Raw genomic sequence first — 72,089 nt, forward strand, 5'->3', positions numbered from 1 at the left:
ACCTGAGCAGTATTTAAATGCTCCCTCTAATTAAGGATTTCCCTCCACCTCTTCTACCTCAGACAGAATTATCTTAGTTTAGTCTTTTCTCAGCCTAGGAAAGTGGCCTACTTTCCTAGGGGAAGGGTTCCTTGAATTTTCTGACACCCGCATCATCAATGAAAAAAGATAAACTCTGCAAGTAGCTCAGCCCTCATCTTTGATACATCAGTTTCTGTGATTTTAACCTTTTAGATATTGTCTCTGATAGTGAAGATCACAACTCATTCCTACCTCCTGTGATTCTCATTCCACTGTCCTTGTCTCTCATAAATCCTCCCACTCAATATATTGGGGGACATCTTGTAAATCTCTTGGCTTTGGTATTGTAGATATCAATACAGCATATGAGCTTCCCACTGGGTTATACCTTACTCTCACTGAATAACTAGATTCCATGTTCTCATTTTCTGGTCCTATGGTATCCTTTTCAACACAGAAGTGCAATTCACTGTTTGTAGTGCATTGCAGAATACTCACACCAAACATGAGCCTCTCCCCTTTAATTTTTCAGAGGCAATTGTGTTTCATGACTCAAAAAGATGTAGCAGAACATTGATTTTTTTTTAAAAGCAAGGTCTTTGTTTTAGGGAGAAGTTTTGTGTTATTATCAACTTTGGCCCTTACCAAGGTTAAAATATATACATCTATAGATATAGATATATAAACATGTGATGAGTCTAGGGAGGGCTCGATGCTAGACAAGGGGATGAGACTGGAGGGACTATAGTTCTGAGTACTCATGTCTTTCTACTTGTCTAACTGTGGATTTTTTTCCTTATTTTAGATAGTATGAAAAGTTTTACTTACCCGCACCCAAATGGTCTAAACTTCTACTGTCGCCATCTAAGTGCTGCTCAAAGCTTCAACCTGCTGCCCTTTCTCCCTCCCCTACGAGGGGGCTCCCTCACCTGGGCTTTGGGTCCCCTTGGGGATTAGACTCCCCTAAAGTGGAAGAAGTGTCCGCTGAGGGAGGCTCTCTCCCTAAATTCCCCTCGTCCCCTGGGCAGGGTGGGGGAGGAGTGGGAGTAGGGTAGAGTGGCTTCCAGGCCGCTTTCCCCAGTGACAAATGTTTTAATTAAGCCCCGCTGGTGTGCGTGGCTGTGGTTTCAGCTGTCAGGGCTGGGGAGCGCCTTAGCTGAAACTGCATTGCCCCCTAGTGCCTCGCGGTGTCAGGACAGGACGGCTCTCCCCTCCTTGATGTCACTGCCATGCAGAGCCAGCCCAGCAGCTCATTGAAGGCTGCCTGCAGACCCTCCTCGCAGCTCCACCGAGCCAGGCGCCGCCGCCACCACCGCCGCTCCCTGCAGACCCGCAGAGGGCAGGGGGGAGAAATCACCGAGCGCCCCTCCCCTGCGCCAGCTCCAGTCCCTTTCACTGCCCCCTCCCCAGTTACTGCTCCTGGCTTGCCTGACGTGGACAATTAAACTTGAAGCTACCTCTTCCCTCTCTCTTTTTGACAGGCTTCCGAAGATTCTGAACAGGCAAGGAGGGACTCACTTGCTGCCCGTCTGCTCTGGGAAATGCCTGTTCGGGAGGCGAGTGGCTCCTGCCCAGTAGTGACGGCTGAGGTGGAGGGAAAGTTTCAAGAGAACTGAGGTACTTCGTGCGCTGTCCTTGAAGCTTAATTACCCTCCCGGCTATGGAGGGTGGTCTTTAAAATGAATCCCCTTCTGGACGTGAGCCACAATATATCGGCACCTGCCTATTGGGAAGAACCGAGTGGTGGAAACCTCACTGGCCCCAATCAGACGTCCAGCAATTCCACTCCCCCTGAGCTGGATATCAGGAGGGCCATTTCCGTGGGCATCGTGTTGGGCGCCTTCATCCTTTTTGCCATCGTGGGCAATATCCTAGTGATTCTCTCTGTGGCGTGCAACCGTCACCTACGAACACCCACCAACTACTTCATAGTCAACCTCGCCATTGCGGACTTGCTGCTGAGTTTTACCGTCCTGCCTTTCTCTGCTGCCCTTGAAGTACTCGGCTACTGGGTGTTGGGGAGGATATTTTGTGACATCTGGGCTGCAGTGGATGTGCTGTGCTGCACAGCGTCCATCTTGAGTCTCTGTGCCATCTCGATCGATCGATATATCGGGGTCCGCTACTCTCTCCAGTATCCAACACTGGTCACCAGGAAAAAGGCCATCCTGGCCCTACTCAGCGTGTGGGTGTTGTCCATGGTGATCTCCATTGGTCCTCTCCTTGGGTGGAAGGAGCCTGCGCCTAAGGACGAGAAGGAGTGTGGGGTTACCGAAGAGCCATTTTACGCCCTCTTCTCCTCCTTGGGTTCCTTTTATATCCCGCTCGCTGTTATTCTCGTGATGTATTGCCGAGTCTATATCGTGGCCAAAAGGACCACCAAGAACCTGGAGGCGGGAGTCATGAAGGAGATGTCCAACTCCAAGGAGCTGACCCTGCGGATCCACTCCAAGAACTTTCATGAGGATGCCCTCAGTAGCACCAGGGCCAAGGGCCACAATCCTAGGAACTCAATAGCTGTCAAACTTTTTAAGTTCTCCAGGGAAAAAAAGGCGGCCAAGACCTTAGGCATTGTGGTCGGCATGTTTATTTTATGCTGGCTTCCATTCTTCATTATTCTACCGCTTGGTAAGTTGGGGGCCGGAACAGGAAGTGGGGAAATTTTGAAGTAGCTAATGAAACAGTGGATTTAGAGGCAGAGGGCCTGGGTTCAAATCCCAGCTCTGATACTTCTGTGACCTTGAACAAACGACTTAACTCCAGTGGGTCTCAGTTTCCTAATCTATAAAATTAAGGGTTTGGGCTATATAATAATCCCTGAGTCTCTTGGAATTATAAATCTTTACTACTATGATCTGATGGTGGTGAAGGTGGTAGAAAAGGCAATCGTGATGATGTTAAAAGCTACTCAATGCAATATGATCCTTTTCTGGTCTGGTTTGGTTTCCTGTGCAAGGGCTTTGCAAGTTAGGTAGTTTGCGAGGAACCAGTTGCGACGAACCAGTTAAACATATTAGTTCCTTGCCACTTGAAATAGACACAGAAAAATCAAGTACAGTGAATGATTCACTTGGTATTCTCTGTTTAATAATTAAAAAGGACAGTCAGCTCAAACATTACACAGGCATCATTTTGGTAGTAACGATGTGTTGGCTACGACAGCGTCACTAATGCTGCATACAAAATAGTTTGTTGGTGACTGCAGAAAAGACAGTTGGGGAAGAGTGGAGAGGCAGCTCTTGCAGAGGAGAAAAAAAATGCAGCTTTCATTCAAAGGCTTCTGCTCAGAGCTGGGTTCCAAATAAAGCTTTTCAGTGAATGCTTTCTCCCCACATTGCTGGTTTGGCCCTTCTGCATTGCTGGGGTGGGGATGGAGACACTTTGTTATCAGTTTATAAGGCATTTTACAAGTGCTCCCTGCTGCCTTCATCTAAAAGTCTTTCAGTTATCTAATGACTGAAATATAAAAGGAAAGGAAGTTTACACATTCTCCATTTTCACTCAGAAATTTTCTATAGAATACCCCATAAAAAGCTTGAACTTTTCCCTTGTTTTCAGTAATAAAATCAATGGGCCTATATAGAGGTGAGATGTTTACTTGCCTAAATTAATATCTAGGTTTCCTTTTGTCTGTCATTCTCATAAATCGAATAGGTCCAAAGATATTTTATGTTTCTTGGAAGGTATGTGTTCTCTGGAAGTCTAAGCCCCAGTGAAGAAATAATCCTACTTCAATAGAGTTGTGACATCCAGTCCACATGGCATCTGAAACCATTGTGCATACTCTGAGTATCCTGTCTCATAACCCTAGAGGAAGCCACATACCATGACAGGAAGCAAATATACATTTCACTGGATTTTGCTATTCCTATAAGAAGTAGAGGCTGTGCATGTATGTCATGGACCATAGAAAACATTAAATTAGAATACAGCCACAATTAACCAGAATTCAACTATATTTGGTAGATGAGAATATGGTACTGCATCTTGCATTTAAGAAAAATAAACTGGCAAGAAAGCAAGTTGCTATCTATCATGTACGTATGTATACATATACATGTGTGTATTTGTATATATGTATGTGTATGTTCAGGGTATTCCCACAGCATTATAAGCAAATTATTTATGCCACAGACTATGTGATTTGAAGCAATTTACTTTTTTCTGGCAAGTTTATCTATAAAATTAAAGAGTTGAATTGTATTGGAGTTCTTAACCTGGGATTTGTGAATTTGAGGGTTTTTTATGTTTTGATAACTGTATTTCAATGGAACTAGTTTCTTTTGTATTTTATTTTATGCATTTATAAAAGTTATTCTGTTTCATCCAACTGCCAAGGGGTCCATGACACAAAAAAGCTTACTGCTTTCTAGACTAGATAATCTCCAAGTTCCTTTCCATGTTCTATGTCCTAGAACCATTCTAGATTCCTATTTATAGTACTTTTAAATGAGAATTCAATTAGAGAATGATGAACCTGAGATCATCTGATCTCTTCAACAAAAAAGGTGATGATACTCACTACCTGGTGTTATTTACTAACAAAGGACAATTGATTAATGTTTTTAAAAGAGATTTTTAACAATTAGTTTAATCCAAATGCATTTGTTGTTACTATCAAGTTAACTAGAAAATATCATTACCCAGAACTCCATTTTCCAAGCATTCTGGATATTTGAGATTTGACTGTGCAACATGGTATAGAGAAAGAATTCTAGATTTGGAATCAAAAGATCAGGATTCGAATTACACCTTTGTTACATGTAGCATTTCATATAAAACTTGATCTCAGTGAGTTCAACTGTAAAATAAAAGAAGCTAAAGTAGATTGATCTCTAAGGTCCTTTTCATCATCAAATTCTATGATCCTAAGCCTATAAATGGTAGAGAGAGCTCTTACTGGGTTTAATGCAGAATTTCAGAAATACTAACATGAATATAAGAATTTCTATAACCCAAACCAGATTCCCTTCTTGATGTCCCTGTCTCTCCCCTTCCCATCCCTCTCTAGCCCCCTACCTTGCCACTCACCATCCTCCTCCCACTTTCTCTCCACCTTTTCATATTTCATGCTCTCTTGTTGCAGCTCTTGGCTTTTCTCCTTTTTTTGCTTTGTTATTTCCTTTATGAAATGGTAAATACCTTGAGCATTATCAAGGTTCCAGAAGGCCCTGCTACAGAGTTAGAGAAGGAGTGTCAGTAAAGGAAACTGGCCTTTTGAAATCTAGGGATCTTGAAATTGGTAGAATGAAGAAGCCTGCCAGTAAATATTGCTGACCCAAAGGACAGAATGAAAAGAGCACTGACCTGGGAGTCTTGAGACAGAAGAAATTCTAGTCTTGAAACTGCCCCCATTAAACAGGTGATTTCACTTAGCCCCTATGGGTCTCAGTTTTCTCACTTATAATCAATTGGGAATGGGATTCCTGAGATCCTTTCATTCTAAGTAAATAAAATATAAAAGTTGTAAAGGTGATCTCTGATATTACACAGTCTACACACACACACATACATATCAAATTCCATTCTTCCATTCATTATCCTTTCCTTCCCAAGGTCTTCTTACCCTAACCCCATCAAAAACTCCCTCTCTTCCTCTTTTTCTTAAAGGCTTTCCAAAAGGATTATTGCCCTAATATCTTAGGCCCTTTGTATATGCAAAATATGGACAATGGAAAGTGAAATGTAATTAATGCCCTGAGGTAATTCTATCTCATTCTTATCTCTTTTCCAGTCACTGGAAGCTTCCTGATCACCCACATTGTGGTTGTATGAGGACTTCCTGATAGTATGGCCTTGTGAAAAGAGCTCAGGGGTCAGAAGATCTGGCTCTTCCACTTTGTTAATTCTGCTACTTATTTCCATCCCTTCTGGTTCTGAAACCTATGAGTCATAAATTGTGTGACCTTGTGCCAAGGATCCATTCTGAGTCTCAGTTTCCTCATCTGTAAAATGGAAATAATATACTTGCTACATTTATTTCATAGAACTATTGTAAGGAAAATATAAGACTTCAAATACCATAAAAGTGAGATATTATTGGTATTGTGTTGGTGTGTAATGTATTGGTATGTGTGGTATAGATAGTATCCTCCTGAGAGGATATGGCCATATTCTTTTTTCTTAGAAATGTTAGTTCTTACCAGGAGTAACTAGCAGAGAGGGAGCAGGGGAGGGGAATGCACACTTAGGAGATGAGTTGGAATGGGACAGGATCATTGCAGTGAAGGGATATAATCACTTTTTTCCAGGAAAAGCAAATACTGGATTTAAACTTCAGCTGGGTCCAATGACAGTCAAGCAAAGAGGAACAGCTGGACTTAGAATAGCTCATAGAAGCCTGAATGGGGAATATAAATCATAAACTGCTTGAGATTTCTTTTTTAATGAGACCTGTGATTTCATTGTGGGGAGCTCCCAGTGAGGAAACTTTCTGCACTAGTGCAGATTGATATTTTCTCTGAAACCTATAGTCTTAAATGCTTGGTGGGCACATTAAGAAATTGAATGACTTGTCCAGGATCATGTAGCTACCAAGTCTTAAATTCAGGTATTCTCCAGTCTTCACCCAGCCAGCCCCTCTCAGTCCATACAGGCTTTTCAGCATCTGTTCTCATTAGGAAAGGAAAAGGAAGAAGGGAAGGTAACTGGCAAAATGGTGGTTTTCAGGACAAGCAGGTGGAAGTTACTTCCAAATTCAAGACAGACTCACAGGTGCCTGGCCACAACAAGATTTCCATATTTGTGTTTGTTATTTCTGTGAGAAAGAGGAGAAAGATTCCCCAGGGAAAAAAGGAAAACAACATACCCCACAGTAGGGTTCTGCTTAGGACCCTGATTGTTTTCTCTCTCTCCCTTGTTTTTATTTTAAGGAGAAAGAGCCAGCCTGCAGACAGGGCTCCATTTCTCTGCTCCTACTGTGCTCCACCTGTTACATACACAGCCCCCCCACTTCCTTTCTCCTCAATACTCTCCAATGTGGCCCCAAACAAAGTCAAACCAGGGAGGGGAATGGACTCCAAAATAAGAAAAAGACGCAAAGAAACAAGGATCTCTTTATTCAGGCCCTGGAACATAGGCCCAGAAAGAGAAGGAGAGACAGGAAATAATCCAAATATAATATAGGGGAATTTATACTCGATGGTTTGTTGGCGAGATGTCTGAGAGAATCATCAGCTGCTCAGCATTATAATTAAGGCCCTGGTCCTCCCCAATACTGTGAATGCTTGGTCAATGCCTGGAGAAATGGTTGTGCTATTAAGTGATGCACACTGCAGTAGGAAGCATTAGGAAGTAACCAAGCAGCCAACTGGTAGCTGGGCTTACTGAATTGTTTAGAAAACACTGGAATCTTGCCTCACTCCAAATCATTCTTCCTTCTTTTAAAATGCTGAAAGGCACCAGGAAGCCATTAAACAACTAACTGCTTTCCTCTCTTGAATAAATGAAGGTCAATTTCAAAGAAATAATTGTGTTCCCTATAGCTTTGGGACCAAATAGGGATCCCGTACCATTGACTTTTTTTCTAACTCTCTTATTCAAATACTGGGTTTATAAATTTCCATCTCTAGGATATGTGACATGGAAAGGAAAAATCCCTGTGCTGACAAGACCCTCAGCTAGTCCTCCTGCCTGTGGTTTTTAACACACAGAGGGCTGATTTATAGGGTAGGAGTGGCTCAAATGGAGGCTGGGCAATGGGGTAAGCTTGATGGGCAGCAATCTAGGACTTACTCATGGAGGAAGGAGATTTCATCCCCACCCATGAGATTTTTGCCTCTTTGTCCTTTGACTCAACCATTTCTATAATAACAAAAGATGCTGGTCAGTCCTGAATGTTCCTATTACAAAATACACTCTATTCCTTTTTCAGAGCCCTGGTCTTCCTATTAAAGGGAAAAGGACTGAAAAGATCTGGTATACAATGAAGGAAGGAATGAATAAGCATTTATTAAGAGTGTGTGTGTGTGTGCGTGTGTATATGTGTGTGTGTGTGTGTGTGTACACATACATAGATAGATATAATAAATGGGTGGAGGAAAATGTGAGAGACAAATAGACAACAGAAACAATCCCTGACCTCAAAGGGCTCACATACTAATAAAGGGAGACAACATATGTATTGATAGGTTTCATTGGCAAATCATATGGAAAGATCCCATTCTTAGGGGGTAGAAACAAAGCACGGTAATTCAGTTTCATTAGTATTGTTTCTATAGATAAAATCATGCCCATTTCTAATGTTGGATCATTTGACAATGTCAAGGACTTTGGTGGTCTAAGCATTCTTTTCTGAAATTTCAATAAATGTAGTTGTGGAGAAAGACAGAGCTGTAGTACCCACAGAGGCAATTGCCAGGGCACATTTCCACAAGAGTTGTTCCTGCAGGTGATGGTTCCAGCTGGAAGCAGGGCTGCTGGCATGAGAATCCATCTATGGGGTTCTCATCTGCCCTTTGGTTCAGTTTTAGGATTTCTCAAACCAGTTCTCTGTACTTATTACCAACTACACACATAAACATGCTACAAACTCACACCTAGATGAATAGATCCCATTCTTCTTCAAGGCAATGATTATCTTTGTTGACAGTTCTATGGATACTTTTGATTTTGCACTTAGGTCAAGACACTAGGAATGGTTTGTACACATTACACAAGTTGAATAGGTAGAATATGTCACCAAGAAAATGTTGAGAGCCTTGGATGAGAGTATCCAATAAAGAAGCAGGAAAAGAAATCCTTAATTTGTTACACTGCCCTAAGAGCCTCTGAGCAGATTGCAGATACTTAATTCCTGAATGCAACTGAAATCCTTCCCAGCCAAAGATCCCACATGCCAATCTGCATGAGGAATTAAGGAATGCCTGAAAACAAAGATTTGTGAGAAGGAAAAAACACTCTTTAAGCAAGAACCGATGTCTTTAAAAGGCATGGCAAACACTGCTGCTGAGCGTTAAAAATCTTCCTAACTAGTATTTAATGGAATAGTCACTTGGTCAAGCCAGGGGAGGAGGAAGGAATATTATCCCTGAAGGATTTTGTAAGGAAATACCTTTCTGAGACTATAAACATGTCAACTGCTGAACTTAGAATCCACTGTTCAAAGTGTTCCTGGAATCATAAAGACAGAGAAGAAAAGGACCTCAGAAGTCATCAAATACACCCACCTCATTTTAGAAATAAGGAAACTGACTTCCTCAAAATTCCATAGGTACTAAGAGTCAGAACCAAGATTCAAATCCAGATTTTCTAACCCCAAATCCAGAGTTCTTTCCATTATACCATGCTATCTTTCTCAGAGACGATCCCCATGGCTCTAAATGGTCATGCCATTTCTAAGCCCAAGAGCAAGACCATTCCATGATTCTCTTCCCTGACTTTCTAATTCCTATATCAACTATACCTCATCATATCCATTTGCAAAGAAGAAAAACCCACCCACTAAGTTCAATGAACATTTTACACTGGCACTGCCTACTTCATTCTTCTCTCAATGTATTGAGTCATTATTTTCAGGTTTAGTCCCACTTGATCTACCATCAGAATAGAGAGGATTGGGGTAGGCACAGACAAATGAGGAGGTATGTTTACACAAAGTACAGAGATCAGGGCAAGCAAATTCAGCCTACTGGTAAGATAACTCCTGCATCCTCAAACCACTGCTACTTCCTGCTATTCTTTCCATGACCTAACTTCTTGGATCCAGTGTCTTGGTCTCATTTACTATGGAGGTGTGGGGCTGGGTATCCTGCAAGATATAAAAGATCTCCCTCGCATAAAGCTCCTAAGTCTGAGAAGACTGGCACTATATCCTCTTAGTTCAGCATCTCTGAGCTACTCCAAAACAATCCTGCCATGGCCCCTTCCTTGTTGATTCACTACATCACCCTAGCAGAGTCATCTTTTCCAAGAATCATATCTTTCAATTTTATGATATTCCAGTAGTTTACACATGCAGTAATATCACAGCTAATCTCCACCCACCATAAGGGAAATCTCATTTTATCAAAGATTCACATGTGCTAAAGGGAGACATGATAAATATTACTCAAAGAGGCAGGAGGGGAGTGGTATCAGAAACTCATTTTAATTCCACTTACCACAGCAAAAAATTTAGTGTAATATGGGCTAGTTTTGATTTAGTCCAATGGGAAAAGTTATTGAAAATGCCAGAAAGACCTCATTAGACCATTATTACATCTCTGACACAATACCAAGCATAAAACTAGAGGAGAACATTATGATAGAGGAGAAAAACCCAAAGCATACCTTCCAAAGATAGTATTGAGGTCAATTTTCAAGACTTAATGGCTTTTTTGCATGCTCCTTCCTCCTCCCATTGCTTATCTTCTTGAAGATTGTCATGGAAATACCCCCATCTTATGCACCTAAGCAGGTTAGGTAGATAGAGTATTGTTACTTGAGTTCAAATCCTATCTCAGGTATTTACTTAGCTGTGTAACCTGAGCAAGTCATTTAATCTCTTAGCATCAGCTTCTCCTTCTGCAGAAATAAATGAAAGCGAGAATAAAAGCACCTATCTCACAGGGTCTTTATAAGGATTAAATAAGATAATATATGTAAAGCACTTTTGAAAACCTTAAAGCACCATATAAATAATTGCTATCCTTTAAGAAGGATGAGCTGAAATATATGGCTAAACCTAACCACCCTCACCCCCACAGGCCTCTGTCAATAATACATGCCTTCTTCCTCCACGGTAAATGCAGGGTCCTCTTTGCCACAAATTAATAAATTAATTGGCAGATAAATGAATAGATAAACACATAAATCAAAGCTATTATTATTATACTCACCATCATCATATATTGTCACTTGGATCTGTGATCCAGAGCTAGAAGGGGCATTAAAAGTCATCTTACTCTCTCTTTTTATAGATGCAGAAACTGACACCAATTATTATGAAACTTGCCCAGGGTCATAAGGTAGATGACAAAGCCAGCCATCATACCCTCCCCACTCTCACAATGATAAAAGCCAGAGTTCAGTTACCAATATACCCCTACCCGGGGTATACAAGATAAACAAGAATCAAGAAGGACCTTGGCAGGCAGCTTCTGAGAAACTGCCAAGCCCTATTCAGAATGAATTGAATTCCTCTTCCAGGTGGCAGCCCTTCAATATTTGAAAGACTGCTCTCATGCAAACCCTTCCCTAACCTTTCTGTGTTTCTCTTCTCCTAAACATCCCCAGTTCTTTCAATAAAGCCTTACATGACATAATCTTCAGGGTCTTCACCATCCTGAATATCCTCCTCTGAACAATCTATAGCTCATGAGTTCCCTTCCTGAATGGAGGCACCTCAAAGTGAATACAAAACTCCAATGTGTTTTGACTAGGTCAAAGGACAACAGGATTATCAGCTTCTTATTCCTAGAAGCTGTGTCTCTAGTAATGTAGCCTAAAATCTCATTATTTCTCTTGACTGTCATATCACTTGCTACCCTCTAAAACTCAGATTATGGTGAGACAAATTGTTTTTTCTCCATGTCTCCTCTTTCTTGTATTTGTAAAGTCCATTTTTTTTAACCTGAATCTAATTCTTTATCTTTATCTCCATCAAATTTTACCTTATTCAGATCAATACAATATTCTAATTTATTTAGATCTCTTTGAGCCATAACTCTTGTCAATCAATATGTTTGGCAATTCTTCCCAACTCTGTGTTATCTGTAAATTTGATGAACATGCCACTTATGCCTTTATCTATGTGTTGGTTTAAAAAAACTGAACAGCACAGTGTGTGTGTGTGTGTGTGTGTGTGTGTGTGTGTGTGTGTGTGTGTGTACCTGGGGTACTCCACTATAGACCTTTCAAGTTCATATCAATACTTTTTGGGTCCATCGATTCAATCTTTTACAAACCTATCTAATTGTTTTATGCTGGAAACCAGCTAGCCCTTAGCACAGTCACTGGCACATAGTAGGCACTTAATAAATGTGTCTTCCTTCTTTTCCCCCACCCCATATAGCTCCTTCTTTTTTTACAGGACTACAGAAATAACTCTACTGAATGTTTTGCTAAAATCTAGATAAATTATGCCATATTCCTCTTTAATCTACCAATTTAATAATTCTATCCAAAAAAAAGAGGAAGAGGGACGAAAATGATCTGTAGTTATATCTTATTGCTAAAATCATACTGACTTTCTAATACTATCACTAATACTATCTTTTTCGAGTTATTCACTAGCCACTTCTTTTAGCTTAGCACATTCCCATCATTTGATATAGGCTTTGCACACAGTAGTAGCTTAATAAATGTTCATTCACTGACTTGCTGATTTAAGAAAAGGCCCTAAAAATTTTTCCAGAAATTGAAATCAATTTAATTCAATTTAACAAATATAATGAAGTTCCTGCTGTGTTTAAGATACTGTTGAGTACTAAGAATAATGGCAAAGATGAAAATATCCCTGTCCTCAAGGAGTTTACAGTTTCCTTGATCTATAATTTACAGATTTTGTTCTATTCCCCTTTCTGAAAAGTAAGGCATTTGCCTTTCTCCAATTCTACTATTCTCCACAGTCTATAAGAGTTCATTGATAGTAACTCATCACCTATACTTTCCAGTTCTTTCAGTACCTAAGAATGTAGTTCATCTGATCCTGATGACTTGAACTCATCATTAAGATATTTTCTTACAATTTTCTTATCTTGGATATTAATTCTCGGTTAGCCATATTTATTCTGTTCTTTTCCAGGTCAGAGTTCATTCTCTTTGGCAGAGAAAAACAAAAGCAAAATATGAAAGGCTTTCTGCATTCCCTTTGTCCTCAATTAGCTGATCCACCCTGAATAGGGTCCTGTCCCTTCTGTAAACCCCATCTTTTCCCAAAACATAACTTTTTTTTAAAGCTTTTTTGTTGCTATTAGCTTTTCCAACTAGCTTCAATCCACTCTGAGATTTAGAGCTCCTGACACTAGCCTTACTCAGACACAACACCATTTTTTATCCAATATCTATGACTGTTTTTGCTTCCATCTTTCATGCATTTTTTTAATCTAAATCTGTTGGTATGCAAGTACCTATGCATCTATATCAGTCTCTTTAGACAACTCCTCTTTTTACCATACATTGAAATTGTTTCTCCTTGTACCTATCTATAGAATTTCATTTCTGAGAACTTTCTCTCCTTCCTGGGCTGACATCTCCTTGTGGAATTGTGATATATAAGACAGTATCTATTCTTCTTTAATATCTGCTTTCCTATAATTAATGGTATATGTCAGACTAACACTAATTTTCTTTTCTTCTCTATCACGAGCTTTAGAAGATAGCAGTCAAGTCCTCACTTGATTCTCATCATTTCTACCCAGCAATCAGTTTCTCCTGTTTGTAAGAATTAGGTCCAGGAAAGAAATTCCTCAGCTCATTTTCCCACAGATTACAGAGCATGGTGCTAGGGACTGAGGAGACAAAAAATAGAGATAAAACATGGTCCATGCATCATGGGCCTTTCAGTCCAGTAGAAGGATAAGATACCAACACCAAGAGTGAGGATCACAGAAGAGATAGGACTACTATCAGGATGGAAAGACGTTAATTGGTGACAACAGGAAGGCAGAGAGAGGGTCTTACATATATTGCTTCTGTTTCTCTCTGCCAAAGAGATTACTCTCTGGCCTGTTAAGGTCTGAATAAATATGGATAAAAGAGAATTTTTATTCAAGATAAGATTTTTTAAATTGTAAGAGAATATCTTAGTGATGAGTTCAATTCATCAGGAGCAGATGAACATCATATTTTCAGGTGCTAAAAGAACTAGTAGGTATAGGTAGTGAATTATTCTTGAAAGATTGTGGAGAACATTAGGATTGGAGAAGGGAAAATATTCTGTTTTTCAAAAGGGGAACTGTAGACCAATAAATAGTTACTACAATAACAATATTACATGAAAATGCCTTAGAGAAGTACAAAGGGAAGTCTGCAGAATGAATGCCAATTGGAATAATCAGGGAAGTCTTCTTGAAAGAGATGTCATTTTTATTGTGCTTTCAAGATTGAGTAGAAATTTTACAGGTTGGGGAAAGAAGAAAAAACCGCATAAGGAATAATGTGGGCAAAGCTCAAAGATATGGGAGCACATGCCTCTTCAAGGACAAATAATTCAGTTTGACTGGAACATAGAGTACATGGAGCTAAATTATATAAAGTAAAGCTGGAAAGATTAGGTTGACTAGATTTTGGATAGCTTTAAATTCCAAATAGCAAAATTTGAACTTATTTGGACAGCAATAGGGAGCCACCTAAGATTTTCGAAGGGAACCATCAGAATCATAGACAATAAAGAATATTTTATCTATACGATGTATGAAAGGTGGATTAGAAGGAAGAAAGAATAAAATTGTGAAAACCTAGCTTTAAAAGGATCTAATGTAATAGTACAAGTGAACTGTAATGAGGAAGTGGAATTGAGAATAGAGTAAATGAACACTAAGTATGTTTTAGAGAGGGAATTGATAAGATCTTAGAAATTAATTGGATTTAAGAATTAAGGGAAAGAAAGAGTCATAGATAAATACTAAAGCTTTGAATATGGGAAGCCAAGGGAATAGTGGTTCCATAGATATAAATAATGAAGTCCCAAGAAGTGAGTGTAGAGAAAAATATAATGAGTTTGGTTTGGGGCACACCAAGCTCAAAGTGTCAAAAGAACATCTAGGTAGACATGGTATGGAAGAAGCAGCCAAGGGAAGATCCAAGGGAATTTGAAATCAATGCCCCTGGGTTCAAATCTCAACTCTTGCTATTCACAACCTCAGTAACTATGGGAAAATCATTTAACTTCTCTGTCTGTTTCCTCATCTACAAAATGCCAGTCTTAGATAAGATGATTTGTAAGGTCCCTTCTATCTCTAAGTTCTAGGATCCTGTGTTCTGTAGACCAGTAGTATCAAAACTTAAACAAAAATGGGAACCTCTAAACCCTATAAAAATTCCCTGCTGGAATCATATTCACTTAGAAAATCACATGGTAACATCATCTCTGCTCTATTGTATTTTTATTTGCTGATTCTTCTGCTAAAGGCAACTTACTGTATAGATCTGAAGCTAGAACAAGCAAATCAGATTTGGTAATTGTGTAATAATTGCATATAGTGTAGCTAGGTGACACAGTAGATAGAGTCCTGGGCTTGGAGTCAGAAAGATTCATCTTCATAAGTTCAAATCTGGCCTCAGACTCATTAGCTGTGTTACCTGAGCAAGTCGCTTAGCTTTGTATGCCTCAGTTTCCTAATCTATAAAATGAGCTAGAGAAGGAAATAGCAAACCACTCCAGTATTTTTGCCAAGAAAATTCACAAATGGGGTCATGAAGAGTTGAACATGATAGAATCACCAAATAGCAACAAAGATATTTGCAATGAGATTACAAAACCTAGAGAGGAGAAGAGAGGAGTGAGTTAAGGATAAACCTTTGGGAAATATTAATATTAAAGGTTTCAGACAAATATTGAAAAATAGAAAGTGAGCAGGTAAAGGAAAACTGGAAGAGTACGATGTCTTTGAGTCAAGGAAGGAAATAATATTTAATAGAAGAGGATTTATAGTGACAAAAGTCATATAGAAATCAGCACAGATGAGAAATGAAAAAAAATGACCAATGGATTTAGCGATTTGAAGGTGACTTTTGAAAAAGAAAGATGGAAAGTAATTTGATCACTTTTGTACATTAGTTGGAGCAGAAATCCAATTTCAGGAAATTGAGGAGTGGAGTGGTAGTCAGGAAGCTGAGGCATCAGCCATTAAACACCTTTGTCAAGAAGTCTTGGCAGTAAAGCATAGGGGAGAAATGGGATATTAGTTAGATGATATAAACATCAAAGGAAATTTTTGTTTGTTTGTATTAGGACTGAGAAGACCTGAACATGTTTGTAAGCATGTAAGAAGGACAGTAGCAAGAGAGAGAATTTGAAAATACATGAGAAGGGGAAAACTGTGTGCTAGAGCAAGATCCTGGAAGAGGTAGGAGAGCATGAGGCAAAGGGTTCAGAGTGAGTCAGCTTAGTGAACATTAGGGTTTGCTGTTCTCCTGAGACTAGAAAATGGAAGAGAATAGATGAGGATGCTCTCCTCTTCCAAAAAGAGAGAAGGGGAGTTGCTGATACTTCCATGGGAAACCTCAGGAAATAAGAGATCTTCTACCTTAAATGTATCAAATTTAATCTGAATCTTGAAATTTAAAAACAGAATTTAATCTCTATTTTGAAAGAAACTAGGGATTCTGTGAGATAAAGGTGAGGAAAAAGAGAATTCCAGGCATGGCAAGCATCCTGTACTAATGCATGGAGGCTAGAAAGGAAGTATATATACAATAGTCATGTACAAAGTTCATAAAGTAATTCACTTTGCTTGTAACAGAGTGCGAAGGGTTAGGATATATATACACACCAAAATGTACAGGACTTTAAGTGCTAAATGCAGAAGTTTATATTTCATTCTAGAGGCAATGGAATCAAACATCTAACAATAAGCAAGCAACTAAGTGTCTCAGTAGCCTGAAGTCAGAAAGACCTGAATTCGAATGTAGACTCAGACACCAACTAGTTCTGTAACTCTGGGCAAGTCACTTAACTCTGTTTGCCTCAGTTTCCTCATCTGTAAAATGAGCTGGAGAAGGAAATGGCAGTCTTCTCAATATCTTTGCCAAGAAAACTGGCAAGCGGGATCATAAAGTCAGAAATGACTGAACAACCACATAAACCAGTATAATCCAATGACATATTGTGGGGGAAAAAAATGGAAATGCTATAGGAATTCAGAGAAGCAAGAGTCAGAGAGGGATGAAATAGAGATGCTTTGTTGGAAGAGATATAGCATAAGTTGAGCCTCTAAGTTTGGGTAAGAGTTAAAAAAAAAAAAAAGTTGGAAAGAGGAGGGCATTCCAGGTGAGAGAAATACTTTCACACTTATCCTTCCCACCCATATCCTCACCAAAGATGGGCATGACAGAGAGAGAAAGTCGTCCAATAAACCAATAGGATCTGGTTTTTCTACTGGCATATTTGTGTTGCTAGGGGCTCTTGTCAACAAAGCAATGTTGGCTTTAGCAATGGGTAGGATGTCTGTGCCCCATTTGAATGCTCACGTACCCCCTCTGTGTGTCAAGTCTATTAGAAGCCCTGTAAAAATTACATCGACTCTAACATTGAAAGTTCAGAGTGTAATGTTCAGAAACAGAATGTTCCAGCACAAGGAAGGGATGCCGTTTCTCAAAGATCCCTATTTGCCCTTTTTAGTGATTGCTACTAGTGGTCTCTTGCTCAACCAGTTTTGTCTCTGGTCAGTGCATATTTGGAGGTTGGGTTGTTCATGGTTCTAGCAATTCTAGTTTAAGATTGTCTCTCATTAGGTGTGTACATTTACATACATCCATGAAGACTGAATTTACTTTTGGGATCTGTGACAGATTGCTGTTAATTGTGTCTCAGGGTGAGACACACTCCAAAAGCCATCCTGTGGTAAGATGAAGGGAAAAAGATGAATTGGGACCTTCATTTTAGAAAACCCTAAAATACTGATCCTTGGCAGTAACTCAAGATAGCAGATAGTAGCAAGGATAAAAAAAATAATAATCATATATATTTAATCAATCCATAAATTCTATAGCCACTAAATCCATTACCAAAGCTAAAGAAAGGACTATCCCAGCCTCCTTTTTTTGTATTCCCCTTGGGATACAAAAGGATGTAGAAAGGACATAGACTTTTCTAGAGCCATTCACTTTATTCTAAATAAGACTTGTGATATTTTTTAGAATAGAGAATTCCCAGGGGGAGCTAAATAACACAGGGGATAGAGCACCTGCCCTTAAGTCAGTAGGCCCCAAGTTCAAATCCAGTGTCAGACACTTAATATTTCCTTGCTGTGTAACCCTGGGCAAGTCACCTAACCACACTTGCCTCACAAGAAAATAATAATTTTAAAAATAGGGAATTCCCAGTGAGGAAATTCTTCTACCAGTGCAGCTGATCACTGGCTCCACAAGGACTAGATAGAGCATTTATTAAGTGCAATGTGTCAGATACTGAGCCAAGTCCTAAGGAGACAAATATAAGCAAATAACATATTGCCTACAGTTAAGAAGCTTATAGTCTAATGGGGGAAGACAACATATAAAGGGGAGTTATAATTCAAGGAAATAAGATGGGCCTCTCTTCTGCAAGATAAAGATAAAGAAATCACTTACTTATCAGAGTCTCAGTGGTAGAATTCAGGTTACAGTGGAAGATAAATGAAAATGATGGTTAGAGCTCAGACATAATGGTTTGGAAATGGTGAACTGGAAGGTATTTGCCCTATATTACATATATGTATGTATAGTACATATTACATGTATAAACATGTTAGAAATAGGATCTAAATCTAAGTTCAGTCAATAAACATTTATTGTTTATTGTGTATAAGATCTGTGCTAAGTGCCAGAGTTACAAAGAAAGGCAAACAGCAATCCTTGTTCTCAAAAAGTTCACAGTCTGATATGGAAGACAAATGCAAAAAACAATGTACAAACAAGCTCTATACAAAATAAATTATAGATTAAAAAAACAGGAAATTAAGGCTTCCTGTAGGGGGTAGAGTTTTATTAGGAACTTGAAGGAAGCCAGAAAGAGGAGATGGGAAGAGAAAGAATTCTAGATGGGGAGACAGGCTATGAAAATACCCAGAGTTGAAAGATGCAGTGTCTTGCTGAGAAACAGCAAGGAGGCAAAGGGTACTTTATTGCAGGGTACATGAGAAGGGTTTAAGGTGTAAGTAAACTGGAAAAGATGTGCTGAGGAACAGGTCATGAAGATCTTTGAACAGCAAACTGTATTTGATACTGGAGATGATAAGGAGCCACTTGAGGTTATTGACAGGAATGACATGGCCATTCAATTTAGAGCACTCTAGGAAGCATTGCACTTTGGGAAGATCATTTTGGTAGCTGAATAGAAGATGGGCTAGAATGGGAAGGAATTTGAAACAAGGATACCAACCAGCAGGCTGTTTGTCACTTAGTCAAGATCTGAAGCAATGAGAGACTGTCCCAGATGGGTGACAATGTGGAGAGTCTTACAAAAGACATTTCAAAGGTAACATTGACAGCACTTGACAACAGATTAAATATATGTAGTGAGAGAGGGATTAGTCAAAGATGACACATAAGGTATTTGCCAGGTAACTAGGAGCATGATGGTACCAGGAATAGGGAAGTGAAGAAGAGGGAAGTAATCCAAAGGAAAAAATAATGAATTAAGTTTTTTCCATGTTCAATTCAAAATGTTTATGGAACATGCTGTTCAAGATGACCAATAGGCAGTTGGAGATGTGAGACTGGAGATCAGCAAAAAAGTTAGAGTTAAATAAATCTTGCTGACTAAACATCAGCAAAGAAATAATTGAATTCATTGGATTTAATGAAATTTCCAAGTGAGGGATAAAAAAGAGAACTCAAGATAGGAGTCATGAGACACCAACAGATAGTGGATATGATCCAGTAAAGAAGACTGAGAATGAGTGGTCAGATAGGTATGAGGAAAACCATGAAAACTTGGAGAGGAGAGAACACCAAGAATAAGATAGTGGTCAACAGTGACAAAGGTTACAAAGTAAGTCAAGATGGGCAGCTAGGTGGGTAGAGTACCAGCCCTGTAGTCAGCAGGCCCCGAGTTCAAATCCAATATCAGACACTTAACACTTGCTGGCTGTGTGACCCTGGGCAAGTCACTTAACCCCAATTGCCTCACCAAAAAAAAAAAAAGTAAGTCAAAAAGATATTCCTACAAGACCTGCCCTCAATCTACTACAACAAGCTGCCTCTCCTCTGACTTTTTTTCTTTGACTTCCTTTGTGACCTAATCCCAGTTAGATATAAATGCAATGTGAATGAGGGAGTAGGAGCACTCAAATGCAACATACTTTGAATCTTCAGGAAGATCCTTTCCTGAACATGACCCAAAAATCCTAAACACTGTTCAGAATAAACTGATCCGATTCCACACAAGTGTTTTTTGTTTTTTTTTGTTTTTATTTTTGTTTTTGTTTTTTTAAGATTAGCTATTTATTGGTTGTGGTCCTGAGAGTTTTCCTACCTTGTTCAGATATCTCCTTATAGTTACCTCAATAGGGAAGTGACCAAAAAAAGCACACAAATGCTAACACACTTAGAGCTAAATTGAAGTTGACTTTTTGAAGTTGAAAGCTGGCTTCCTTTAGAATGAGACACACTAGACATTACAGTACTGATACAGAGAACCCAAAAAGAAAAAGTAAATTGTATATGAACTTTCATATTTTAGCAATACTAATAATATATTGGTGGTACCAAGTATTGTATTACAAGACACAGAGTGTGAGATCAGTACTGTTGACTGAAACAGATCCAAGAACACAGTTACCTATGAGAGAATAAAAGAGATACAGTAGAAAGAATGAGTTCGTAAAGAAAGATTCCTTCCAAAACCCAGGCAAGCTTCTTCCCTCTAAAGAGAACTGAGAATCCAATGAATTACAATAGCCATTCTATATTTAAATGTTAAACATAGAAAACATACCACACAATTTTTACATATAAACTTCAAATTTGTTCAGAAAGATGCACAAAGACAAAAATCGAAAATAGTTTTAAACATTCTTCTAGAAGAGGGGTTCTATGAACTTTTAAAGATAGAAAGAGAGAGAATGTATTTCAATATAATTGGTTTTTGTCATAATCCTATGTATTTTGGTTTATGCATTTAAAAATATTATTCTTAAAATATGCCCAAAGACTCTCACATAGCCAAAGGGATCTCATAGTGCGCGCGCACACACACACACACACACACACACACACACACACACACACACACTACTTTATAAGAATGAATAGTTGGTTTGAGAAGTACCCTATTCAGCCAGAGCAGGCCTCTCAAGCAATAGCCAATTTATCCCACTCAGGTCAGGTTTAAATTTAATCATAATCTTGAACATGATTACCTTTCTGAAAAGGAAGTTTACTGTGTGTTCATGTTATTTTCTGATGATGCTAAATTAGGAGGTGTTCCCACAAGAGGAGAGTAGAGAGAAGCAATTCATATAAACACAGCAGGATGACAAAGTTAGAGCTGGGACCTAATACAGAGATTATCTACTCCAATAGCCTCATTTTACAGACAAAGAAACTGAAGCCAGAGAGGACCAAGAGTGAGGAGCAGAGATAGCATTTGAACCCAGGTCTGAACTACAGATCCATCACTTCCCAGGACACCCCTCACAAAAGCAGGGAGAAAATAATTATATAATACTATATTAGAAAGTGTCCACTCAATCTATAAAGAGATCTCAAAGCCAAATTTAGCTTGTTAAAAAAAAAAAAAAAAAAAGGTAAATGTAGCAGTGAGGTGAGATAGTCAATAGAGCACTGGATTTGAAATCAGGAAATTGAGTTCAAATTGAGTCTCAAACACTTAACAGTTGTGTGACCTTGGACAAATCATTTAATCTCTATCTATTTCCATTTTCTCAAACATAGAAATAATAATAGTAATAATAGCACCTACCTCTCAGCATTGTTAGGAATATAAAATGATATAATATTTATAAAATGCCTTGCAAGCCTTAAAGCATTATATAATATAATAATATATATTATAGATAAAACAATAAACATAGATGAGATAAGTCAAACAAGTTACCCCTGCTATACATAATACTCCTCACATTCTATCTTTTCTTGCTGAGGAGTGCTTCTGATTTTTTATGACTACAGTGGTGAAGAGTATGAAGACTAAGATCTACTTGGTGATAAACCAGGTAAGACTTGAAGATAGCTCATAATCAACCTTTGGAAATCCTCACATAACTCCTTCTTTCTTTTCTCACCTCCACAAAGTAAATTAACCTCATTTCTTCATTTCAACTAAACAAGCATGGACCTATTAAATGACTCTCAAGTGACTGGAGTCCCCAAAACAAAAAGTAACAGTTCCTGCCCTCAGGGAGCTCACTTTCTAGTAGGGAATACAATTTACATGAGAGAAATATAGATGATTTTTTCCTGGTAGGGGAAGGATGAAAGGAAACACTCTCCAAAGCTATTTCTGCATACCTATGGGGATATGTTTATCACTTTAATTAAATCAAGGTGAAAAGTTAATTTTTTTTACTCCTGATAAAATCAGGTTAATGGGTTAAGTAGAAGCACTAGGAGGCTGAGCTGACCCTTCTTCACCTTTTGTTTTGACCTTTCAGCAACAAAATAGCATGATTTAAACCACAAAAAATTCTTTTAATATAAACAGGAAGAGTATTGCACTTCTAGTATTTATTACTAAGAAAATATACAATCTAATCAGATTCCTAGGCTATTAAGGGACACTTGTCTCTGTTACAAGAAACTATCTTGTACGAAACCAGTAAAGGAGAATGAAAAAGAGAAAGAGAGCAAAGGGAGCCCAAACTTGGATCCTTTGATTCATTCAGTTCAAGACATAAAATAAATCAGTAACATATTCATTCTAGCATTGCAGGCCAAGTGGAAGATGTGACTGTATTCTAACAATCTAGGACATCCAGTCCCCTGCATGTTTTTCTTCCTTTATCCCACTTGTTTTGTTTTCTTGTTTATCTTTAAAAAAAAAATCACAGAATCTGAATTGGAAGGGATGATTATCACATGTCATTTTAATCAATACCTGTCTGAGTGGGAATTCCCTCTACAACAATCCATATACACTTTTCCAGACTCTTGAGTTAAATTCTACATTGACCAATACAAAATCCTGCTGTAGCCTATTCCACTAATGAACAAGTCTAATGGCTAAGAGGTTTTTCCTTATATCAAGATGAAAACTGCCTCTTTGTCACTTTTCTGCTTACCTAAAACAGTGGCTCTCAAACTTTTGTTCTCATAATCTTTATACTATTAAAAATTATTGAGGATCTGTTCAGAGAGTTTTTTTCCATGTGGGTAATATTTATAGATGTTTATCATGTTAGAAATAAAAACTAACTTTAAATTTGAAGACTCTCTGAAAGAGTTTCAGAGATCTCCAGGAATCTCTAGATCACACTTTGAGAACCACTGGTCTAAAATAACCATATCCATATATCAGCCCACAGACACAAATTATAAAAATGAAAGAATAACATATTTGAGATTATACATTTAGAGCTAAGAAGGGAGCTTTCACTCAAGATTACATAGATAGAAACAAGAAACAAGCATTTAAAAACACCTCTTAAATACCAGGATCTATGTAAAATCCTTTTTAATAGCTTTTTTATTTTTCGAAATACATGCAAAGCTAGTTTTCAACATTCATCTTTACAAAATCTTGTGTTAAAATTTTTTTCTCCCTTCCTCCTCTTACCTCTTCCCATAGACAGCAAGCAATACAATATAAGTTAAACATGTATAATTCTTCTAAATATATTTCCATATTCATTATGGTGGGCAAGAAAAATCAGATCAAAAAGAAAAAAATGAGAAAGAAAAAAAACAAGCAAATAACAACAACAAAAAAAAGGTGACTCCACATTTAGCCCACATAGTTCTCTCTTTAGATGCAGATGGGTCTCTCCATCACAAGTCTATTTTGAACTGGCCTGAATCACCTCATTGCTGAAAAGAATCATGTCCATCAAAATTGATCATCACATAATCTTCTTGTTGCTGTTTACAATATTCTCTTGGTTCTACCCACTTCACTTAGCATCAGTTCATGCAAGTCTTTCCAGTTCTTTCTGAAAATCATCCTGTTTATCATTTCTTATAGAATAATAATATTCCATTATATTCATATGCCAATTCAACCAACTCCCCAACTGATGGGCATTCACTCAGTTTCCAATTCCTTGTCACTATAAAAAGAGCTGCTATAAACATTTTTGCACATATGAGTCTTTTTACCTTCATTTATGATCTCTTTGGGATACAGAACCAATAGAGACAATACTGGATCAAAGGAGATACACAATTTGATAGTTCTTTGGGAATAGTTCCAAATTGCTTTCCAGAATGGTTGGATTCACAACTCCACCAACAATGCATTAGTGTTCCAGTTTTCCCATATCCCCTCCAACATTATGTTTTCTTGTCATCTTATCAATCTAAGAGGTGTGAAATGGTACCTCAGAGTCTTAATGTGCATTTCTCTAATCAATAGTGATTCGGAATATGTTTTATATGACTAGAAATGACTTTAATTTCATCATCTGAAAATTATTCATATTCTTTGACCATTTACCAATTGGGGAATAACTTGTATTCTTATAAGTTTGAGTCAATTCTCTATATTAGAAATGAAGCCTTTATCAGAATACTGAAAATAAAATCTTTTCCCAGATTTCTCTTTCTCTTCTAATTTTGGCTGTACTGGTTTGTACAAAACCTTTTTAATTTAATGTAACCAAAATAGTCCATTTTGCATCCATAATGTTCTCTAGTTCTTCTTTGGCCATAAATTCCTTCCTTCTTTACAGATCTGAGAGGTAAACTAGGACTTGTTCTCCTAAATTGCTTATAGAATCACACTTTATATTTAAATCATGAAACGACTTCAACCTTATTTTGGCATAAGATGTTAGATTAGTCAATGCCTGGATTTTGCTATACTATTTTCCAGTTTTTTCAGTAATTGTTTTTATCAAATAGTGAGTTCTTATCCCAGCTGGAATCTTTGGGTTTATCAAATATTATGTCTTGTGTACATAACCTATTCCATTGATTCTATTTCTTAGCCAGTATCACATATTTCTGATTACTTCTGCTTTATAATATAGTTTTAGATCTGGTACAATTAGTCCACCTTCTTTTGCATTCCCACTCCCACCCCCACCCCCCGCCCCCATTAAATCCTTTGAAATTCTTGACCTTTTAGTCTTCCAGATAAATCTTATTATTTTTTCTAATTCTATAAAGTAATTTCTTGGCAGTTTGAGTATATTTCTATACTAAATCTTTTACAAGTATTATGTCAGTTGATCCTCACAACAACCCTGGGAGATAGATGCTATTATTATCACCATTTTACACTTGAAGAAACTAAGACAGGTAGAAGTGTAAGTAACTTGCTTAGAGTCACATAGCAAGTAAGTGTTTGATAACAGATTTTAACTGAAGTCCTTCTAACTCCAGGACAAGTGTTCTGTTCAGTGTAACAATTACTGTTAGTTATTATTAGGAGAACCAGGATTAATAAGGATCTCTTATTCTAAATACAACACTCTTCACTGCATCATATTGACCATCATTTTATTGATAAGGATATAAAGAATGTGATTTTCTCAACGTTATAAATTGGTGGCAAAACTGGGATTAGAACCCAGGTTTCCTATCTCCTAGATAGACAGCTAGTTAAGAAATAAGATAAATTATTATCCACTAACATGTTAACAAGATAGCATGTTTATCTCTCACTCTTACAAACATTTTAGTAGGAACATCGATGTATTATTTTCCTGCCTTCGAATGTGCAATTAATGATGGGAATTTTAGGTACTGTTACAAACAGATGAGGTATATATTTGGGACAAAGAGGCTTTTTGAACACTCAAATTCTCCATCCATTGTTATTGTTGTTGTTGTTGTTATTGTTGTTAATCTTGAAGAGGACCAGGATATCAGGGAAGTGATGCTATGACATGTACGTGAATTGGATTTAAGTGAGGGAGGGCTTTGCAAGGTTACCTGCCTCACTTTCCCCTCTTGAGCCATCTGGATCCAGTGGACAGGTATAGATCAGGACAACTAGAAATGGCCCTGGATACAATGGGAGACCTTAACCTTTTTAAGCTAAGGTCTTCAACAGGTCTAACAGACAGGAAAACAGAAAAGAAGGAAAACTTTAAAAAAAAAAAAAGGATTCTTTTAGTCCTGCACTGGATTTCTGAAGTAAGGAATGGAGTAAAGGGAAGAACAGGGATCTGAGTCTTCAGATAGGTGGGAATCCCATAAAAAAAATTAAATAAAAGACTAGTGAATAGATTGCCAACATTTAATATAATTACCTTCGAGCTGCATAGTTGAATGTAATAAAGATTCGTTAAAAAAGAAGTTACAACAACTAATAATACCCTAATTTAATTAGCTTTCACTGGGCAAACTGCTTTCAAGAACCTAATTGAGTTATTTGCTGCTTCTGGCCACAAGAGAAACTGAATGGCTTTTGTTATCTTCCAGAATATCGAGCAAATGTGTGGTTTTGATCTAGAGTCTGAAGTGTTCAGTGTGGCTGTGTTAGTGGCCAAAAGATTTGCACCCATCCTAGCTAAAACAAGAGACAACATGATCCTAAGGAAAAAATCTAAAACCACAGCTTTCCATATTCATTCTAATCACTGCTCAGCCTTCCCTGAATCTCCAGAGTTAACAATAGTTCTTCTACCACCAAAAAAAAAAAAAAAAAAAGAGAGATCTTCTATGCCAGCTTCTTTCCTTTTACTTGAATTAGCAATTGTAAAGATAGAGACAGAGATAGAGACAGATAGAGAGAAAGACATGATAGAGATCAAGGTCAAGATCAAGAGATAATACTTAATACTACCTGCAAGTAACTAGAATCTATTTGGGTCCATATTCCATTGCTAACAAATCCTCATTTTTTCCTCAAATTCTTAGCCAGACATACAGGGTGGCATATGTGCACACATGCACACACATATATATATATATTACATCATTGTGATATAAAGGACACTTAAATAAAAATACAAGATAAATAATGTGAAAATAATGACAAGCAGCATACTCCAACTACCAGTTTCATGAAACCTTCTCCCATCTTCCAGTTGGTCCTCATCCCATGTTTGTTAAGTCAACACAGCATTCAAGATATAGGAGCAATAAAAGATATACTATTGGTCTGTCCATTTGATGAACACAGAAGGCATTTCATCTTGATAACTGAGATATTATTATCGCTGATTCTAGACTAGTGAATTTTCATGATCCCTCAGTCATCGAACCCTCAAAGTATTGTCCAAAATACTACCACATAAAAAAACCTAACCTGGTACCAATAAGAGGAAACATGGATCAGACAATTCCTATAGTTTTGTAATCATTTATTCTCTTCTTCCCTTTCTCTTTCATTTTATGGCTGCTCTGCTCTGTCCAACATTTCTAGTCTTACCCACTAGCCCTTCATGCACTGCTTCTTGGGTGATATCATCACACCAACCAAGGACATATCCTCTTTGTTCTAGTAATAATAGCACAGAACAATCTTCTGAAATAGGTAATATAAATATTATTATACCATTTTACAGATAATGAAATGGAGGCACAAGGAGATTTAGTGACTTATTAATAGTAACATTCTTCTCGATCCAAATCAAGTATTCTTTCCACTATACTATATAGCTTAGGTAGAGAAAGTTAAATTCTTGGCTAAAATAGGCAACTTTTTCTTCTAGTGGTTCCATTTTTTTATCTTGGAAACATATTGTGTTTAAAAATAAGAGTGAGGCTGTTTAGAAATTAAATTGGAACTCTGGGCATAAATTTGTTTCTATTCAAGAGGCAAAGGGCTGTGTAAGCCAGGGAAAGTTTAACGCTAACTGTAAATTCAAGAGAGAAATAAATGGGCTCAATTTAAATCTCTGAATAAAAGAATGTGGTCATGAGACTGAGTATGGAACATAAATAGTATCACCAGATACATTATTAAGGAGAACCTGCAATTAATGAAGCAATCTAGATTAACTACATTAAGGTCTGTGTGAGCTTTTTATTCTTCCTAACCTTCTGGAATGTCTTCAGAGTTACAATTGTACCCAAGATCTCAGCTATACAGCTCTGAAGGATTGAATAGATTAATTACATTGCTATTTGCTAATTAGCAAGCAGTGTTATCTCTTCCCATCATTTTATAGCAATTAAACTTGGGATCCAGTTTGCTCACCAATTTTCATTAGCTGACAAATGTCTTACCATTTTTGAATGGCCCTTCTCCTTGATTTTGCTATCTGGTTTTGGATAAATCCAAAGCTTAATTTCCTCATCTGTAAAATGAGAAGGCTGGATAATGTCTAAGGTTCTTTCCAGCTCTAAGGCCCATGATCCTAAGTAACTAGTTTTGTGTATTTATTTCCTGGACCATGCATGATGATTTTTGAAATAACAAGAACAAAACAAAACAGAGTAGTAATCCATTTTTCAAGCTCCTGTCTTAGCTGGAATCTTCTGTTAACAATTTATTGCATAATAGTCTATACTATTTCAGTGTTCTCTTCACCATGAAACTTTCTTTGATTCCCACAAGTAGGAATGATTTCTCTCTCCTCCAAACTAGCAAAGTATTTTGTATTGTTGTACTTTCATAACGTATCTCATAATATTGGTAGGATAAGGGGATTGGTTCTACTTTTGTCCCAGTTTTTTTTAATAAATAATAACTTTTTATTTTCAAGATATATATATAGTTTTGAACATTCACCCTTGCAAAACCTTGTATTCCAAAATTTTCTCCCTTGCTTCTCACTACCCCTTTCTAAACATCAAGTAATCTAATGCTACATAAGAAAAATCAGATCAAAAAGGAAAAATTGCAACAAAAAGGTGAAAATATGTTGCGATCTACATTCAGCCCACATAGTTCTCTCTCTAGATGCAGATAGCTCTCTTCTTCACAAGTCTATTGGAATTGGCCTGAATCATCTCGCTGTTTAAATGAGGCACGTCCATCAGAATTGATCATCACATAATCTTGTTACCATGTATAACATTCTCTTAGTGCTAGTCACTTCACTTAGCGTCAGTTCATGTAAGTCTCTGCAGATTTCCCTTACATTCCCTTACATTCCCTTACTTTCACATATTATAACTTATTATTTTCCCATAAGTACTCAGATGAAGGAATTAGTGAGGGAGTGAATGAATGAATTGCTGAAAATGGTGGGAGTAGAATACTATTATGAAATTATTATGTTATCATGATATGATATTATCATGTTAGAGTATACACCTGAAATCTGATTTGACTTAAAGGGAGCAAAATGAGCTTACCTTGATATCCTGCTACCCTTTCACCAAAACCACTGAGAGTTTAGAGTATAGATGAATGACCAATGTTAGTGTTTTCTCCAATTGTGCCTTTTAGAAAGCATGATTGAAAGGATAAGGATCTGCCTGCCAAATATAATTCTTTGCAAATAAGCATTTTTTAAATTATCTCTTTGGATCCATTTGGTTATGGGTTGGAAATACCCATGCTGTTCCCTCCAACTGAAAGCAATAAGTTTGAAATAGGCAGAGAAAGACTAAGAACCTAGGGTTTTGTGGGTTCTCAAAGCTACCACTGAACAGGTAGATGGATTATTTCTTTTCTTCCCTAAATTTTTGCTCCTGGAAGTAATGGATCTATTTTTATAACAGACTACTAAGTTTCAGTGACATGTTTAGGATTGAGGATAAAATATCACAGCTGAAAGAGGCAGAGAGGGAAGCATTCTCTGTTCCTGGGTGATATGCCCTCTTACATGACTAAGAAGAGAAGTAAGCTCCAAGAGATAGGCAAGCTAATGCTGCCAGACTGCCCTGAGTGCCAGGCAAACAATATACCACTCATCCTGAAGCGTAATCAGAGACCCCTCTAGCCTTCTTGTCTATCCATCTGTCTTTCACTTTAAACCCAACATAAGAAAATCATCCTTTTTCAGAACGAGAGTCTTTTTGCTGTTTTATTGCCTGGCTCTCTCCTCTCTGTTGAGCTCATGTTTTGTTTTGTTTTGTTTCCCTGTCCTATGAAAATGTTGCCCTTCCTTTCCCGCTCTGAATTTAGCTCTTGGCTTTGCCATTTGTACATCAAGGAAGAATTTATGGGCTAAACATCCCTTGTCCCTTGACGCTCTCCTGTACAGGCTTTCATGAGGTGGTGATATCATAGAAGAACGGTTTTCAGACTTTCCTTGACTTGGCTAGCCAGAACCGCCATTTTATTCAAAGCCAACATTCAAGCATTTCTTTGTTTAGCTTTTTTCATTCCCCTGTGAAATCTTTCTTCATCTTCATTTTTGTATTGAATTGGCACTTAGAATTGGCACTTAGAAAACTAAATTAGTGAAGGAGAGAGCAATAAGGCATCAGCTCAGGCAAAGTATACACATTCTTTTGCCTCTTCATAAGATTGTAGAATAAGAGCTACAAAGGCTTTTCAGGATCACAAAAACCAACCTTTTCATTTTACAGTTGGGGAAACAGAGGTAAAAAGAGCTTAAATGACTTGCCCAGGGTTACATAAACAGCTAAAGTTAAATATTTGTAGGTAGGTAAACGTAGGTAACAGAGATAGCAGCTGAGTCTATATCCTGTGATTCCTAAATTTTCCAATGGATAAAGCAATTCTTTGAACATAGCATAAGGATTGAACAATTGGTTCCATTCTCATTAGTGAGATGTTGAATAAGCACTTCATAATAGCACAGCTCTAGAACTGGATGAGACCTTAGAAACCATTTAATCTAATGCCTTCATTTTACAGATGAGGAAAATTGAGACAGGTTGTAAGTTTCAGAAACAGGATGAGAATCTAGCACCTCCATTCTAGTCCTAAGGCTCTTTCCATTGTACCACAAACACCCAAAGAGAGGTCACTACTCTGGAAATAAGCAATTTGCTACTAGCTAGCTGAATGAATTTTCATCAGTCACTCAGCTTCCTTGTGACCCCTCTTCCCAGGATGATATTGTCTATCTTATCTAATAATAGTGTGTATATGTATATGTATACACCTATGTGTACGTGTGTGTGTATATATCTATATATATCTTTCTCTCTAGAAACTACCTTTGCATCTTTTATCTCATTTGATTGTGATCCTGTGAGGTAGGTAGTCTAAATAAACTTCTCACCAGAAAGGATGAGTAATTTGCCCAAAATTACATTCCTATTAAGTGATAGAAGTAGAGCTCAACCCTTGTCCTCAGGACTCTTCCTACTATATATAGCACGATGCCTCACAGAAATGGAAAGAAATGAGAGATATAAAAAAGATAACAGTACAAAGTTGCTGCCAAATGAATAGTAAACATTAAAGGACGTTAAAGGAATTTAAACAGAGAAATTTCACTATGAGCTGATATGGTGAGAAAAGGCTTCATGGAAAAGAAAAGATTTGGATTGTACATTGAAGAGTAGTTAGAACTTAGATATATAAAGGGAAGTAAGAATAATCATTCCAGGCTGTCACTCACCAATCTACTTGCAATTTCAAAAGCCAGTTTGGTTACAAGAAAAGCTTTAGATTACTGCACTACCAGTGAAAGAAGAGAACAAATGGATGAGTCAGAAAGAAGAGAGGGAAATTAATATAACAGACAGAAAGGAAGGATGAAAGCGATAAGAAAGGATAATAACAAAAGACACCTTATCCTTGGTACTTTACTGATTCCGTTCTCTCCCTCCTATCAGCCAACCAAATACTAAAAAATATAATCATGGTATATTTCTTCAAGGAGGCTTTCATCCAAAGATTCATCCCGCCCTGAACTAGCACTAATTTGTTTATCTTCTCCTTGGAAAGAAGCAAGTTCTATAAGCCCTATTTGTTCATATTCTAAATGTTTTTCCCTTTAATTTCGCTTTTGAATATTAAGGCACTGTTTTGTAGAATCTAAGAATGAATAAAATAAAAGGGCTCTTAAGAGATCATTTATTACAACCCACTCACTTAACAGAAGAGAAAAACTGAGGCCCTGATAGATTAGTTAACAATTAAATGCTAAATTATGTGGTATTTATTGTCTTTCATTCTCAGAAGAGGACCATGATATGACTTGCAAGTGAATTGGATTTAAGTGAGAGAAGTTTATGCAAAGTTACCAAGCTCACTTTCTCCAACAGAGCCATCTAGACTCAGTGACAAGATATAAACTGAGACAATGCCAATCCAGTAATTGTCTAGCTAAGAAATGAGGCAAAGGATGGCCTCTTTTACCTAGTCAAAAAAACAAAAAAACTAAATCAGTCTGGAAGGAAAGATCCTTTGGGTTTCTGACCAAAACAGAAACAATTACTCTTTACATTCATTCTGAGCCATCATAGCCCAGTGACCAAGTGAAGGTTGGGCTGGGACCTATTGTTGGCCAATCATTGAAAGCCAGAGAGATTAGGGTTTAAGGCTTGCTGCTTAAAGGAAAAAAAAGCTAGCCTGGAAATCCCAAGATATCTCACAAGGTTTCAGCAATCAATATTTTTATTCCTTTGGGCAGAATACCAGAAGGTAAAGGTATGATACCTTATATGGATAGAGGGAAAGGAGGGAGAAAAGAAGAGTGAAGAAAAAGGACTTGTGTTGCCCCAACTGGAACTGCAATGGGGCATCTGCTTCTACTCCCAGGTTGTTGTTTGTCCTTTATTCCTGAAAAGAATCATGTTATCAGGAAAGTGATGGTAATCAAAATTTAAAGGAGATGTACATGGGATGAAATGGCTGGAAAAGACTTCATGAAAGGAAAGCCTTCGAGATGAACCTTAAAGGATAGATTAGATTTAGATAAGAGAAAAATCCATGAGAAGTCATTTCAGATAAAATGAACAGCATGAATGAGGTTATGGAGAATTATGTCAATTAATAAATGTTTGTTGTGCAACAATGATTCCCAATATTTCTGTTATATGATCTGGGAAAGGCAAAATTGTAAAAAGTGCAGTCCTTGCCCTCAAAGATCATATGATGTAATTGAGAAAATAAGATATACTTCCAGCCCAGGTAAAGATAACTAACAAATCTATATGAGAGGATTCCAATAAATGGGAGAAAACAAGTGCTGTAAGAGGAAGAAGTCACAAGCTAAGACAGTCAGAGAAACTTAATAAATTTAAGACTTAATTGGAGTACTTAAGGGACAGATAAAAATTAGGTGGGAAAGGATGGCATTAGAGATTTAGGAAATAATTAAAGACAGAGGCAGAAGAACACATGTCATCTTTCAAAAAAGCACAAAAGACTAAGCCCATAGACAGGGGCAGATTATAGAGTTTTGAGTGCCAAGCCACGGAATTTGGACTTTTATTTCATAAGGAATGTGAAGTCATGAAAGATTTTTGAGTAGGGGAGTAATTTATAAATAGTTGTTACTCTGAATACTAAGAGAGCTGTCCATCATTACCCCATTTAAATGTTAATCAATTGAAACACTAGGGTAAGATCCAAGTCTGAAAACAAAGTTGAACTTGGGGGGGGGGGGAGGAAGCTGTCCAGGAGGTTAAAATCAGGTATCTGCCAGCTAGTCTTTATTTAGGGGTAGAGAAGCTGCGGAGTTACAGCTGAGATATTAGCTCTAAATTTGGAATCCTTTGGAAAAGAAACAGAGTTCCATCATCATCACCAGCCCTAAACAACATGATAAAAAGAGGACTATGCTTTCCCAATCTCTCTGCTTTCTGTCCTTTTTCTCTTTAGTGTATTCCCTCTATCACCATTCAGGAACTTAGCATCCATTGAAAACCTGTCATGAAAGTGTCTGAAATTCATTCATACTAAAATTAAAATGACTGATAACAGCTTTAGTGTTTCCTTCAACAGGAAAGTAGGGAGGGAATCACAGAAGCTTTTAACTAAAGGAATAAATCACCATTGGAAAGAAAAAAAATATTAAGGATTTGGTTAGGAAAGGCAATGAAAGAAAAAGGGGAAAGACAGGACTAGTACAAGAAGAAAAAGTAGAGACAAAAAACATTCTCAGGAATCCAGTAATTACAGTATATATGTGCTAAACTATTTCTTCAATGGTTAAAAAAATCTCTGTAGTCTCTAGAGGCTGGTTTCTTATTGGGAAGAATTTGTCTATCTGAAAGGAAAATAGACTTCCTAAAAACGCAGATGACCATAGAGGATTAGAGGCTAACAAACTACTGCCTTCAAGCCAAATTCTGCCCACCTGCTTTTGAACAACCCCTAGATTTTTACATTTTAATAAAGTTTTATTGTATTTCAGAGTGAAAAACCATTCTTTCTTTGTTGATGGCGTCCTTGAAGCATCCTGAGAATACATTAGGAATACATTAATTAGAAAGCTACAAATCATCTTCCCAGAAGCCAACAAAGTATTAGTATGACTATTTGGCACAACCTGGATCAAGGAAAGCTCCGAGCAAAAAAGCAGAAATCATAACTTACATTTGTGCAGGGTTTTATAAATTGTAAGTTTTCACTTTTCCCTTCCAAACAGCCCTGTGATATAGACAAGGGCAGTTAGTATTTTCTCCATTTTACAGAAGATGCAATTAAAGCTCAGAAAGATCGAATCAAGACTATAGTTAAGTGGCAGAGCAAAGATTCTTTTGACTCCAAGTCTAGAGCTTTTAACATGTTTTCACATTAGGCATGGTTGACTTCCTAAACACTTTCAATTACTCTTGTCATTTTCCCTAGAATTGAGTAAACACCGCGCACTTCCAATGGACTTTATAAAGGAGACGAGACTAACACTTGCTGTGGAATCTGACTGTAATATCAGGTTTTTATCATAAGGAGCTGTTCTATAGTCAAATCCTTAAGAGAATGTGATATGATATATAGGGCTTCCACTTGGATTATCTACCATTCAAACTTTTTAACACTTGCTCTCACCCTATGGTAATCTTTTATTACAGTTGTACAATGTAAAATTAATATCTGTTATTACTAACTCATCATTCATCATAGTAAGCTCCAGGCACATATCTCCGTATCTGCTGCTGCTGGTGGTGGTAGAAGTAGTAGTAGTAGTAATAGTAATCATAGTAAGTTCCAAGCACATAGCTCCCTACCCAGCTAGAGGAGGAGGAGGAGTAAGAGGAGAAGTAAATCATAGTAAGTTCCAGGCACATAGTTTCCTACTTGTTAAGAGGAGGAGGAGGAAGAAGAGAAGGAAGAGAAGATATTAATGGTAGTAGTGGTGGTAATAATAGTTATAGTGGTAATATTAATAATAATAGGAATAGTGATAGTAGTTGTAATATTAATTGTAGTAGTAATATTAACAGTAGTAATAAAAGTAGTAGCATACCAGGAGTGTTGTTTTGTTATTGTTGTTGAGCTTCTACACACTCTCTGCTCCCAAGGCACTTCCATAACATTTCACTTTTTCCTATGAATCTCATCATGACCATAATTCATGAGCTAAAGGCTCATAGGAAGACTCATATACCTAGAACTAGAAGGGACTTTAAAAGCCATCTAGTCTAAATCTCCCATTTTACAAATGAGGAAACTAAGATTCAAAGAGCTTAAAACATTGTCTAAGTTTGTAGGATCAGATCAAGATCTGGAAGTGCCTGCAGAGAATGTCCAGCCCCTATACTTGTTTGCTAATAAAGGAATTGAGACTCCAGGAGATTAAGTGATTTGAGATAATGGTTTAGGGTTAGAAAACAGAGACAGGATTTGAATTCAAATCTTGTGGTTCCAAATTCACCAGTGTTTTTTTATATACAACCCTGCCTACAGAACATGCATGAACATTAATATTGATGAATGACACAAAAGAGGTTAAATGACTTATGTAAGATCACACATGGAGCTAGTAACATTCTACACAGACACATACACATACACACACACCCCACATTCCTAGTTCAAGATTCAAGCTTTCCCTTTTTAAATATGCTAGTTCTAAGCCTTTTATATACTACAGTCACTTTTCAATAAATCCTCCTCTTCTGTTGAACCTTCCTTTATTACAAAGAAAAACAATTAAGTAAAAACAGTAAAAAGATCTGATGGTATATGCAAAATTCCACACAGAAAGTCCACCTCCTCTGCACTGAAAGGAAGAAACTGGATTTCATCATTGGTCCTCTGGAACTAAGATTGGTTATTGTACATAATCTGAAATCTGGTGTCATTTAGTTTGTCTTCATTTACATTCATGAAATCATTATGTTTGTAGTTTTCCTAGTTTTGCTTTCTTCCTTCTGCATCAATTCAATCAAGTCTTCTCTGTGACTCTGTAACACCCAGTTAATGAATAGCCAGGCCTATTTTATAGCCTCTATAATAGAAACTCTCAAAGTCTGGGACTACATAATTCCTGTCTAGTTCTAATGGATGATGCCTTCATAATCATAAGCAAATTGAATGAAAGAGGTTACTTCCTATTCTAATAAAGGGAATATGACATAGTGTAATAGCTAGAGAACTGCCTCTTGCTGAAGTCAGCAAGATCCGAATTGAAGTTCTTCGAACACATACTAATTATACATCCCCTGGCAATCTCTCAAACACTATAAGACTATAAACTAAAGTTGCCTACCTATGCTGGCAAAAGGAATGTTCTTACTGAGTTCCCTATGCCAGTGAAATTACAGGTCTGGAAAAAGAGGTAAGGTAAGAGACTGGGGGAAAGCTTTTTAATATGTTGAAATTGTTACAGTAATATCCTTTCATCTTTGTTCTTTATAAGCTCTCCAGAGTGAAACTTAGAAGGTCAAAGGAATATTCAAGTGATGTGCATGGTCTTATTCAAACATCTCTGCTCTCTCTCCCAAAAAAAGAGGGAAATAATAAATACCTCCTTTGTGAATACTATCTTCAAGTTCTCAGTCATTTCAATCTGTACTCACTTTTAAAAAGTAAGGTTTATAAACCCTTTTATAAATAAGGAAACTAAGATAATGAGCAGCCAAATGACATCCCCAATATCATACAATGAATTAGTGATATAACCAAAAATAGAATTCAGGTAGACTGACTCACAACCCCAGACTGTTTTCACAAGACCCTTAAGGTAGGAGCAGCTCAGATCTTTTCTCTCCTGGCTCCTCCAAGTTCCTGTAACAAACAGAGATACACACCCTAAAAAGAATGGTATATTAGCAGGCGAATTTCTTCTGTTTGGACCAAATGCCAATTATCTCCCTAATTAACTAAGTCTTTGTGCCAACCACTAGAACAAGGTATGTATGGCATAAAAGGGCCCCTGCTTCTGCCTACTACTGTTCTGTTGTAAGGAGAGCGAGATCAGAAATATGTCTGGAATCTTATCCCTCCCTGCTCAGGCCCTGAGAGGTTATTGCTGATTCAGTCTCTTACCCAAGCAAAACAGAAGCTGACTCTGCCCCTCTGTGGTGAGACTGAGAATCACTGCAGGAATTCACTGCTACTTAATTCAATTAAAACATTTATCAAGTGGCTATTCTGGGCAAGGGCCATACTGGCAATGTTTTTGATCTCAAGATTCATAGAATATGAAAGCTAGGCAGATGCCTTAGAAATCTTCTAGACATCTAGAAATCTTTTCTCATTTTAGTCTTTCCCTCCTCAGAGGCAAGAAAGGATTGTACCTCACTTATTGACTTTTCTACCATGCCCCTCCCTCCCTGACATGAGTAAGCTCATTTGAACTCCTTTTCTTTCTTTCTTTCTTTCTTTCTTTCTTTCTTTCTTTCTTTCTTTTTTTCTTTCTTTCTTTTTTCTTCTTTCTTTTGTGTCTTCTTTTCTTTCTTTTTTCTGTCTTCTTTCCCTTTTTCTTTCTTTCTTCCTTCCTCATTTCCTTTCAGGCAATTGGGATTAAGTGACTTATCCAGAGTCACATAACTAGTAAATATCTGAAGCAAAATTTGAACTCTGGCCCTCCTGATTCCAAAGAAGGTACCCAATCCACTGCTCCACCTATTTGCCCCAAAATCATTTTCAAATAAGCTATGTATAATTAAGAAGATGAATTTTTGGCACAAAAAAAAAATGTAGTGCATTTCAAAGCCATCTAATAAATGAAAGAACCCCTAGATTCAAAGTCATGAGACCTGAGTTCAAATGCTGCCTCAACATGTTTAAAGGTATGCTGTGTATAAGGGTATACCCATAAATCAAGCCATATGAAAATAAGAAGATAAATTTGCTGTAAAGAAAAGAAAATCATATTGTGTATTCCAAAGCCAAATATAAAGGAAGGAATAATAGATTTGGATTAATGAGACCTGAATTCAAATACTGCCTCAGACACTTTCTAGTTATACAATCTTAGGCAAATCATTTGGCTTTCTCAACGGTCGATTCTTTTCCTCATCTGTAAAATTAAAGTGTTGGAATAGGTGTCTCCTAAGATATTACTCAGGAGGACCTGAGTTCAAATTTGGTCTCAGACACTTCACACTTCCTAGCTGTGTGACCCTGGGCAAGTCCCTTAACTCCAATTGCCTCAAGAAAAATAAAAAAGAATATTACCTAGCTCATAAGCTATGAATCCATGATCCTATGAACTGAACCAGGGAAACAATATCCACATTGACTAAAATAATGTAAACTAAATAAACAATAAAATAAAGCCCAGTAATTATAATGCCTAGTCATGGTCCCAGAGGAGAGATGAGGAAATGTCTTTCTCTCTCCTCTGTTTGTAGAAGTGGGAAACAAACTATGAGCAAAGAATGTTGCATATGTTGTCTGATGAGTTCATGAGTCAAGTGGTTTTCTTTAAATGTTTTCCTCTACTACAAGGGAAGAATTGTTGCAGGTAGAAGTGAAATAACTGTGATACTTCAACAAAACTTTAAAAAAAGAGAGGACACTGGACTGGGAAACAGGAAATCAGATTTATGGCCATGGTTCTGCCATGAATTTTCAGCATAACTTTGGACAAACACTTTGGGTTCTTCTTTGGGTCTCAGTCTTCTCATCAGTAAGATGGGGAAGAAGTTGGATTAGAATGAGTTCTAAGTCCCTTTAACTTTCAAAAGTTGTGGTTTTATACCTAACTTTATCACATGGCCATTCTGAGTGCTCTGCCAAGCAATCACTAGGGTATGGTCCCTTCCTATCCTAAGTCCACCCTACAGAGAAAAGTAGTCTGGCAGAATATTGTTATTTGTATGAATAACTGAAATGGAAACATTTATGAGAGCAGCAATAGAAAGCAATCATATTTCAGCAGAGAGTTACAGGGAAAGATACTGATAAATTGTTGCTTTTCTATTCTTGTCTCTCTACCTCACAGGGTCCCTGTTTGCTGCTCTGAAGCCCCCAGACACTGTCTTCAAAGTGGTCTTCTGGCTTGGCTATTTCAACAGTTGTATCAACCCCATTATCTATCCCTGCTCCAGCAAGGAATTCAAGCGCGCCTTCCTCCGCATCCTCCGATGCCAGTGCCATCGACGGAATCGGCTAGGCTGGTGGAACTACAACTACCGAGCCTGGAATCGAGGCTCCTTTGAACATTCTCGCAAGGACTCTCTGGATGACAGTGGAAGCTGCCTAAGTGGTAGCCAGAGGACCCTCAATTCAGCCACCCCCAGCCCTGGGTACCTGAGCAAAGTCACCCACCCACAGGTGGAGATGTACACTTTCTCAGAATGGAAGAGTTCTGGCACCTTCCTGAGCCCACCCCACCCAGAGCCACCAGGGCGTCACCAAGACACAGGCCACCTCTTCACCCTCAAGTTCCTAGCGGAACATGAGGGACACCCAGGGCTGGACAGCAATGGGGGCTGTGAGGTAGTTGCTGACATGGCCAATGGCCAAGCTGGCTTCAAAAAAAACATGCCCCTAGGGCCAAATCAGTTCTAAGGGACCATCAGTAATATCCCCCCTCATCCTGCTCCATCATTCATTGGCAGACCCCACACCTGGTTTCCTGCCCTGGGGAAGATATAGGGAGCAAGGAAGTTCAACACTCAATAAACACAGATTCCCAAAGGGAAACTGAAGGGAGGAGAGAAGTGAGCAAAGGATAACTGCATTTCTGGCGGGTGCACGGGTGCCAGATTTGTTTCCAATTATAAGGAAGATCTAGGCCCAGAGCAGGTGAAAAGGAATACATGCAGCTCAATATTTAGCTGCTGTGGAATTTCTAGGTGACAGCTACAATATAAGCATATATGAAATGAGTCACACTATATATATTTCTATATATATAATATACATATGTATATAACAGTAGATATACAGTGTCTTTGTATGTGGTATGCATGTATGTGTGTGTGTGTGCATGGGCACCCCAGTGGGGAAAGTATGAATGTGAGTCAAAGAGGAAACCGGTGGCGTTTTGTTTTGTGATTTAACTTTGTACCTCTCAGCGGTCTCAGTAATCGCTGTCCAGCCCTTCCCTGTATTTCACTGAACGTTGGCACTTTAGGGGGGAAAAAAAAGTCAGACATTAAAAGTCATTTCTCATGTGCTTACTCTTGTAGTTTGTGGCTTATTGTTCTATTTAGCTCTGGCCTCAGGATTTCTCCTCTTCCAAGGCTGTTCAATCCCCTTCTCTTTCCTTCCTCTCTGCTGACTTCTGGGCTATTATATCTTCCTAAATGAGTCCTTCATTTCCCAGATGGACTCTTTTCCTTTCGTTTTATTAAATCCCAGTTTCTCAGAAAGGTTGGTTTATGAAAACTTTCAGGTAATCTCAGAGGTCATCCAATCTGACCCTTTACCTAAAAGATTAATCTTTTCTGCAAATTTCTTCTTAGATCACCTAAATTAAGTATCCTCTCCTCTGTCAGCTGCCCTTCAAACTTGAAAACATAAATTTAACGTGAAGAGATCTCTGGCTCATAATCAAACAAGTTCTCATAATTTAGCACTGGTGAGAATAATATTCTCCTTGAGCATCTCAGAGCACAGATTAAAAAATAATCTAAGCCAATTCACTCATTTTCCAGGTGAGAAACCGGGGTCCAATGTCTTTTTAGTAACTTATCCAAGACAACTCAGCTTGCTTAATGATGGGGTTGTTACTAGAACCTACATCTCAAATCCTACTCCAATATTCTTTCTACTGGATCACAATACCATTCTATACCAAACCACCTCATTAGGCTATGAGAGTCCCTGCCTGCCTTTGAGGAACTGACTTTCCAAATCTAACCTTAACCTTGCAGAGTAAAGGGTAGGCTAGAATCATGTGGAATGAAAGGAAATTACCTCCCCCTACAATTTTCCCTTCTTCCATTCACAATAATCCATCAAATACCTTAATAACCAGCAAATAAATGTATTTCCCAAACCAGCTCTGCCTAGTTCTATGTTTTGATTACCTAATCTCATTACTGGCATGAGCACCTCATAAAGGAGGGATTCTCCAAACCACTCTGCTGCAAAATCAAGGATTTTGCTCAAGATTTTCTTCCCACACAGATTTTCTAGATTGGAACCCAGAAACAATAACTCACCATAATTCTCTCTTGCTTCCAGGTTACCTAACTGTGTTCAAAGATATCATGGACAATTTACAATGCTTTTATATAAAAAGCTACTGAGAAAGGTCATCAGGCTTGGCAGCCAGTCATTCAAATCAATTGAGCAAAGATTTATTAATCCTATTGCAAGGTACAATCTTAGGTACTAGGGATACAGAGGTTGAAAATTACAACAAAGTCCTTGTATTGAAATACCAAAAGGGGAATAACACAAATAAATATCACACAATACAAACTATAATAAAAATAAATGGGGAGCCCAGATAAAATGCTATAAGAAATTTTAGAAAGGAAAATTTTAGCTGAGGAAAGCCTACTCTGTGTCACGAGGTTAGAGGGTAGAAAATACAATACAGATGTGTGAAGTCCTGAGCATTTTCTCTCAATTCATACAAGCAATGGTAGTGTTTCAGACCAGTTACATCACTCTTAAGATTTTATGGGTGACCCACAGGAATTATTTGGTTCTCTCCTATGCTATCACTTTAAGCTTCCATTCTGGTATACATTCCCCAAATCAACTGCTGTGATATCATCTAACCAATTAATATGAATTAGCTTTTAAGAAGAGACATTGAAAAAATATGTCAAGAACACAAATACAAAAATAGATTCCACAAATACTGGGACACATGTTTCCCTCTACCATCTTGAGAGAGCTGCCAGTCTTCTCACCAACAAGTTCACTTTAAGGTATAGCTTAATTAGTGGACAAGTGTCTCTCTTGATTGTACAATAAAGAGTCTCAGTTGCTATGGTTAATCTGTTGGGCTATGTCAAGTAAGTCCCTCCATAGGTGGTTACAGCTTCTCACAAATTCTGCTGCCTCTTCCAGCCTTGCAAAGATCATAAGGTAATTCCATCTCCATTTGTCCAATTGAGAACTATGAAAAGAATAGTCACAAGGATGAAGGTAACATAGGAATCAGGTGTTCAAAACCTCATTACACTCCAGTGGGAATAACTTGAAGACCTTCTCCAACCAAAAGGACCAAAGCAGTTCTTGATTCACTATCAGAAATGAAAAGAGATATAATCAGTCAATGAGTACCTTTTTGTTTGCATGCTCATTTCCAACTCAGCAGGTAATTAAAAGGTTTTTCTTCGCTACATAGCAAGTGGACAAAAACTTGACACAGAATATGCTCTGAAGTAGAAGAATTAGGTTACTCCTTTTATATCATCACCCATTGCCAAAAAGGGTTTTACAAGTTCCCACTTGTGTCCCTTACCCACGTTCCCAGGATTAGGTTCCCAGTAGTCAATTTCTCATTACTTAGAGAAGAAAAGAAAGACTATTGAGCATTCAAACTAAATAACTTTTGCAATGCTTTTCTTGTAGAAGAAAGATGTAAATCCTCTGGAGAAAGCAGGTTCTTGTGTTCTAAGAATGATTATCCAGAAATACAGGGAAGAACATTCAAGGAATGTTGGTTGGATGTGGAAAAAGCTATTATCTACCTACAAAATAGTATTTTCCCATGATGCTATACAGCTGAAAATCAATATCCCACTCTCTAAAGAATCAAAATTGCAAACATCTGCGATTGGCAAGAGAGATATATGATTAGTATAGCAAGTGTCAGAATAGTACTAATGACAACTTATGAACAAAACATTGTATAAAAGTATCATCTATGAAATGTCTGATCAGAAAAAGAGATAGGCCAATCATATAGCAATGCCAAAGGATGATAAATTGACAGCCTAAATATGCTAAGTCTCACTGAATGTTAAAAGACCTAAAAGAAGACCTCCGTATTGGAGACTACATCAGAAGACAAGAACTATCCAAGAAAACATGAGTGATTTGCAATCAAAAAAAGAATCATAATATTAAGAGCTGATAGGCACATCAGCAGTCATATTGTCCAATGCATACATCAATGTATACAACAAGTGGTTGAGAGAAATGATCATTAATAACTAATGATTTCGTGAGATTCGGAGTTTCTCCTTTTTCTAGTTTCAAGACTTCAGTCTCTGAAGGTTGAATTAACTTTTTTCTTCTACCTGACCTCACCCAACTGTACAAGGAATCTTTAATCTAAGGTGAATTCCATTCAACTAAGCTTGGATAGAGATAGATCCTTTTGTCTAAATTCCCCAAGGCTAAAGGTAGTATGGGTATAGATATAGTCTTTTTGTCCAAGAACAATGATGTCATTCTCAACCCCTCATTGTAATACTCATTTGCTCATTAGTTGTTAACCAATAAGGGTTGATTCCCACCCTGGAAATACCTACTGTTTGAAGGGTATGTAAACTGTGAGCCTGCCACTATGACTGTCTTTGATCTAAGAGAAATGACCAAATGACCATCCTTTTATTAAAATGCTGTCATTATTAATAAAATTACCAAATTATCCAAAAGTATGTCTCTTGCATCTTTTTAATCACTACATAGTCATGCAGTCTTTTATCAAAGACATTCAAGAAGGAAACCACCACTGCTCCATAGTCTATTCCACTTTCAGATAGCTTTAAGTGTAAGAAACTTTTCCTGATATCAAGTCTAAATTTGCCTCTTTACAAATTCTTTCCATGGTTCCTGGTTCTGCTCTCTGGGGCCAAACAGAACAAGACCAATTCATCTTCTATATAACAGTCCTCCAAATAATTGAAGACAGATAGCTCATCCTTCCTAAGTCTTTTCTTCTCCAGGCTAAATGTGAACAACCAATCTCCTTCAAGCAGTCTCCATATGCCATCAGGTCAAGACCTTTCATCATACTAGCTTCCCTCCTACAGAGCTATTCCAGCTTGTCAGCACTTTTCTTAAAGTGGATCCCAGAAATGGAAAAAAATTACTCCAGTTAAGTCTAATGAGACCAAAGTACAGTAAGATCACCACCTTCCTGTTTCTGGAAGCTATACCTCTTTTAATGAAGTACACAAATACTTTAGCATTTCATAGCTACCCCATCATACCACTGATTCATATTGAGCTTTTGGCTCACTAAAAACTTCAGATCTTTTTCAAACAAGCTACAGTCTAACTATACTTGATGTTTGACATGACATAGGTACTTAACAAATGCTTGCTTACCTGTCTTGTATTAGTTGCTTTATTTAGACTGAAGTATAAGATTTTATGTTTTTCCCTATTAATTTCATCTTAGTTCCAGTCCAATGAATGCTCTTATTTGCTGAGTAGTTTTTGGATATCATCACACAATGTGTTAATCATTCCTCCCAGTTTTGTATCATCCACAGATCTACAATAGATGAGGGAGATAGCCACTTGGTGAGAACAAAGCTCCATAAAGAAACAAATGTTACAGAGGTCTGCTGTGTTCCTAAAGTCATAACAGGGAACCTCCAAAACTTATCAAATCTAATGATCACTATGACTACTGATGAGTCATTTGAGGAGCAAATGATACCACAAGAAGGAATTTAGAAAACATTTCTAAGAATTGTAAAATGCTGGACAAGAAACTGAAGACTTCAGAGGTACAAGTGATGCTTAATCATGAGAACTTATTTAAAATGGGCTTACTATTGAATTAAGGATCATAAAAAAATAAAAAGAAAAGTTTACATATGGCTAGGAAGATGATGCTAAAGGATAGGATGTAAATTTCTGGACCATAGGTTAGAAAAAATAATAATGGGCTTTTGGCACAGGATAGAATTGAAAGCCCATAAAAATATATTTGTTTGAGATCTGGTGAATCTGATCAATAGGATTGAAAATTGAAAAGGCAGAAAACTGCACACATACATACTTTTAAATACAAATTACACACACACACACACATACACACACACACACACACATCCCCCAAACCAAATAACCGTAAAGAGACAGGCATGACAAAGAAAAATAGAAGGGACCAGAGGAGACAGTAAAAAATTCCATCAATAAAATATATGGCTTCAAGTAACTATATACAAATGTAGAAAGTGTGGATAATAAATAGAATGACCTAGATATCCTAATGCAAGAGGAAATTTTAATACATATGACCAGGATTTGGTGAGATAGAACTCCTGAACAGAATATGGCCTTGGAAGGTATACTTTATTCAAAAGATATAAGAGGCAAAAGGTTGAGGGAGATGGAGTAGCATTAAATATTAAGATAAAATTATGTGAGGAGACCCAAAAACTTTGAATGAAAGCATAAAGGAGAATATTTGAGGATGGAAAGCAGAAGTAATATTTCTATGCAGCACATTACAGGCCACCCAGACAAAAGGGGGAAATTAGACAAGGAGATTGAGGAACCAAACCAAAAAAGAAAAAAGAAAATATGATATACAATGATGGAGGACTTTATTCTTGATTCACCTTAAAAATAACTTCATTTTTCAAAAGGTAAAGAAAGAAACAAGCTTACCCACTTCTGGCTAACAAGAGTGAGAAAAGAATTGAGTGCTGAAGTACAGATAATAGGCACCTTCAAGGTAAGAGACCATTCCATTTTAGATTTTCAGACAGAGAAGAAAGTCCAACAAGTTGGAGTTGGAGGTTTTTCTCTAGTGAGAATGGGTGCTGTGTTAGAATTACATCTCTCTGCTCCCTTAAATATTGTTAGCCTGGGAGATATATTTGGATTCTAGCTAACTTCTGATCACTCTGTCATTTGGAGGAAAAGGGAGATCCCAAGCTCTTTATCCAAGTTTTAACCCCTTTATCACCAAATGCCAATTCTACAATGAACATACATAGCAAATAGCAAAGAAGGCCATTTATCCAAATCATAGCAAAACAGAAATCTGAGAAGGTAAACATAGGGGAATTTGTACTAGACAATACAAATTGAAGGAGCTCTATCATTGAGAGCAAAATAGCCTTAGCTCAACCAAGAGAGAAAATCCTGGCTCTCACCCAAGGAGAAACTCTCCATAATCACTAGTGTAATAAGTTGGGGATAGGGAATAGGGACAGGATGGAGACTGTCAGCTCCTCTTATGTCTTCCCAGAGTTTTTTTCCTTCAACAACTTAAATTGAAGTTCATCTCTTCAATCTTTTCTCTCAAAGCTGGAAGCCAGGAGTACCCAAAGCAACTCAACATTTGAAAGAAACCTTGAAATTTAACCTGTAGAGTTCAATTCAAAGGGGAATTGAAGCCCTTTAATCTCTTGCCAACTCCTCCCTATCCCTCACACAGGAGAGGGTATTCATTGTCATCAATAAGGAGACAGTCCTATACTAATGGATTTGGGGAAGGAGTTACACAGGGGAAAACTTCCTAAAATTGGAATGGATGCTGCTCCACTCTTAACTTCTTTGTTTCCTCTCCAAAGTACAATAAACTTTTATAAAGAATTAGTTTTTGCTTAAGTCTTAATTGACAGTAGTGACTCCATGTTCGATCACTGATTGACATGCTTATGTACCAGAAAGTTCCTGTGTACCCAACTGGTTTAGCTTTGTTCACTGAATGATTCCTGTTCATTCACCCCATACCAAGAATTTTCTCTGTATCCAATAACTCACTTAGTCAGCTTTGTTTAGGGAAGGTTCTCCTGATCATAATCAATTTATGAAATTTCATTAATCAATTTATGCAAGGTTAACAAACTTTTCCAGTCACAGTGATTGATAAGAAGCAATCGTGGTCTGAGTCATCTGCTAATTAACTTTTCCTTAAGGTCTTTCTCTAACTTGGTTCCTGTGAATCTGCCCAGCAACAGCAATCTAGATATTAAGGCAGAAATCCCTTAGAGTATCATGTTGTACACTGAAGCCACCACTCATGTTTACCTAAGGAACTGAAGGGCTAGGGATCTGAACACTTAAATATGTATGAGTAATAAGCTATCTATGATTCCTGAAGGCTATGTTCCTTTGTACCTTACCCGTATGCATTTTAACTATAAATAATAAAATAAAAGTGACTAGACACATTGATAGCCAATGTAAGGAAGGCTATATTTTAAAAGTGCCTAACTGCTCTTGATGAATTCATGTCAATTGGTTCACTTGAACAACATTCTTGGTTCCTAAAAGAACTGGCAAATCTGATAGCTGAGCCATTATCAATAACATTTGAGTGAATTAATTAATAAAAAGAATTTATTAAAGATCTACTATGTGTCAACCACTATGCTAAGTGCTGGGGAAATAAGCAGAAAAAAATGAGGCAGTCCCAGCTTTCAAGGAACTCATGCTTTAATAAATTTTTAAAATTTTTAAAAAATTTTTTAAAAAACTGGATTTCCTAAAGCTACAGCTATGATACAAATGACAATGCCCAAAGAAAAAAATCAAAAATCATGTAAGATGAGAGAGATAGATGGTGAAAGACATATGTCTTACTTTTTTAAAAAAAGACTAAATAGAGTCCAAAATAGATTTCAGTTCCCAGAGAAATTCTAGAATGAATTTAATCATTATGAATGAAGTCATTAAGCATCTAGAAAGAGATGAGATATGTATTAAGCTAGGATGACTTCATGCAGGACAGGTTATACCAGACTAACCTGATTTCCTGTTTTTGTTTTTGTTTTGAGGGGACTTTGGGACAGGACTATATAAATGAGGAAATATTTTGAATATACTATAACTATATTTTTTTAAGTTAAATTTTTATTTTAATTTATTTTCAGCTCCAAATTTTCTCCCTCTATTTCCTATCCCACCCTTTTAGAAGATAAGAAATATGACATCTATTATACATATGAAATCATATAAAACATATCTGCATTAGCTATTTTTTTCAGTGAAGGAAAGCAAATAAAATAAATGGAAAAAAGTATTCTTCAATCCTAGTTCTCTCCCTGCATTTTATCATTAATCCTTTGGAGCTGTAGTAAATCATTGTATTGATCAGAGCTACTAAATTTTGACCAACAGCTTGGTGATACAATGGATAGAAGACCAGGTCTAAAATTGAGAAGACTCTTCTTTGTGAGTTCAAACCTGATCTCAGACACTTAGAAAAGTTAGGAGCTTTTATCACCAAAAGGACCAATCATAATTCCAAAGGATTAGTAAATGATAAAACAGGTTACCTATTTCCTAATAGAGTAATACAGATAAAGATCATTTTTAAAGACGATATTGGGAGTGGGAAAAGAGCTAAATGGTATAGCCAATAAAGCAGTAGCCCTGAAGTCAGGAGGACCTGAGTTCAAATGCAACCTCAAACATTTAACACTTAATATTTAACACTTAACATGTGATATACGGCAAGTCACTCAACCCCAGTTGTCTCACACACACACACACACACACACACACACACACACACACACAAAAGACAACGTGGAAATTTATTTTGGTTTGACGATATGTGTATGTTCTTTAGCTCAAAGACTCTTAAACCCCATACGGTCATGTGACTGAATGCGAGGGTCATCAAAATTTGTTAACAGTAAAAAGTATGAAAATATTCCACCAAGATTTAATGCTTTATGTAAAAAATAAACAAGCACATTCATCTCATTAGTATGCAAATTTTGTTCTCATCTTTAATAAATGGTAATATTACCTATATCCCAAAGAATTGTTTTAAAATAAAATATGATTTATTATAAGTAAATACTTTATTTGTATGCCTGTTGTATATACTTATGTACCTAGGGTCACGTAAAAATTTCTCTAACGAAAGAGGAGGTCCCAAGTAGAAAAAGTTTAAGAATTCCTGCTTTAGATCTCAAAGCAAGCAGTGACATTAAAGGGTGGGGAGTGAGGAATAGAGAATGGGTGGGTGAGGGATGGAGAGTGGGGAATGGGGAATAGGAGGTCAAGAAAGCAGTTTTTGCTGATAAGAAAAATATATATAATTAAATATTATATGCATAAATATTTTAAAAAGAAATGGATTCTTCAGTATTTTGATAGATCCATGTTTCATTGATATAAGTAATTCTTCAAAAAATACAATTCATAATCCATCCATATCTTCTCATCCAGTGTGATTTTTACTCATTTCTTCCTTGGAATTCTTCACAATGGTTCTTTCTGAATATCTTCTTCTGAGTCTTTTGACATTACTTGGGTACCCACGGAACTCTTGTTCTATCAAAATTTGCTCATACCACATGATTGCTCCACTTTCTTTTCCCACCATACACCTATTGGATAATATATTTATATCACTTTTGTATGAAATTTTTCACTGGAAATAATACTGCAACCAACTAATGTATAACATGTATCTTTCCATTGTCCTTTGTGTGATTTGTTATTTTGATTTTTCAGAGATTATGATTCACAATCTCTCTTCAAGATTCAGTCATAGAGTGTCACCAGAAGAATACTGATTTTTAAAAGATAAGATAGTTTCTGCAGACCTGTAAAATTTACCAGGTGCAATGCAGTTCTCTGGTCTCTCCTTTTCATTTCCTAACCATGCTTTTTTGACAATCTTTTGTGAGTATCGAAGGTGTGTGTGTGTGTGTGTGTGTGTGTGTGTGTGTGTGTGTGTGTTGAGGGAACAACTTTGTGGCTTGTCCATCCTGCTGCATATAATCTTCTGGACAATAAGCATTCTTCATTATTTCAGAGCTTCCTGTATGGACAATTAAGAGATGAACTTTTGAGAAATTATGTATTTTGTTTAGGAGTGTTTACAAAGTTTCAGGATTTTATCAATCAATGAATAGATATTAAGTGCCTACTATATATCAAGCACTATATTAGATGCAGGGGTACAAGTGGTAAAGAATGAAGTTATCCTGCTATACAATTAATTTAATTAGAAATGGAAGTAGATGAGATATAAAAATGTCTGTAGCATAAATATAAAGCAAATACACAACACACACACACACACACACACACACACACACACACACACATACACACCCCAAACTAATTAAACACGGGATAGTTTGAAGAGAACACCAGCAGCTGGGAGGGACAGAAAAGGTTTTAGGCAGTAGATGATGCCTTAATTGTATTTTAAAGCAAGAGAGGGGCATTATAATATGAAAGGAAAGAAGATGTATGTTACATACATGAGTGACATACAGTATAAAGACAGAAAGATGGGAGACAAATACAATGTCATGACTAAAGAATTCAAAGAAAGTCACTTTAGTTGGATCACAGAATGTAGGAGGGGAGCTATGTCCTATGAAAATGAAAAGCTAGATTGGGACTAGGTTGTGAAGTCTTAAAACTTAAGAGAGAGTGTTTGTTTTATTTTTGAGAAAATAGGAAGCCACTAATGTTCACTGAATAGGGAAGTCACATGATCACATTTGTCCTTAAGGAAAATTACTTTGGCAGCTAGGTGTAAGATGGACTAGAGTGGTCTTTTTCTTGAGGATGGAGACAAATTGAGATACCTTACAATAGGACTTCTGGCCAAGATGGTGGAGAGGACACATGTATCTACTTAAGCTCTGTCTTTGCTCTCAGAATACTTTATTTCATAACAAGGCCTTGGAATTAGTGCTTGACTGAAAAAAAAAAAAAAAAAACAAATAATTACCAACAGAAGATATCCTCAAAATTCACCAGAAAAAGTTTTTGCTCACAGGAAGGTACGGTCAGATCGGGTGCAGACTGAGGGCAGGCAGTGAGAGTATGGCAGGCAGCTCACACTGAACAGACTGGAGCAGGGTGGGGTGTGATCTTAGCCGTTTCTGTGGGGAGAACTTTACCACAGTGTAGCTACTTTGCCCTGGCAGCAAGCCAGTAGATCAGCAAAGAAGCTATAAAAACAGGGGTAAAGACTATCACCCTGAAAAGCTGGGGTCTCCTGGGACCTGGCCACACCCACCCAGAGGGTCTCAGCACACTCAGAGTCTCAGAGTGCAGACACAGCACAGCCATTGCTGTCCTGCTAGTGCCTCACTGCTGCTCCTGTAGTCTGTAGCCTGTAATTCCATCCACCAAACCCCCCACACACACAAAAAAAAAAAGCAGACTGCATTTTTTTTTTTTGTTAGTTCATTTTCTTTGATTCTTCTTTGCCAAAATGAGCAAAAAATTTAAACGGGCTCTAACTATTGATAGTCTCTATATGGATAGAAAGCAGACTTTAAACCTTGAGGAGACTTAAAACAGACTGCCTTCAGATGAATCCCCAAAGGGGGATATGATCTGGTCCCCATCGCACAAGACTCTCATAGAAGAAATTTAAAAGGCTCTCACAAGAGAGCTAGAAGAAAAATGGGAAAAGGAAAGGAAAGCTTGGCAAGAAAGTCTGGATAAATCATCCCATTTAAAGATAGAGTGGATAAAGAAATCAAATCCTTGAAAAACAGAATTAGTGAACTGGAAAATGAAAACAACTCCAAAAAAAAAAAAAAAAAAACAAACAGAATTAGTGAATTGGAAAAAGAAAACAGCTCTCTAAAAAATAAAATTGGCAAAATGGATAAAAATTTCATAGAAGAAAACAACTCACTTAAAAACTCAATTGGACAATTAGAAAAAGATATTTAAAAAGTGAGTGAAGAAAATAATTCATTAAAAATCAGAATTGAACAAATGGAATTGAATGACTCGAGGAGACACCAAGAATCAGTCAAGCAAAACCAAAAAAATGAAACAATCGGAAAAAAATGTCAAATATTTATTTGGGAAAACAACAGACTTGGAAAATAGATCTAGGAAAGATAATCTGAGAATTATTGGACTTCCTGAAAAATATGATGGAAAAAAAAAAGAGCCTGGACACTATTTTTCAGGAAATTATCAAAGAGAACTGCCTAGATATTATAGAAACAGAGGGTAAAATAGACATTGAAAGAATTCATTGATCACCTACTGAAAGGGACCCTAAAATCAAAACTCCAAGAAATATAGTGGCTAAATTCCAGAACTATCAGACGAAGGAAAAATACTACAAGCTGCTAGAAAAAAATCAATTCAAATATAGAGGAGCCACAATAAGGATTACTCAGGATCTAGCAGTGTCCACATTAAAGGATCGAAGGGCCTGGAATCTGATATTTCAAAAGGCTAAGGAACTTGGTATGCAAACAAAAATAACTTAGCCAGCCAAAATGAGCATTTTTTTCCAGATAAGAAAATGGACATTCAATGAAATAGGTCAATTTCATCTATTTCTGATGAAAAAACAAGAACTAAATAAAAAGTTTGATCTCCAAATATAGGACTCAAGAGAAACCTAAAAAGGTAAAAATAAATCTTGGGAACTATATTTCTGTTATAAAGATATATAAAGAACACATGTATAATTTGTTTTAGAAACTAGAGGTGGAAAGGAAATTGTACCAGAAAAAGGGTAAAGTACAGGTACTACATTTCACGAAGAGGCATAGGAAACCTATTATATCTGAGAGAAAGAATGGAGGGGGATGAACATAGTGTGTATCTTACTCTCATCAGAATTGGCTTAAAGAGAAAAATATTAGACATATTTGATTTATGGTGAAACTTCTCCCACCTCATCGAAAAGTGGGAGGGAAAAAGTGAAAAGGGAAGGAGTAAGCTAAGCAGACGGGAATACAGAAATTGTGAGGAAAAGGGGTAAGATAGGTGGAGGAACTCTAAAGTAGGGGGAAGGGATCCTAAAAAGGGAGGACTGTGAGAGGCAAGTGGTGCTCACAAGTTTAATACTGGGGAGGTGGGTAAAGGGGCAGGAAAGGAGAAAAGCATAAGCAGGATTTAACAAGATGTTAAGTAATACAGAATTAGTCATTTTAACTATAAATATGAATGGGGTAAACTCCCCCATAAAGAGGAAGTGGTTAGCAAACTGGATTAAAACCCAGAATCCTACAATATGTTGTTTACAGGAAACACACTTGAAGCAGGATGATACATATAGAGTAAAGGTAAAAAGTTGGAGCAGAATCTACTGTGCTTCAAGTGAAGTCAAAAAAGCAGGGGTAGCCATCCTGATCTCAGATCAAACAAAAGCAAAAACTGATCTAATTTAAAGCAATAAGGAAGGGCACTATATCTTGCTAAAGGGTAACATAGATAATGAAGCAATATCAATATTAAACATATATGCACCAAGTGGTGTAGCATCTAAATTCTTAAAAGAAAAATTAAGAGAGCTTCAAGAAGAAATAGACAGCAAAACTATAATAGTGGGAGATCTCAACCTTGCACTCTCAGAATTAGATAAATCAAACCACAAAATAAATAAGAAAGACATCAAAGGGGTAACTAGAATATTAGAAAAGTTAGATATGATAGATCTTTGGAGAAAACTAAATGGAGACAGAAAGGAATACACTTTCTTCTCAGCAGTTCATGGCCCCTATACAAAAATTGACCATATATTAGAACATAAATTCAAATGCAGTAAGGCAGAAATTGTAAATGCATCCTTTTCAGATCATGATGCAATGAAAATTACATTCAATAAAAAGCCAGGGAAAATAGACCAAAAAATAATTGGAAACTACATAATCTCATGCTAAAGAATGATTGGGTGAAACAGCAAATCATAGACATAATTAGCAATTTCACCCAAGAAAATGACAATAATGAGACATCATACCAAAATGTGTGGGATGCAGCCAAAACAGTAATAAAGGGAAATTTCATATCTTTAGAGGCCTACTTGCATAAAATAGAGAAAGAGAAGGTCAATGAATTGGGCTTGCAACTAAAAATACTAGAAAAGGAACAAATTAACCCCCCTCCCCAGTCAAACACTAAACTTGAAATTCTAAAAATAAAAGGAGAGATTAATAAAAATTGAAAGTAAAAAAAAAAATATTGAATTAATTAATAAAACTAAGAGTTGGTTCTATGAAAAAAAAACAATAAAATAGATAAATCCTTAGTAAATCTGATTTTTAAAAAAGGAAAGAGGAGATACCTTACAATAATCTAGATAATAGGTGATAAAAATCTGACTTAAGATAGTAGTTATGTGAGTGAGGAGAAAAGAATGAGTTACCAAAAAAACTTGGCTTTTAATGAGTTTAACTATGCTTTTGATACATTTTCCTTGAAGTGGAAAAGGCTACTTTCTAAACATTTGTCCCACTTCAGCTGAAGCACTAGTTTAGCCCTTTATAAAATTTCCTTCTTGTCTATTTTTGTACTTAGCCTAATTTCTGGGTCACAGATGTAGGTTCTTAGTCCCATGTTGGGCGCCAAATATAATGTTCTCCTTGGTTTCCTGGAGGTTTTGGGAGCAGCCTTCCTTTCAGCAGAATAATCACCACAAGAATAGCCAGGTGTTAAAGTCCAAAAGTGTTTATTATCTTCTTCGCCTGGTGCTCAGCTAGCTTTCTTGTAACCTTCAGAGGGGACTTGGTTTCAGTGGAGAAAATGCAGGAGGACAGGCCTGCCACCACAGGGTGTGAGATGGGATGAATGAATCTGTCTCTCAGTCCCCCAGAGAACCACCAGGAGCCTGACCAAAGATGGAATGAATCTCTCTCCTTGGCTTTGAGAGCTTACGCTCCCGCCCCCAGTCCTTTTATTTTCCTTGCCCTCTTAATCAACCTGGCTGAAGCTCCTAGCTTATATGCTCTACACTGAGTATAAACCAATCATTATATCCCTAGGAAACTATTATTTGTTGTAAGATTAAATCAATCATACTGAACTTAGAGAACTATTAAGCACCATGCTAAACTAGATAACTATTGTCTTTATCAATTCCACCTTGTAAGAATCCTTGTTTCAGAGTTCTGGCCCATAACAAGAATGGAAGCAAAAGATAACTTAAATATAGAAATGGAAAGGTTTTCCAGTTAGTCAGATATGAGGGAATGTGGACTCCAGATAATGTCAAGAATATAAATCTAAAAATCTTAAAGTTCCTCAGGTTTTAAAGCTAAAATAAATTTAATCAAAAGAGAAAAATGGGGAAACTACTGTGTTACCAATATTATTTAATATTATTTTATATCATTAAAAAGAACTAGACATTATAAAATACTTGAAAGTATACCTCCCTATAAGGAATCCTAGTGAGGAATCCAGTGAGTCTTGGGCATGCTTTTGTTTAAATTTGTTTGCTGAGAACCCTGGAATATGCTCACAGTTATCAGATAGAATTTCAGGAAACATAAGAAGGGTCAGCCACCCTTCTGGTACCTTACTTGATGGTTATCTTTTATGGCAGTCCTGTGTCACCCCAGAAACCTGACCAGTTCCCCCTAAAGGATTGAACAAATATTCTCTTTGGTGGGCCTCTTGTAATGGAGCATCCTGTACCTGGGAGGCTGCTATATCTCAGAAGTCATGTATTAAATGAGAATACTTAGCATAGTGCCTTCTTTGTTCTCAGCCTATAAAAACCCCTTAGTGAATAGAAACTGAGAATTTGGGCTAGGAAGTCTTGTACAACCTTGCTTAGCATTGACTCCCACTCAAGACTGGATAGCTGTATTCATGAGTCTTCCCAGCCAATGAAATTCAAAGGTCATTGCCTCCTTGGAATGGTGATGATGTATGTTGTATGTTTTTTATTTGTTTGTTATAATGGCCACTGTGTTTGTTAATTGTGCATTACTTTTGTGCTATGAGTTTCCTCTTCTCTCATGCTTTTTTAAATCAAGGTTCTGAGTAGTAATAAAACTTATACCCATCCTCTTTAAGACTATGCCCATTGAAATGCAAATTCTAAAACTAAATTAATCTTATACTCCCAAAAGAGACAGAGGAACTATGTGAACATAATTATGAAACATTTTTTATACAAATAAAGTCAGATCTAAATAATTGGAGTAATAATTATTGTTCATGAATAGATAAAGTCAATATAATAAAAAAGCAACAATTTTACATAACTAATCTATTTTTTAATGCCATCCCCACTAAATTACTAAAAGATTGTCTTACTGAGTAATAATGATAATAATAAAGTTCATTTGTAACAACAAAAGGTCTGAAACTTCAAAAAAAACCAGTGGAAAAAGACAGAAACAGATTCAGCATTATTAGATCTTAACTATATTATAATACAAGAATATTGTTGAAATTTAAAATGAATAATTGTGATTATCTTAAAACTATTTTGTATGAATAAAACTAATGTATCCAATAATAGAAGGAATGCAAATTGGAGAAGAAGAAAAGAAAATTTGGGAGGAAACTTTCATAGAATATCTCCCAGATAGAATGAAATTGTGTTGGAATATTGCTGTGATGTAGGAATGGATAAGCTATTTGATTTACAAAAACATAGAAAGATTTGAACCTATGAAGGAAGATATCCACCTTCAGAAAAAGAGCTGACAAGTAGAAATATGCAGAATATGGTCTTATATACATGTGTATGAGTGTATATATAAATATACATGTGTGTTTCTAGATATCTATGTATGTGTACATATATACACACATGTATACATATAGCTATGGTTAATTATAGTCTTCTTTAAATGGAGGGGAGAAAAAGAAATAAAGTGACAACAAAATAAAACCTAGAAAGAAGGAAAGAAAAGCTGGATAACTTTGGAAACAATGTGTGATATTTGTTATATAGTTTTTTAAATGAAATTTATTATTTCATATTAAATCCTGTCTTATATTCTGTTATATACATGGAAATTTTTTTTCTCTTTTCTTGTTTTGCATTTAAGTTTAAAATCAATTAAAAATTTACTCCAAAAAAAAGTTTCTCAGGTTTAAAGAAGATACATTTAACAGAGATAAAAAAATTTAGAAGAGGAAAAGTTCTTCAAGGAAAGGTAAAGAGTTCGATTTCAAACATATTAAGTATAAACTGTCTCTAGGACATCCAGTTTGAAACATCAAAGAGACAAACTAGTGATCTGGAACTAAAACAAAAGGATGAAACTGGAACTGAATATAGAGATCTATGCATCATTTGCATAGAAATGATGGTTAAACTCTTGATAAATGATGAGTTTATCAAGTGTAGGGGGGAAAGAGACCGAAGACAAAGCTTTGGGAATAATTAAAAATATGATATAGAAGAAAAGCAAGTAGAAGAGGATGAGGAGCAATCAGAGAGGCAAGGGATGAATGTTAAGAAAGTACTGTCATAAAAACCCAGAGGGGAGAGAGTATTCAAGCAAGTGTGGTCAACAATGTCAAATAAAGCATATGAGCCAAAAAATATTAGAATTGAAAAACAACCATTATATTTGGCAATGACAAGACTGCAGGTAACTTTGCAGAGAGAAGTTTCAGTTGAGAGATGATACTGGAAATCAGATTGCAAAGGATTAAGGAATGAATAAAAGGAGGGAAGGTGGAAAGAACAAACAAAATTTTTCTAGGACGTTGGTTGAGAAAGAGAGGACAGTTGTAAAATAATATAGATAGCTTGAGGAAATGGCAAGGTCTAGTGAAAGTTTTTTAACTACAATATTATCCACAATCAGGAGCATTTTGAGATCCTCACCATCTACAAGGAATCCTTCTTTGATATGAACATTTTGCACTCAAGGAACTTACATTCTAAAAACAAGAGACAATACATATAAAGGAATGCTATCTAGAAGAGTTTTGATTTAAGGTCACCAAAACGGTAAATTAATCCATTGTTGTTATTATTCAGTTATGTCTGACTTTTTGTGACCCAGTGGACCATACTTTTCCTGACAAAGATACTGGAGTGGTTTGTCATTTCTTTCACTGGTGAATTAAGGATAAGAGGGTGGAATGACTTGCTCAGATTCACATAGTAAATGTCTGAGGATAGATTTGAACTCAGATTTTCATGACTCCAAGACCAGAGATAATCCACTGAACCTCCCAGCTGCCTCCCAGGCGAAAAAAAAAAAAAAAAAAGTTAAATCACTTACCCAAGGTCACATAGCTGATGTCAGAGGTAAAATTTGAACTATTTTTGATTCCAGCCTAGCTGCCTTTGAATTGATCCATAGAGAACTCAATTGACATATTCTTTTCCAGAAACTATAATAATAAATATTGATTCTATTACAATGCCCACTATGAGTTGGTATGGCACATAGCAAAACAGCATAAGTATATAATTATGTGAAACACAGTCTGGTGGTCCACATCCAGCTAGATATATTAGGCTAGGCAGTTTTGAACTTAGTTACCAATTAAGATTGTTCAGCTCCAGAAGAAGATTTCCAAAACTATAACAGAATACAGAGGATTGACTGTCTCATTTTCTATATTGGTATCCTCAATGCTTAGCACAGTGCCTGGTGTATAAATAGGTACTTATTCATTCATTCATTCTCTGTTTTCAAAACTCTTAGAAGCTCATATTGTCTCTCCCTCTTTTCTTACTTTCCTCTATGAAAGAAGTTATTTAGAGTTAAAAATTCATAATAGTTAAAAACCACTTTGGGCCTCTCATAGGTTTGTTAGGAAATAAGGGATTTTTATGAAAGATTTCCAAATGAGGCCCTTTAAAAGGGATGATCTACAAATTTGTGTAGTGGATCATCTACAGCTCAGAGTCAAAATAATGTAGGCATTCCACTTTCTCCCTTCAATCTTGCGAGAAACATAATAATATCTTGTTTCCATAGTACTCACTATCTGTTTCCTCCTTTATCAATGTAGGCAATGCAATTACCAATGCAAATCTTAATCTATCCATACCTCTTCATCCTCCACAATTCTTGTTCACTTTTTCCATAAATCCTCCAGAGAAAAGCTTCTCAAGGTACTGAAAACCTTTGGATCCTTTTAATATTTCATGCATAACAGTGAAGCCTTTAGGCTATCCATCAGTATATACATCTTGGAGTAACTCCAAGCTTCAGCCTACCACAAAAACTCATCTCCTTAACAACAAATATATTACGAGCAATGTTAAATCATTGTAAATCATGGAATATCACACACTTAGAAAAATAAAAATATTTTAATAAATAGAAAACTTATTTGTTATCTCTCAGTCTTCTGATCAAAATATTTTCATATCCATTATCTCATTTGATTCTTGAAATACCTCTTTAAGAAAGGAATGGGCATTATTCTCATTTGGTACTATGATACTTTGAAAGTGTACCTGTTCGAGAAAAAAAAAAAAAATTGAGGCTCACAGAAATTTAGTGGATCAACTACTCCTAGTCCTTGACTTTTCCTATTACACCACACCCTCTGTGCAGACCCACTTTAAATCATCTCTTCCCTCATCAGAATTCAATTTGAGAAATACATTTTAAGGAAATGATGGAAATTTTAGGGGTTAGTAAAGTGTGAAAGTGAAAGTCCTTTCCATTGATAACTTGCCCAAGTCCACCTGAGAGACCCAAATACCATTAGCAATAGTCAGAACCAGTCATCCCTGGAGAGGGATGGGACTTTCTATGGGACTTATAGAGTGCTATCTGCTACTTAACTCTTAACTTGCTTAAGCATTAGTATTGGCCCAAAAGGGACTTCAATGTTCTCCCTGAATCGTAAGACAGAAAAAGAATGAGAGTGAGAGACAAATCAGTAGGAGTCAGTAGGGAAGTCCAGGCCCTCACCTGTTTTGTCTTAGCAATGAGAATTGGGTCTGATCATCAATTAACCAATCAAGCAACAAATATTTATTAAGCACTCACACTATGTGCTAGGTATTGTAGGTATGGGGGAATACAAAGACAAACATGAAATAGTTCCTGACATCAAGATGTTATGCCACAGTTTTCAGTTTCCATAATTATCCTGACCCAGTCCTAACTCAGTTTCCCTACTTTTCAAAGCTCAGTCCTGCAAAACCTCACTCCCTCTTTATCAGAATATTTGATAAGGATAAAAGATCTTATTTTTAGAATATCAGAATGCCTCTCCTCATCCCAAGCTACCAGAATGTCAGATACCATCTTATCAAGATGCCTCTCCCCATCTCCAGGGTTCCTCCCCCCATATCTCCCCTCACCCTGTCAGAACCCTGTCATAATCCCATTCCTACTTTCAGCACCCTGACTCCACCCCCGCCTCAGTCTTCCCTCTATATCAGAGCCACATGTATATAGGTCATTGAGAACTCTCATTGTGGGCTGGATTCTTGGAGACAATAGTCTCCTTCAGTCCTGGGACCAAACCATGGATCCATTTGGTCCCAGTAAATCTCTCCCATTTAATAAATTATATTATAATATATATAAAAAATAATAAAAATAATAATCACTCTCTAATCTCTATCTTGCCCTAGTTCCTCCGGTATAACAAAAGATATTAATAAGGAAAACAAAATATACATATAAATATACACAAGTTAAATATAAGGAAGTAGGGAAAGAAGTAGAAGGAAGCAATAGCAGTTGAGGGTATTGGGATAATCCTAGAGCTTTGAAGAACAGTGTCAAGTAACTTTTTATACTAAGAGTAGACCCACATTCCTCCCAATACATTAAGGAAGGGAGCAGTGTTCTATCATAGAAAAAGACAGATCATGGACCAGTTGGACTCAGCTCAAATCAAGGAAAATATGTTATCTGTCATATGTGCATAATATAAACAGGTATTTGAAAAGGAAAATTGAAGGAAAAGAACAGTAGAAAAAACCATTGTCTTTTCCCCTATTCTGATAATATGTGAGAGAGGAGTCTGCCTTGCTAAAAGAGCTGAAACTTCAGTTTGAGATGTTAAGCTAAGAGAGAGATAGGAAGAGAATCTGGAACTCAAAAGCTTTTTTTTTTAATGTAAAAAGAATTGTTTTAAATGTAACTGGGAAAAATACTAAATAGATAATAAGATTAAAGTTTTTAAAAATGCACTAAATTACTATTGATAAGTGAAATGTTTAATTAAAACAACCTTGAGGTACCATTTCACACCTATCATATTTATTAATATGACAAAAAAAAGGAAAATGATAAATGTTAGAGATAAGGGAAAATTGTTGATGGAGTTGTAAATTGATCTATTTTGAAGGGCAATGAAATTGTGCATACCTTTAGATGCAGAAATATCACTAGAAGATCTATTCCTCAAAGAGATCTTAAAAAAAGAAAAAGAACCTAATTGTACAAAATATTTATAGTAGCTCTTTTTGTGGTAAAACATAGGGGGTTTCTGAGGGGGTACACATAAATCCATCAATATGGGCCAGAATTTTGTAACAGATATACATGGTATACATAAATCCATCAATATGGGAGGCATTATACATAATTTACATAAGCACATAGCAATATAACACAGGCTAGTAGTAATGTAACAAATAACATGAATCATCCTGAAAATTTACACATGTCCATAAGTCCTAGAAACAGTCCAATAGGATTCCATTGTCCATTAGTTCATGTGCCAGGAATCTAATAATTCCTGTAAGCTCTGAAGTACTGCAAAAGGTCTCATCAACAATTTTTCATCTCAGGGAATCCAATGATTCTTGCTGGTTTTTCAGGAACTGAAAGCTGAAGATTTTAAAGTTCTTTTGACAGTCTCATTGTTAGCCTTTTCCACCTGTGGAAATATAAGCAGATCCTCTTCCCCAAGCAATTAACCTAATTCCCTTCTATTTACCAAATTTGGGATTTCTTCTCATCATCTGGTAATTACATTGGAGTTGTTTGCATTGGATATTGTCTTGTTGTCTTAAAAGGCCTGTATTCTCCCCAACTGTAATCCTGATTGCTTTTCTGTTGGTTGATGACATCAGAATACTGAATTTCTAAAGTCTCTCTGGGTGTAACCTCAGCTGCTATCATGCCCCACCAGTCCTTTGATTGATACTTTGGAACTGGGCCTTGCCTCTCCTTCCTCTGGGTCAATATACATTTAGAGGCCCAATGAAAGCCTCGGTTACATTTTGGACATGGGGTTTTGGGTTTTCTCTCACCCTGTCTTCTCACTCTATCTCCATATCTACAATGAGCTCTCAAATGTCCAACCTTTCCACAATGAAAACATCGACGAGTTTCTCTAGAATTCCTTTGCCAAGAAGGACCTTGTCTTTCCATGTTCATCATAGTTTGGTCATAATAAGCATTTGTGCCCACTGTGGCACAGCGTCTTATGATTTCCTCTAAAGGAGCATCTTTGTCTAGCCCCCATATAATTCTTTTGCAAACCTCATTGGCATTTTCCTTAGCCAAATGTTTAGTCATTATTTCTGTTGCTGCATTGTCTCCAATGGTTCTTATTACAGCTGTTTGTAAACGTCCCACAAAATCTGCAAAAGGCTCATTGGGACCTTGCTCTATTTTTGTGAAAGCATTATTTTCATCTTTCTGTTCAGGGAGAGAATTCCAAGCTTTTATTGCAGCCTTAGAAATTTGCTCATACACTGTTATGGGATAATAAATCTGTTCTGAACTCTCTGCATACTGACCTTCTCCAGTTAGTTGGTCAAAAGCAACTTGTACAATAGCTCCTGTTTGCCTATTGCGTTGGGCTTGAATCCTACATAATTCATGAAACTCCGAAAGCCACAATAAATTTTGTCCGGTTCTAGACAAGTTTTCGCTATGGATTTCCAGTCATTCGGGGTTAGGATTTCATAAGACAAATTATCCAGTAACATCTTCACATAAGATGATGTAGCCCCATAAAGAGTGCAACCCTTTTTCAAATCTTTAATTTTTCCCAAATTAAAAGGAGTGTATTTTCTCTCTTTTTGACCTGAGGAGTTGAGCTCTTCAATCACAGGATATGCATTTATAAAATCAGATATACCTTCTCCTTCATTTTTTGCTTTAATTAATGCTTTTTCTAATCTTGTCAAATTCTGCTTTACAGGAGGAGCTGACTGTGTTTCTGTCTCTCTCCCTCCGCTTTGTTCCACCCATGAAGGGTTAATTGCAGGGGGAGGGTCATGAGATGTGGAATCACCTAATTCCTCCTGCTGTGAAGTATCATACTCAGAATTGTAATTAACTCCATTCTCATCTGATTCGTCCTCCTTTTCACCTAGTAAAGTTGGCACTTCTTCCTCCTGTACTTTCCTTTTCATCATTCTATCACTTAAAAAACTTCTTATAGCCAATTGTATTATATTATATGTATTAATTATTGAGTTAGGCCCATTTTTATCATAGAATTGACAAAGATCCTCTCCAACCAATTTCCATTCATTTAGATCTAATTCCTTATCAAGAGAGAAACAAGGACATATGTCCTTTACAGTTTGTAAAAGTTCAGTGATTTGCTGTAAACTTATAATTAAACCTTGGCTTTCCATAATTTTGACAATGCTCTCTAAACATTTTCCTTGAACAGAAACAGGCTGTTTTCTAAATATCTGTCCCATCTTAGCTGAAATTCTACTTTAACTCTTCTAACAAAATTTTTTTGTTGTACTCACTCTAATTTTTGGGTCAAGAAGACTTTTCCACTGGTTCCAAGAGCTCTCTCCGAATGTCTTTAAATCCAAAAATGTTGGGTTCTTGTTCTTCTTTAAAATATTATAAAAGTTCTCTTTGGGTGCCTTCCCTGGAATCAGGATTCTGTCGGCCCCACGTTGGGCGCCAAAATGTGGTGATCTAGTTCAGATGGATCTGAATCGGTCCCTGTTCGGGCGCCAAAATGTGGTGAGCTTTTTCTTCTCAAAACGCAGCCAGGTGATAAAAGTTCAGATCTTTTATTATCTCCAATATAGCCCGGTTAGCTTAGAGGCCTATCTCTCTGCTTGGTTCCAAGAGCTCTTGCCACTTTGTCCTTTGCTTCTGCCTCTGCTTTCTTCAGCCTCCAGAGCCAGCACCACTCTTCATGTCATTCCAGTGAAATCTCGACTTGTAGCTTCTTCCTCTGAAGAACTTCTTCGACTGGCCCATTGGCCTATTTATGCTCCTTCCAGAGAGAGGGATTATGGGTTTTCTCCCATAGTGCTCTCTGGTCCAAAGAGCTTCAAGGGAGGTATGAAGTCATTGAACTCCAATGAGTAAAGGTGTGAACACAAGCCTTGTATTAATTAGTTCTACTTAGTACCTTGTTTCAGGTTCTGCCCAAAACATCTTCTTGTAAGATTAGATCAACTCTAATTAGTTAGCAGTTAGTAAGGATTCCAACAATATTTGATAAGGATAAAAGATCTTATGTTTTAGAATATCAGAATGCCTCTCCTCATCCCAAGCTACCAGAATGTCAGATACCATCTTATCAAGATGCCTCTCCCCATCTCCAGGGTTCCTCCCCCCATATCTCCCCTCACCCTGTCAGAACCCTGTCATAATCCCATTCCTACTTTCAGCACCCTGACTCCACCCCCGCCTCAGTCTTCCCTCTATATCAGAGCCACATGTATATAGGTCATTGAGAACTCTCATTGTGGGCTGGATTCTTGGAGACAATAGTCTCCTTCAGTCCTGGGACCAAACCATGGATCCATTTGGTCCCAGTAAATCTCTCCCATTTAATAAATTATATTATAATATATATAAAAAATAATAAAAATAATAATCACTCTCTAATCTCTATCTTGCCCTAGTTCCTCCGGTATAACAAAAAATATTAATAAGGAAAACAAAATATACATATAAATATACACAAATTAAATATAAGGAAGTAGGGAAAGAAGTAGAAGGAAGCAATAGCAGTTGAGGGTATTGGGATAATCCTAGAGCTTTGAAGAACAGTGTCAAGTAACTTTTTATACTAAGAGTAGACCCACATTCCTCCCAATACATTAAGGAAGGGAGCAGTGTTCTATCATAGAAAAAGACAGATCATGGACCAGTTGGACTCAGCTCAAATCAAGGAAAATATGTTATCTGTCATATGTGCATAATATAAACAGGTATTTGAAAAGGAAAATTGAAGGAAAAGAACAGTAGAAAAAACCATTGTCTTTTCCCCTATTCTGATAATATGTGAGAGAGGGGTCTGCCTTGCTAAAAGAGCTGAAACTTCAGTTTGAGATGTTAAGCTAAGAGAGAGATAGGAAGAGAATCTGGAACTCAAAAGCTTTTTTTTTTAATGTAAAAAGAATTGTTTTAAATGTAACTGGGAAAAATACTAAATAGATAATAAGATTAAAGTTTTTTAAAATGCACTAAATTACTATTGATAAGTGAAATGTTTAATTAAAACAACCTTGAGGTACCATTTCACACCTATCATATTTATTAATATGACAAAAAAAAGGAAAATGATAAATGTTAGAGATAAGGGAAAATTGTTGATGGAGTTGTAAACTGATCTATTTTGAAGGGCAATGAAATTGTGCATACCTTTAGATGCAGAAATATCACTAGAAGATCTATTCCTCAAAGAGATCTTAAAAAAAGAAAAAGAACCTAATTGTACAAAATATTTATAGTAGCTCTTTTTGTGGTGGCAAAGAATTAAGGGGATACCTACCAGTTGGGGAATGGCTGAACAAGTTGTAATAAGTGAATTAATGGAATTGTTCTATAAGAAATGATGAGCAGGTAGATTCCAGAGAAATCTGGAAAGACTTATATGAATTGATACTAAATGAAATAAGCAGAACCAAGAGAACATTGTACACAGTAACCACAATATTGTGTAATGATGAACTATGATAAATTTTACAGTCATCTTGATCTATATCTTGCCACTGCACCCAGATGACTATGGATGGGAAAAGGAGGCAGGTGACCTCCCACAGCCCTCCTTCACTTAAATCTAATTCACTTGCTTGTCATGGCATCATCTCCCTGATATCATGTTCTTCAAAAACAAAGGACAAACAACAATCTCTGAATAAAGCTGGCCTGATATTGATTGGTTAAAAGACTCCTTCCTTCTTTCCTTCCTTTCTTCTGTTCTCCTCTTTCCTTCTTCCCTCCCTCCCTTTTCCTCTCACTTACTCCCTTCCTTCCTTTCTTTCTTCCTTCCTTCCTTCCTTTCTTTCTTCCTTCCTTCCTTCCTTGCTTCCTTCTTTCCTTGCTTCCTTCCTTCCTTCTTCTTTGCTTCCTTCTTTCCTTCCTTCCTTCCTTCCTTCCTTCTTTGCTTCCTTCTTTCCTTCCTTCCTTCCTTCCTTCCTTCCTTGCTTCCTTCTTTCCTTCCTTCTTTCCTTCCTTCCCTCTCTCTTTCCCTCTCTTCTTCCCTCCTTTGCTCCCTCTGTCCACATAAGGTATCATACCCTTACTTAGAGATTCTCTCAAAAGCATTTTTTTTCTTTTGTACCTCTGAACCCTCCCAAGATATCTTGGGGTCTACTGGCCAGATTTCTTCTTAAGAACCAGGCCATAAATTAAAACTAATCTGATTATAATTGGCCACCCATAGGTCCTAAATCAAGCCCCATTTGGTCATTGTTTGCATCCTGATTGGTTCAGATTAAATGTAAATAGCAGTCATTTTTGCTTTGACCAGAAACCCTGGTCAAATGACCCTGAGGGTTGTTTCCTTCCAGATTTATTCTTTTGTTTATTTATCTATTTAGATTTTTTTTGGACTAGGTGAAAGAGGAGATTCTTTGCCTCAATTGCTACCTAGCCTTAATCACAAAATCCTCCAAAAACTACACACTTAGTGGACACTGAAAATCTAATCAGACTAAATGGGGAATAATACCATATAACTAGCAGTATAACATCAATCAAAAGATACCAACCCAGCAGCATCAGTGTATGAGTTTCCCCTCCACATATATCCCCCATCAACAGATGGTCCCTATATGAATGTTTCTCAACTGTTTCCTAGGTATATCCTCTTATCCTAGGGATATCATGTGGGTGGGGAGGAGGAAGGGAAAGTATTTCAGGTTTATGTGGAAATTATATTGTCATTTTTCTTACTATGCTATCTCACTAAAAGAACTGAACAATTTACCAAATATGATCCAATATACTCTCTCCCTCCTGTCCAATTCTAAACCCAACGCAATGTCCATTTGTAGTATCATCTAAGATAGACAGACAGATAGATAGATAGATAGATATTAGAAAGGTACATAAGATATATATAGACATATATTGAATGAGTACTATGGAATGATTGTTCATCTAATTGCATAACAATGCAATATTCCAGGTTTTGTGTAATGGGTATGATGTCATACACAAACAGAGCATCTGGAGAATATCACCATTCATCAAAATTTGTCTTCAACTTAGACTCCGTTCTAGATCTTTGCCATGAAAACAGAAAACATCTGTGACAAATATACATCTCTGTTTTATATATCAACTGAGGCATAACTCATCAGAGAGTGTCTGAAGAAGATTATTTCTATTATCATATCTTCCAAAGAATTTTACATAATTCTTATACATGCACAGAAGATACCTTACTGAGGAAGAGCCATTAAGGTGATATTTTGCTCTACAAAAGCAGTGAACACAAACTTCCCTCTGAGACAAAAGCCTGTCTTTAAAAAAAAAAAAATCAATATTCTGCCAGGATTATTGTACAGCTGAGTCATGGAACACTACAGTCTCTCAAGAATGGAAAGTATCACCCAGAGGGTCAGGTGAGTGTGACTAGACCACATTATAAATAAGAAATCACAGAGGAAAGTTAGAGTATGGGACAATATTAAATAAATGTATATTTTAAAAAGGAACTAATCATGTTGATGGGGTTCTAGTGGCAGTCAGAAAGTTGTGGGAATCCCCTTTTGGTTGGCACAGGTCCTTTGTGAAAGAATTCATGAACCTGAAGAGTTTTAGGTGACAAAAAGGGAAGTTTATTGTTGGATGAGAAATCAGCTTTGCTAGGAGACTGACTTTCTAGTGATGAAGTCCTATTAGGGAAATGGAGGCTGGCACTGAGAAGAGACTATCTTCATAGCAGGCAGGGTCCTGGCAGCTATGTTGAATAGGCAAAGCATACTACTTTGGACATTCTGCAAAGAAATGAGAGAGCAGAAACCTATTTAATGAGCAGATCTTGGTGGGGGATGGGGACCTGGGGGTAGTTTGAGCAGATCAGACCAGGATCTCCCAACTAAAATTACTTCAAAGGATTTGTCAGCTAATTTGAATGGAGATCTGGCTATCAATGGGGGTGATTTGCCTTAGAAATGGCCGAACCTGAGAAACACACTCTCTCATAGACTCTCTAGACTCTGGGAAGCCAGGAATCAAAGGGGACAGAATTTCAGAGTGTTAATTTTACAGATCAAAAGGGAACACAGTTTCACACCCGATCAATGTGGTGAAAATAAAAGATATCCAATTTCTATCCTATGGGTTTACCTGTCAATGACAGGAAAAATCAAGGAAAGCTACAATAGTATTGTATAAAATTTGTGGAAGGAGCTAGCCAGGAGTGGCCAGGATAGGCCTGCATTGTCAGACATTCACATATTAGTAAAAACACTGATACATTTAAGTGGTGAGCTATTTTATGAAATTTATATTAATTGTGTCCTCTGGTGGTTTACTAAAAATAAACATATCAGTGGGAGCTTTTAGGCAAAAATTTCTGAATGAATGTAAATTCACAATGAACTTTAATTCTGGGGTAGTCTATCTAGAGGTAACATGGATATGGGTTGAGGGACTGCTTCCAGGGTTACATATAGCAAAGCTTCTTGAAGTGTGAGTTGCAACTGTGCATGAGGTTATATAAATGAATGTGGGCTCATTAAATATGATCTATTATCATTAAATGTTTGACTTATATACCTTTATATCCAGAGTTGCATAAAAATTTCTCAGGCAAAAAGGGATAGTAAGCAGACATATAGAACGATTATCCTGGTAGCTCCTCACCAAAGATAATTTTAAATCTTCCATATGACTTGTAGGGAATACTGTGATTATGGTAGAAATAGCACCAGATTTGAAATGAGAGTCATCAACAAGCATTCAATAAATGCTTGTTATGTATTGGACACTGAGCTAAGTGAAACGAATGCAAATATAAGGAAAACAAATAAAGTTCCTGTCCTCAAAAAACTTGTATTCTAATAGGGGAAGACAACAAACAAAAGGGAGCTGAAAAGCAGAGGGTGGAGTGTGGGGAAAGGAGGAGAAAGTGTGGGGCAGGAAAGGAAAATACTGAAATCTGGAGAACCATCAACAGAACCTGAGAAGAAATGAAGGATAGTTGACCTGTGTATCTCCTAAAAATGGGAATTCTGAGAGGAACCCACAAATGGAAGGAGAATGTGGAAAGATCTTCCAAGGAGAAAGATAGTTGAGGCATGGTGGCCAAGTTAGGGAATCAAAAAGACCTGGGCTTGAATACAGTTTTGTTATTTACTCTCCATGTGACCTTGGGTAAGGGGCTAACCTCTTATATTCCTCATAGAAAAAGGGACAAGATTAGATTAGATGATCACTAAGATTACAGCCAGCTCTAAATCCTACACCTTTATTTTGACCTGCCTTAAAGCACTGCTGTTGTCTACAGAGGACACCAAGAAAATTCAAGAAGTCGTTCTATGACCTTTCCATTTCCAGAGAATTGACATGAAGCCTCTAGCTGCTCAGAGGAAGGCTCCAGAAGATGGGTTGTTGTTGTTTTTTTTTTTTTAATCACTCAATACTCATCTCTAAAAATCAAATATCAGTGGCAGGTGTTTTTGTGCTTTTCAAATCCCTGAGAAAGTTTCAATTTCTTCCTTATAAATATTTTTCCTTTTTTTCCTTCTTTCTCTTTGGTAATTGGTACTTTCCAACCTTGAACTCTTCAAAATGGGGAGGAAAATATTTACTGACAGCCCTTCAGGTGTGGGCTCTTCCTGAGCTCAGGAAGGGGCTTGCTAGTGTAGCAAGGATTGGAAAATGTGCATTAAAAAACCCACTTCTATGCTGTGCCAGGAACTGATTCCCTTCTCCTCTGCCCTCCCTACCTCAGAGTGGGGACATCCTTCTTCCTTACGTGCTGAAACTTGTAAACACTTCTTTAGATACTGCAGTGTCTACAAACCTTTCCAACTGCCTCCTTTTCAAAGGAGATATAAGGACAAATGAGTTGAACCAAGAATTCAAAGGTACAATGATGCCATCTGCTGGATGTCTCTCCATTTGAATGCATAGTAAATTTATAGGACTTGGAGATTTAGAAATCTAATGTTACCTTCCCATTTTACAGATAAGTAAACTGAGATCCAGAGAAAAGAAATGACTAGCCTACATTTATACAATTAATAAGTAAAAAAAATGCAGTAATAATAGGAAGGAACTAACCTTGGGTTCTCTGCCTCCAAAATTAAGGTTCTTTTCCCTTTACCATGTTGTTTCTCACTCATTTATAAATTGGTGGCCCCCACTACCAGTTCATTTGTGTGCAGATTCAGATCCCTTTCTCCCACAAGACCTTTTCAACAGTTACAGCATTTTCTTCCAAAAAACAAAAACAAAATAAAAATAAAACAAAACAGAAAAAGAGAATTAAAAATAAATATGATAAAATGACTGATGATAAACTCATATACAATTAGACATGCCATCTGGGACTTAGTAGAAACAACTGAAGATAGCTAGACAAGAGAAGTAAAGACTTAGGGGTGGGAAGACAGAAGTAGAAATGATTGCTGTCTTCTAATATACAAAGTTCTGTCAATATATTACAGTAATGACAAATTCAAATAGAAATGGGGACCAGTAGACCATACATCCTGCATATTTACTTAAAAATCATATATTAACATCATCTATAGCCTATTAAATTTTTATTTATTTTGTTAAATATTTCTTCATTACTATACAACCTGGGTCCATTACAAATGTATTCTATAATTTTACTCACTACAGCAAAGAAAACATTCGATTCCTCCTTAATCAGTTTTCTCTCCCATTCTCCAAAGAAAGAAATCATCCTCTCTTCAAGCCTCCCATGGCATCTCTCCCCCAAACCTTACACCTGAAGTATTCTACTCATACTTCACAGAAAAAAAGAGACCATTTGTGGGGTTCCTCCTTTTCCCTTCCTTTTCATCTCACATCATTCAGACATCTTGACCAACTATCTTTTCTATTAACTTTATCTCAAATGAAGAGATGACCTCTTTCTTACCAAAGCCAGCCCCTCTATATTCATCCTTGATCCCTATTGCCTCCCAAATTCTTCAGAAAAATTGTCCCCATTCTTGCCTCCATTCTCTCATCTTCAATCTCTCTCTATCTGCTGGCTCTTTTATTATTGCCAAGGAATATTACCATGTTGAAGAAGAAGAAGAAGAAGAAGAAGAAGAAGAAGAAGAAGAAGAAGAAGAAGAAGAAGAAGAAGAAGAAGAAGAAGAAGAAGAAGAAGAAGAAGAAGAAGAAGAAGAAGAAGAAGAAGAAATAAAAAACTTTTCTTGATTCTATACCACATTACTGCTCCCCTTTCAGGCTACACTCTTTGAAAAAGTTATTTCCTAGATCTATGTATTCAGCTCTATTCTCTCTCTTGTTTTCCATTTGCTTCTTAATATCTCCAGCTGGCTGTTCCTTATGCATATCAATCTCAACATGTCAATCTCAGAACTCATTATCTTTTCCCTAAAACCATCCCTTCTTTTGAACTTTCCAATTACTGTCAAGGGTACCATCATCTACCTGGTCACATAGATTCACAATCTCAATGTCATCCTCAACAGTATACCCTCCCCTATATATAAAACCCATTGCCAAATCTTACCATTTCTATCTTCATAACATTTCTCCTAGATGCCTCATCCCAACTCACATGTACATAACCCTAGCTCATCATCTCTCACCTTGACTGCTGCACTATCCTTCAAACTGGTCTCCCTGTTCAAGTTCACCTCATCCCAATTCATCCTCAACTGCCAAGTTAATTTTTCTTTTTTTTTTAAAGACAAATTCTTCTTTATTTAATATTTTTTTAATATTTTCCTCCAGTTAAATTTAAATTTTTTTACATTTGCTTTTAAAACTTTTGAGTTCAAGACTTTCTACCTTATCTCCACCCCCAAACCCCATTAAGAAAACACATATGAAGTCATACAAAATATTTCCATAAAAGTCACGTTGTGAAAGAAAACATAGATTTCCCCCCCAAAAAAAACCCTCGAGAAAAATAAAGTTTAAAAAGAAAGAGAATGATTTAGGCTTCAATCTGTATTCAGACACAATGAGTTCCTTCTCTAGGTATGGATAGGATTTTTCATCATAAGTGAACCTTCAGATAGTCGTAGATCCTTGTACTGCTGAGAATAGCAAAGTCATTCACAGCTGATCATTCCAGAACATTGCTATTACCTTGTACACAGTGATTTTTTAAAACAAAGGGCTGATCAACTCATTGCCCTGATCAATAAGTTCCAGTGATTCCCTGTTAACACCAGGACCAAAAATAAGCTCTTCTGTTTGGCATTTAAAGTTCTTCATTAACTAACCCCTTCCTACCATTTAATTCG

The 72,089-nt window shown here is 36.8% G+C and overlaps 1 protein-coding gene across 1 annotated transcript; it reads left to right on the forward strand.

The window, feature by feature from the left end:
• The first annotated feature begins 869 nt into the window (after nucleotides 1-869).
• On the forward strand, nucleotides 870-40,110 carry ADRA1B (adrenoceptor alpha 1B). Its single transcript, XM_051978816.1, has 2 exons — nucleotides 870-2,649; nucleotides 38,928-40,110. Exons 1-2 carry the CDS (start codon nucleotides 1,701-1,703, stop codon nucleotides 39,494-39,496), a joined length of 1,518 nt encoding a protein of 505 aa, XP_051834776.1. The 5' UTR covers nucleotides 870-1,700; the 3' UTR covers nucleotides 39,497-40,110.
• Nucleotides 40,111-72,089: the final 31,979 nt, after the last annotated feature.

Source organism: Antechinus flavipes, chromosome 2 (genome assembly GCF_016432865.1).
Source record: "Antechinus flavipes isolate AdamAnt ecotype Samford, QLD, Australia chromosome 2, AdamAnt_v2, whole genome shotgun sequence".
Classification (NCBI taxonomy): Eukaryota; Metazoa; Chordata; class Mammalia; order Dasyuromorphia; family Dasyuridae; genus Antechinus; species Antechinus flavipes.

Excerpts from the sequence above, each read along its gene's own strand:
- ADRA1B (XM_051978816.1), top strand. The coding sequence starts at position 1,701 with ATGAATCCCCTTCTGGACGTGAGCCACAATATATCGGCACCTGCCTAT. Across the intron at positions 2,650-38,927 it reads CTTCATTATTCTACCGCTTG|GGTCCCTGTTTGCTGCTCTG; the intron begins GTAAGTTGGGGG and ends TCTACCTCACAG.